Source organism: Papaver somniferum, unplaced genomic scaffold, assembly GCF_003573695.1.
Source record: "Papaver somniferum cultivar HN1 unplaced genomic scaffold, ASM357369v1 unplaced-scaffold_10, whole genome shotgun sequence".
Lineage (NCBI taxonomy): Eukaryota > Viridiplantae > Streptophyta > Magnoliopsida > Ranunculales > Papaveraceae > Papaver > Papaver somniferum.
The window spans coordinates 12,837,200-12,909,288 of record NW_020618825.1 but is presented as its reverse complement, the minus strand read 5'-3'; the positions used below and the strand labels follow the sequence as shown (position 1 = coordinate 12,909,288).

General features: G+C 36.4%; 2 protein-coding genes and 1 pseudogene across 2 annotated transcripts; 1 reads left to right on the top strand and 2 right to left on the bottom strand.

Annotated features, from left to right (window-relative positions):
• Positions 1 to 22,564: 22,564 nt before the first annotated feature.
• Positions 22,565 to 23,392, bottom strand: LOC113326012 (auxin-responsive protein SAUR78-like). The gene has a single exon (XM_026573827.1). The coding sequence runs from the start codon at positions 23,307 to 23,309 to the stop codon at positions 22,917 to 22,919; it is 393 nt and encodes a 130-aa protein (XP_026429612.1). The 5' UTR covers positions 23,310 to 23,392; the 3' UTR covers positions 22,565 to 22,916.
• Positions 23,393 to 53,832: 30,440 nt separating this feature from the next.
• Positions 53,833 to 56,585, top strand: LOC113326364 (annotated as a pseudogene).
• A 3,934-nt stretch (positions 56,586 to 60,519) lies between these two features.
• LOC113325940 (auxin-responsive protein SAUR78-like) lies at positions 60,520 to 61,156 on the bottom strand. Its single transcript, XM_026573769.1, has one exon. It carries the CDS (start codon positions 61,043 to 61,045, stop codon positions 60,653 to 60,655), a length of 393 nt encoding a protein of 130 aa, XP_026429554.1. The 5' UTR covers positions 61,046 to 61,156; the 3' UTR covers positions 60,520 to 60,652.
• Between the last annotated feature and the right edge of the window lie 10,933 nt (positions 61,157 to 72,089).

The following is a 72,089-nucleotide window of genomic DNA, read 5'->3' as shown; positions in this document are numbered from 1 at the left end:
GAGAGCATAACAAAATTCAAGCTAGTGTGAAGTAGTAGTGGTTTCAAAAGATTCAATACCAAATTTGAGATCTCTGTTAACATCAATTGTAAGATTTACCTCCAGATTCTTTTCAAATCTGTCCCTTCCATAGGATTTTTTAATGAGTAACCAGATCATCACCTTTTTGAATTGTTCTTCATCTATCAATTCAGGACCACCTAAAGGAACACCAACTAATAACATAAGATTGTCAAAAACTCCTCTTGTTCCACCATTTCTCAGAGTTGATTAGTCTTCTTCATGGGTGAGTCTGAGAATATAGTAGTTTCTTCTCATGTTCCAATTGTCCACTTCCACTCTGATTTGAAGTTCCCAGTGAACATTGATGAAAGAGATGCTACATAGATTTCCAATGAAACACCATTTCAAGTCCAGAGGTTGTTTGGTTTTGATGTTTTCAGAATTAATGAAAACTTTAGGGAATAGATCCTTAGGGATAGTAAGAGTTGTGTTCATTTTTTTTACTAGATTATTTATACTAAGGCGAAGGATAGTTAGAGGAAGAGGTCATAATGAGGTAGTACTCAGTTTTGCAGATAAGGATGTATTTTGAGTATTATTCACTAATTTGTGAAGGGTCAGTATGGGAGCTGATAAAAAGAGGGAAAAGGGTGCAGGCTTTAATTTGAAAATGATTCACGGTTTCATAGTTTTGTTTTCTAACAACTTTTGTTTGTTTTAGGATGGCATAGGATCCTGCGCAATTTTGTTGTAACTTGATAGTACTGATGTTGAGATATCATGTATGAATCCTATTAGGTGATTGGTGTCGTATGTCTTTCCCTTGTGGCAATGGGGACTCGTGATGTGTGGCTAATTGTGCTTGTTTGCTTGACCTGTGATAGAAAAAAAGGTTAGTAGAGAAAGAATTGTACCTTACATGTGATAGAGTTGGTGTTGTTGAGATGAGGTGCAACTTTCTTTTGACTAGAAGTGTAACAAAGTCTTAAGAGATATTGGTCCCTTATTTGGTGGTGTTTGTTTCCTTGAGTTGAGTGGTAAGCTTTGTAGCACTAGTTGGACAGAAGCCTCTGGTTGTAGCTGAAACCTCTATCCCAATCTATGCCTTTGAACCAATTTGTGTCGTTTCTTATACTTGCATAAGTTTGGTAGTGATCCAAAGCATACTTGCTGTCTTTTGATGAATGTAGTATGTAGTTCAGGTTGTTGTAGAGCTGTAAGGCAGTGCTATGTAGATATGGATCTTCATATGGGTAAGTAACTGAATTCGAAATATTTTGTGTCTTACCCGAGAACAGACCTGAAGTAGCGAAAAGTTTGCAACTGCCAAGTGTTTGATTCCTCACCGCATGAACCGATATAATTTTATTATAGGTACAGTGCCAATTCATATAGCTAGTAGACTTGCCAATACGCAATAGCAAATGACCCCAATCTCTAGGACCAATTTTCTTAGTGATCAAATAGGTGTATGAGTCGGTTAACGGCTGCGATGTGAAGACTATTGCTCTTCCCAGCCATATTATAAGCAAGAAAAGGAGAAAGCCTTCCAGTTTCTTATTCAGTTTATTCCCATCAGAGCCACAGAAAGGAGCAGTTTTTAGATTCAGAGAAAATCACAAACTATGCCTCGAGTGTTGTATTGCGAGGGAGATATTATAGAAGAGACTCCAGAGATATTGATGGAACGTACTCTGGACTTGTACAATCCTCAAGTATCCATGTCGAGTATGGAATATGGTATTGCTTTCCCCAATGGAAGGGAGGCAATAAACTATTGATAGACACATTTATGTGTCTAATATATCTCAATTGTATATATTGTTAGTGCTCGATTTTGTACTTATTTGGTTATTTTATGTCTTTGTAGGTGTTTTTGGAGAAATAACCTTTGGAGGGAAAATTGGCTCGAAAAGTTATATTTACACCCAAGAGAAATGATAAAGGCACCCCCAGACGATAAGGGGCATCTCACTGCTATTTACACCCCTCTTTACTATTTGCACCCACTGCTATGGGAACCCCCAAGTTGCTACGGGGAACATCTTCTCCGTTTGAACTTTAGTTTTTGGCGGGAAGTTCATTTTCAGCACCGATGTTTTTCTGGAATTATTTTGGACAAGATATTACGGGCTTTCTATTGGATATGGAATGGAAGAGTCGTATACATAAAAACAGGGTTGGCAAGAGAGTTCGTTATGGAAAGAAAATTTATCTCTACGTATATCACGAAACATGGAAAATGACGTTGAAAGTCCGAGACTTTCGAGCGAGAATTCGAACAAGATTTGTGTGTGTTCGTTCACGGATTTGGGTTTCTCTAGGCCTGTTGAACCATAACAGGGGAGGAAATTGGGCCGGATAATGGTTTCTCGACGGAGTTTTACTCGGGTTTTGTTGGAGATTTTGAAGAAGATAAAGGGAGATTTCATTATACAGAATCGAGAATATTCCGATGTTGGTTTTGAAATTTATGGAAGATACCTGGGACCTTAGGGAAGATAATATGTACTGCGATTTGTTTCTATACATTCTGGAGAGTTTTGAAAACTAAGAAGCCGCGTAGAGAGATTGCAGGACATTTCCTCGCAATTTGTCGTGGGGGAAAACAAGGATTTACTCACAAGATATTCGATCCTGTTGTGCATAAATAGAGTTGGATGAGGTTCAGAAAGGAGTGGAGAGTTTGAGGTCGATAGAATCGGAGCAGAGAAGAGTGGGTGAAGTTGCAGGAATATTCACCTGCTGCTGGTGAAGAAGATAAGCTGAAGAACATTGGACATACGAGGACAGTCGCAGAGGCAGTCTTATTCAAACAACACAACAGAAGTATCGCTGTTCAACAAATCTCATATATCACAAGCTTGTCATCTTTCTCTGTAACAGTTCAAAACCCATTGTAACAGTCTGTTTGTAACGCCTTTCTAGCGTTGCAAACTGTCTGCTTTATTAGTTTTCTCTTGTTTTTCACACTTTTGAGCTATAAACACCTATTTTGAGAACGTGAATAATATGAGGAGCTAAACCCCAACACTGGGATGACGGAGAAAGCCATATTTCATGCTGTGGTAATTATATTTAATTCTTTTTATGACTTTTTGCATTAATTTAATCGTTTTATGATTTTTCTTAATTAGTTGTGAAGTCATATGATTATGTATGCTTGGTCTAAGTGCTTTTGATGCATCATGCTAGTGATTTACAGTTAATCTTTTTAAAATCTACCCTGGCAAAGAATTAGAGTCAATAAACAAGAGCTATAATTGTCTAAGAATTGAATTTTGAACCACATGATATGAGGTTTGGTGGAATCTCGAGTCTCAGTAATCTCTCGACATTGTGACAAACCTTGTGTATATATTTTCTTCATTTTATTGTTTTCTATTTTTAAATCTGAAATCAGTCTCAACAAGTCCGAGAAACGAACACTTTACTTACCACTACAAAATTACATCAATTTTTGGCGCCGCCGACGCGGATTTGTATTTAGATTTGTTTTAGGTTTATTTTTATTATTTTTTGTTCTTTTTTATGCGTTTTGGTATTTTTCGATTCATTTTAGATTTGGAGCGCAGCTACAAGGAAAGAAAAAGTGCTATAAAAGGAAAACATCGCCAAAGAAGGAAAGAAAAGAGGAATCTGAAAGGAGTGAAAAAGAAGATTTTGTATATAGTTATTTTGTTTTATTTTTAGAAACTGTAAATAGGGTTTTATTTTTGTAATTTTTCTTTTCCTTTTTGGAGATTTTTATTTTTAAACCCTTAGGAAGGGTTAAAATTAAATATAAATTGTTTGTAGGGAAGGACGACAGTTACGATACTGTCTCGGCCCCTCGGGTTCGTACACTGACATTGGAGTCGGTGGCCGGAGTCGACTTCAACGGTTCATCGCCCGTCTGATACGGTAGGTAAGACTCTATCCACCCACGAATCCCCTGTCGGTGGGTTTTATTTTGTGTGACAACTCACACCCCTGCAATAGAATGCCGAACTGGTATTACAATAGCCAATACAACGAATATCCGACTGAGTTTCAAAATGGACGTTACTAGTTTGACCATAGTGTGAATAGTGTTTGGGAACATCAGCCTTTTGAAGGTTATGGTCCATACCATGGTGAGCCCAATTAATATCCATACGCCCACCAGTCATACGATTCTTCTCTACTAGAGTCCGCATGTAAGTTAGCTGAGTCGACACAAAAGTTACTTGAGTCGACACATAGTTCAGCTGAGATGAATAACTTAGTTATGAATAAAAGCAATGCAACATGTGAACCTTCTTTCCTAGATAAAATCAAAAAGTCATGTGAGTCGACTCAGAAAATGTTGTTAGAGGCCCAGGAAAGAACTGCTCACGATAGTCTTAATTTCCAATATAATGTTTCCAATAATACCCTTGGAAATGAGGATAGTTATTTGCATAATCAAGATGACGAGGATATAATTGGTAACACTACTTGTTGTTTAGATGAGGTTCAACCATTTTCATGTTATTATAATGATTATGATGAGGATAGTGTTGATGAAGAATTTGAAATAAATAGGCATAGTGATCAGGAATTTGCTACTCCAACTGAGCTTAATAATAATATTATTTCTAGTTCAAATCCAAATAATTTTAATAATTATTCACCTATTCAAAAGGACGAGGATTTGACTAGAGATACCCCCGTTTTAGACGATGTAGTATTTCCTTTTGATTACGAAGCTAATAATGGTTTAGAGGAACGAGTATATTTTGAGTCTAGCGATTTAGAAACAATAGACTTAGAAAAATAAAATGAACTCGTCGAGATGAGTGAGGATATACCCGACTTAGAAGAATCAATTGACCATTTTCATGAGTTAGATGACCTTGAAATTAGGGAAGTTGTGACGAGTCTTTCTAGAGACACTGAAAACTCTAAGTTTGGGGGTGATTATCATTCTCCATGTGATTTAACTCTTAGAAAGGTCTCTCACTTGGGACTTGACATATGTGCCTCAACCATTTTACAAGATTATCTTCATAGACGTTTTTTCCTGAACCTAGTGATATCCACAAGAAATTTCAGTTATTAGAAACCCATCCTCTGGTTGATGTGGTTTGCCCAGGCTATGATACCCAGATTGACTTTGTTTTCCCACCAAATATTTTTCTTCCAAATGTGGGAATGTTTTGATTTTCAAATGTGTCGAATATTGAGTTTTGAGACTAAACCTAATTAATTTAGGAGATTAGGGTCGACATACTTGTTTAAGGAAGATCAACACTCTCATTGTGGTCAGCTGTGTAAGTCAAATTTGATTGACTTAAAGGATCCTCAATTATTCAGATTATTATTATGTGCTTCTAAGCTTTTACTTGAGTTTTTCCAGACTCTAGAACCTGAACATTTGGATTTAACCTATGAGGAAATGCAACCCATGAAAATATTTTATTTGGACCCAGTTATAGATCCTGAACCTGAACCACAACTAGATGTAGTTGTCTTAAACAGGAAACTAGACAAGGGTGTGCTTTATTTGTTCATTTTCTTGGCATGTTGCAGATTCCTTTTACTTGTGATAGCTCTATTTGGTTTTGATGACCCACAAATATTTCGGCTATTACTTTATGATTTTATAAGGTGACTAATCCTTTCTTAGTCTGGCTGAAGACATTAAACTTAGCACTTCTTGGGAGGTAACCCAATATTCATGCGACACGGTAATATCTTTCCTTATCTCTTTTGCTTCAAATGGTAACATTTTCTCCTTGTTCATGCTTTTAATTTCACCTTTGGAACATTGAGGACAATGTTAGATTTAAGTTTGGGGGTATAGGAGAAACTTTTTAGTTGCATAATTAAACTCCAGAGCCTAGAAATTTATGCCTATTAAGGATGGCACTAACCAATCTAAGTGGATGGAAGCATTTTGGTTGTAGGAGTTGAGGAACCAATCTGACTAGATGGCAACATCTAATGAGTCTATTCATAAAAGCACATAACTCAGGTGTTAGAAATAACATGATAGTTTCACCATATCTCGTTGAGTCCTTTTCACTTCTGTTTTCATTTTGTTTTGTTTTTAAACTATGTTTCTCTAAGTGATTAGGTGGGGCTCACGATTCAAGTTGTTACCAATGCTAGGGTAAATTAGAGTGATTGAGATACAAAAATAAAATAAAATTGAGACCAGACCATCAGACCGACTGGAATAAATTCAATAAAGTCGACCACTGGAACCCTTGTATATGCCAGTTGTGTTGACCTAGAGTTAGGATTATCGACCACTGGTACCCTTGTATATGCCAGTGTGTTGATATCAGTCAGACCGGTATCTCAGTCCATTAGGATAGGTTCATTATGGCAGTGTCCTTCAGACAGATATGAGAAACACCGTTCACCTTAGTCAACATCAAAACCATCTATGTTTTTCTATATCCATCTTATTAATCTATCCATGTGATTTGTTTGATTCTGAGTTTGGATGCGACTATCTGAGTAGAGATCTGTCACTTTATATGAATTTTAGTATGCTTGAGTGCGAACTCGTGTACAACAATTGGAATTTCGCATCAGGGTACTTCCTCTTGTAGTCAATAAGTATGCCAACCAAGGAGATTCTTTAGTGCCTTCCAAGGTTTTGTGTACATAGCTAGGGGATGGAGTATAAAGGTTTTGTGGGTATACCTATGGTAAGCCCTCCGGAGACAACACTCCGCTACTAGGGCCACCTAGGGGTTTAAAGGCTTATTTCATACGCTAAATGCAATCGACGATGCCTGCGACAGTGACTTAGGATTTTATTTTACTTGATTTGCTCGAGGACTAGCAAATAATAAGTTTGGGGGTATTTGATAGACGCATTTATGTGTCTAATATAACTCAATTGTATATATTGTTATTGCTCGATTTTATACTTATTTGGTTATTTTATGTATTTGTAGGTGTTTTTGGAGAAATAAGCTTTGGCGGGAAAATTGGCTCGAAAAGTTATATTTACACCCAAGAGAAATGATAAAGGCACACCCAGATGATAAGGGGCATCTCAATGCTATTTACACCCCTCTTTACTATTTTCACCCACTGCTATGGGCACCCCCAAGTTGCTACGGGCACATCTTCACCGTTTGAACTTTAGTTTTTGGCGGGAAGTTCATTTTCAGCACCGATGTTTTTCTGGAATTATTTTGGACAAGATATTACGGGCTTTCTGTTGGATATGGACTGGAAGAGTCGTATACATCAAAACAGGGTTGGCAAGAGAGTTCGTTATGGAAAGAAAATTTATCTCTGCATATATCACGAAACATGGAAAATGCTGTTGAAAGTCTGAGACTTTCGGGCGAGAATTCGAACAAGATTTTTGTGGGTTCGTTCACGGATTTGGGTTTCTCTAGGCATGTTGAACCATAACAGGGGAGGAAATTGGACCGGATAATGGTTTCTCGACGGAGTTTTACTCGGGTTTTGTTGGAGATTTTGAAGAAGATAGAGGGAGATTTCATTATACAGAACCGAGAATATTCCGATGTTGGTTTTATTATTTATGGAAGATACGTGGGACCTTAGGGAAGCTAATATGTACTGCGATTTGTTTCTATACATTCTGGAGAGTTTTAACAACTAAGAAGCCGCGTAGAGAGATTGTAGGAGATTTCCTCGCAACTTGCCGTGGGGGAGAAACAAGGATTTACTCACAAGATATTCGATCCTGTTGTGCATAAATAGAGTTGGCTGAGGTTCAGAAAGGAGTGGAGAGTTTGGGGTCGGTAGAATCGGAACAGAGAAGCGTAGGTGAAGTTGCAGGAATATTCACCTGCTGCTGGTGAAGAAGAGAAGCTGAAGAACATTGGACAGACGAGGACAGTCGCAGAGGCAGTCTTATTCAAACAACACAACAGAAGTATCGCTGTTCAACAGATCTCATATATAACAATCTTGTCATCTTTTATCCGTAACAGTTCAAAACACATTGTAACAGTCTGTTTGTAACGCCTTTCTAGCGTTGCAAACTGTCTGCTTTATTATTTTTCTCTTGTTTTTCACACTTTTGAGCTATAAACACCTATTTTGAGAACGTGAATAATAGGAGGAGCTAAACCCAAACACTGGGATGACAGAGAAAGCCATATTTCATGCGTGTGGTAATTATATTTAATTCTTTTTATGACTTTTTGCATTAATTTAATCGTTTTATGATTTTTCTTAATTAGTTGTGAAGTCGTATGATGATGTATGCTTGGTCTAAGTACTTTTGATGCATCATGCTAGTGATTTACAGTTAATATTTTTAAAATCTACCCTGACAAAGAATTAGAGTTAATAAACAAGAGTTATAATTGTCTAAGAATTGATTTTTGAACCACATGATATGAGGTTTGGTGGAATCCTGAGTCTTAGTAATCTCTCGACATTGTGAAAAACCTTGTGTATATATTTTCTTCATTTTTATTGTTTTCTATTTTTAAATCTGAAATCAGTCTCAACAAGTCCGAGAAACGAACACTTTACTTACCACTAGAAAATTACATCAACTATACCCGCAACTTCAAGTAGCACTGGATTAATTTGCGCTACAATCGAAGACTAAAGTTGGAGCAGATGTATGATCAAATACCTCCTGGACATGGCCAAATTGTGAAGAGGACGAGATTTAATCTGCCATCTTACCAGGTAATTTTCTTTGACATGCAAATTCAAAAAAACTCTTATTCTCTTCTCATAGGAATGATTGCAAGAAAGGTATAGTTTCAGTATAAATTGAAGATTAATGGTGGGATTTTTTGTGTTCCACCGATTCGTTAGGATGCTGCTGGAGGTGAAGAGGGGGCTACTCGAAGTGAAGGGGAGGGAAGGCATGTGTTTCAAAACAGTGTTCATGAAGTTGGAGGTGGTAGTGGTAGTGGTAGCGGTAGCGGTAGCGGTATTGAAGGTGAAATTGGTGGTGGTGGGGATGGAGAGGCAGCAACTACTGGTGGAAATCAAGATCAGCAGGGGATTCCTTCTCATCCAGTTGGAGATAGAGTATGGGGAGTAAGAGATGAGTGGGTGGTGTTTGCCACTCATCCACGTCGAGGGAGATTAGTGATCAATGAGGGGGTGGTACTGGTGGGAGATCGGTACATAGTTTGTGGTGGGTTGCGATAGGGTTTTTATGCAGCGACCATGTATGAGACTGTGAGGGCCACAATTCGAGAAAATTCCTCCATTCCCATTCCTCTTGATGCTGACCCCTGTAGTTGGTAGGATGTCTACAGAGATTGTTTCCATTGCTAATGCAGGACAAGGTGAGGCGAATCCTTCTCAGAATGTACCATCCTGCTGCTCCAGTTCTTGCAAGTGAAACTACATAGGCATCTGGGGATGCTAATACTATCTAAATTGGTAATTTCCATTACAAAATTCAGAGGGGTGTGAGGTGTTGGTAAGTAGTAGTAAAGGATAATCTTTTTTTGGTTTTTATTGGTTGACAAAACAAAATTTTATTTTTTGGGTTTGATGGTTGAATGTTTGAATTGAATGTTGTTGAAAATGGGGTTTTCCAAACTAGGTAATGGATAATTTTTCTGCTAAAAAATGATCTTGGGTTGGCAATTTAGACAGTAGATTGTGCTAACTTGGGTATGCAGTCTAGGATTAGCTTGGTTACATATGCATGAGATACTTAAGATAGTAATAGCTTTAAAAAAAGAGATATAAGAATTCAGAGGAGTAATACTAAGCTTAAAATTGAGACGTAGGGAGTGAGAGACACTCAAATTGATATGCACGCAATGAGAGTCAGGTAGAATGAATTGTAGAGAGTCCATCTCCATGAAGTTGAGTAGGAAGTTGTGGTGTTAGTCGGAGAGAATAATCAGATGTGCTTGTAGTACTTGAAACTGCTGCTTAAAAATTTCTTCCAAAAAGGGTGTACTTTTGGTTTGCAATTTTCAGAGTAGGATGTATCAGATAAGGCAGTGTATGATATATTGTAAAAATTGCGAAGGAGAAATTTAGAATGCAGTAACATTGTTTCCTTGTATTTCTGATGTTTAATAGACTTCATGGAAGGGGAGTTTTCAGCTTCCAAACTTATTGCATCTGTAATTTGATCTCTGTTTGAGATTTTAGTGATTGTAGTGATTGAATTCATGCTTGAAACTTGTGGATTACAGTTGGGAAATTAGATTCCATAGTGATTTGGGTTAGGAGTTTCCAGAATAGCAGTGATTTTTTTTTGCTGAGTCATTGAAAGACTTGAGAGAAACACGAAAAGAGGAAAATATTGTTAGATTTCAGTTACAGGGGAACATGGGAACCTCTGGAATCGAAGATTAGGCATGAAATTTGGGTGATGACATTTAATCCGACATAAAATTCCGTCTGAAAAGAGCCGTTGGGCACTAGCCGACAATCCAACGACTAGTTAAAACCAAACCGCCGGGGGGAAAACAGGTAAACAATCGGAGCTAAGAGAGAGAGTCGTAGGAAGAGAGAGATACAGAAAAACAGTTGCGAAATGGGATTTATTATTGCAAGTTTATACATATCTACCTGATGACCCAAAAACTGCATTAGTATTATCTGCCCTCGGATATATGCAGTATAGCCGTCTTTCATCCTTCTCCAACGGGTATAGTCCCATTTTGTGAAGGAGATACTTTAAGTGATAAACTCCCAATCCTTACCTTCATCATGTTTCCTTTGACGCTTCAAAGAAATCAAACATTTTTCCTTCCACGTCCATAATCCAATGTAGAAAGCTATGTTCGTACCACAAAGTCATGCAATTATGAAAGCCACCCCCTCCTTTGTGCACATCTACCCTATAAAGCACAACTCATACAACAGTGTGACCAAACATTTCTCATTGTTCATTCCCAATTTTCAGCAAATAACTGATTTCGTTATGCTTTTTTTTTTTGTTCTCGCTTTGTTTGTTAGTTGGAACTGAATATGTTATTGCCTTCTCCATCTCTGTTTCTAAAGTGACATTTTTCTTGTCTTGTGGGGCGTCTAATAATTTCCACGGAACCAATTTAGTTCTATTCCTTCCGTAAAACCTTTGTCTTCTCCCACAACAAATATTTTGTCTCTCAAATTCTTTTTCCTTTTTTTTTTAAACGAAACCAATTATTGGGCTCCAAGAAAAGAGTTTTGAGGGCTCCTAAGGATTCAAATATCATATAATGAAGATAAGGGGACCAAATTTATAAGAAAAAATACTAAAATACCCTTAACCTATTAAATATTGAAACCTAAAACTAATTTGTTTTCATTCCTCTCCTTTTAACTCTTCCATTTTCTTCTTCCCCATCACCTCCATCGTCAACTCTCAAAATAATTCATTATCGATTAACACCACTTAATCCACCTGCAATGACTTCAATAAGGTAAAAATCAAAAAACCCATCTCATTTCAACTGTTTTAATGCATGGATAGGCGGAATCGATCGAATTAGGTTTTTGAAAAAACAGTTTCAGAACTGTCTATGGTTTGGAAGTATGAGTTTTCCCAACCGTAGGCAACGCCTACGGTTTGGTTTCCCAACCGTAAGTCATCTACGGTTTGGAGTTCTTAACTTCCAAACCGTATATTCTGGGTTCAAAAATCCTACGGTTTGAAAAAATCATACTTCCATACCGTAACTTCTACCTACGGTTGGTTCAATTGAAGTTTCCTCACCGTAAGTTAGCTTATGGTTCGAATTTGGGGGTTTTCAAAACCAAAAAATAAGTAATGGGTTTTCTTAGTTTTTTCTTTTTATGATCGTCATAAGAAGAAGAGAGAAAGAAGAATGATAGGGTTTTTGTTAGAGCATTGCTCGGTTGAACCCACCAAGCGTTGGTATGTCAAGTTTGGTTGTCATATTTTAGTGAATCAAAACTCATGTTAAGAGTCGCTTGATTCTGTACTAGAGTTAAACTTCGTATAGGTTAGCTTGAAAGTATTAGGATATGAGACATTACAAGTATTGCGAAGTCTTGAATATGTGAAGCAGCAAGGAGATACAACGACAACAATCATCCTTCCACTTGAGGTTAGTGATATTTGACTTGAACTGTTTCATTCTCTAACGTATCTTTCAAGTCGTGCATATTGAAAACATAACCGGGAAGCATATACGAACTCTAGATAGACATAGTATTAAGGAATACAATACGAGGTTTATTGCTTAACCATTAAACTTTGTAGATAAGACACCGCCATAATCATTTGAATGCTATTGTGATTATGTACAGGTATGAGATTTAGACACGGGTTTCTTGGATTGATTCTTAACTTTACCCATAGTCTTAACACCTGAAGTTTCAACCTGCGCGAATAATCAAGATAAGAAACAGATGCAACAATATTGTTAAAATTAGAGAAAGAATGTTTCTTACTCCATTATTCTGCGAAGATGACACGTCGTTTGATGTCTTGGCCCTCTTGGCTATGTTCTTTGAATTAACTACCTGGAATTGGAAGAGTAGGAAAATAAGAAATAAAGAAAATACAGTTATGTGAAATTTAGAATACTTCTGCGAAGATTTCATACCGCCTTCTTATTCTCATTTTCGGACAGAGCCAATTTCCAAGGATGGTAAGCAGAAAATTTCTCAGGATGGGGAAGATCGCAGCCATCAGCAGCTTTGCCATACACATAAGGACCTTCTAAAATTACAGGACAATTAAGCCAACATGAGTCATTAGACCTGCGAGCAGTACTATTGGATTTATCGTTCTAATCGACATCTCGCATAATCTTCTCCTCTTCAGAAACGCCATCTTTTCCTTCTTAAGCGAATGGCCCATTTGGTTGATTCGTTTTTCATAGTCGCAACGTAGTAGTGTTTGAAGAAATTATCAAGAGTATACTCAGCAGGGTTGATGGCTCTATCACGGAACAATTCATTTCACACCTCATAAGAATAAGAAGTTCCTAATCCTGCTGCTCGACGAGAATATTCCAAAGTTATTCTAATAGCATCACCGCGCAGTTAAAATATTCCCCGTGCGAACCGATCATCAGCCAGAATTTCGTAGAATAGGGGAATTTTTATACTATACAATGGGATAGGAAGATTATTCAGAAGTTGTCCTAATGAAATGATAATCTTCTGATTAGTCCATTGCTCGAAATTAATTAACTCAAGATTGAGTTTGGATGAATAATTAGATTCATAAGGAAGAGAAAGTGAATAACCTCTTGCGTCAAGTTCTTTCTTCAGTTTAGTGAATTCTATCTCCACTTTTTTACAAGATGGAGCCATTATAAGAATGGGAATGACAAGTATATAAGTAAAAAAAAAAAAAATCAAGATCAAATCAGTGAAATTAAGATTAAGCTACAAGGAAAAGAAGGGAAAACACGGAGAATGATAAAGAAAATAGGGAAGAGGTAATGGGTTGTAAGAAAGATAGTGATACGAAAAGAGAAAATTGAAGTAACAGATGAAAAGAAGGAAGAAGTAAAAAGGAGAAGGAAGAAGAGGAGGGAAAATATATAGGAAAAATTTACTCTCGTATTCCGAGATTTATCTCATTTAATGCAAAGAATGAACGGATAGAAAGAAGCGGTTACAAGGACGTGTCAGATAACGAATGGTCAAGAAGACACGCGTAAATTAGGAAAACTCAAATTCCGGAGGTGTGTCGGCAAGATAGAATATGAAAAGATGAGCATGTGCGATATCACAGGATGGAGATTTCTCATATCGCTCACTGTATAAAGAGAACGACATGAGAAGAGGCAAAATGTAGGAGTGAAATATCGCACATTCATTATGCATGTGAAATAACAACCATCTAATATAATCGAAGACTATCGCACATAGTAAAATTGAGATGACGTATTTGATAATGTCAGCACAGTCACGAGTAAAGTGTGATGAATTGTGCGAAGTGTAAAGTATGCGAAGTTAAGCAAATGTACATGAGCGATTGAAACGCACGGTGATTCCGAAAATAGGGGATCTATTAGCTATCATCCACTATGTAATATCCTATATAAAGGGAAGGCTATCATGTAATGAGAGAGATCTTTAGAGTTTGTTAGACAAGGAATTAGGAGAGAGAAAGTTTATTTGGAAAGCAAGTTAAGTCTTTGTATTATCTTGTATCCAACTTGAGATCTTAATGAATAAACGAATGATTTTCACCGTGATTTCTTAGAGTATTGTTTATATTCTTGTATGGATGTAGTTGTAGGATTTCCTGCAATTACAATATTAATTTATAGATGTTCTTTCAAGGAACATGAGCAAAAAGTAAAAACAATTCTCCCAATTTCATATATTATTTACGAATGCATACATCAATTAAATACATCTTGATGGGAATACATAAACAATTAAAAATATTATGTGGTCTAAAATACAAAATAAAAACAAAACATGTGTAATCCATTAAGGAATTCGACAATATTAGAGTGGGCGGGGTGAAAATTTGGAATCACCATTTGAGTTAATGTTTCTCTTTGAGAATTTTATTTTCTTCTTTCACCACTGAGATTAAGTGCTCCTAACAGGAATAATTTTCACAATAAATCGAAACCAAATTATATAGTTATGGAACTTTAGATCTACGTCACGCCCTTTTTCATCCAGTAGACATCTGCAGACTGTCTTCATAAAAACGACCTTTTTTAAAATCTCTCCGAATTCATTATCAAATATTTTATGGGAAGTACCAAGTTCCACAAAAAATTACCAATACCAGCCTAAAAACAATCCGAACTACATGGAGTTTGGTAACTCCTATAACAATGTTGTTCAAATATACTTGTCATATCCAATTATTAGACAAAAGCACGCCCACTAGTTTGGCTTTATTCAGTACATATTACAGCCCTTCCTTTACATTATTTGCCGACCACTATTAAATAATACTCCCTCCGTTTCATTTCAATTGATGTTTTAGGGTTTTTTTATGTTCCAAATTAGATGAGTGTTTAAACTTTTTTTTCCAAATTCTCACTAATTTGTCCTTACTTTAGAATCATACTATAGCATTAATTTTCATTGAAATTAGTAAATGGATAATTAATTTAATTTTTAAATCCACTCCATAAAGGATAAATACTCTATCCCAAGTAAAATATAATAGGATTCACAATTCACACTAAATATAGAAACTAAAAACTAGGTGCTTTAAATTTTTAGAAAGCTATTAATATGAGTAAATTTGGAAAAAAAAATTATTCTCTATGTTGTTTCTTAATCTGCGTGAAAAACTCTACAACATCAAGTAAAATGGAACGGAGGGAGTATAAGATAGTAAAAAATTGAAAAAATAGATGATTCTCATATACACTCTCCGTTCCATTTTACTTGATGTTTTAGGGTTTTCTTTGTGTTCTAAAATAGATGATAGTTTTAGTATTTTTCTCATATTAATTTTTATTGTAGTCAGTACTCTAAATTTAAATCTACTCTATTTTTTTATTATGTTCCAAAATGATGGAGATTTTGGTAGTACATCCCAAGTAAACCACTACCGGAATGATAAATTTTCCTAGAATCTAAAACTAAAAATTAGGCCATTTAAATTTTTAAGAAGAATTAATACGGGTATAATTGCGAAAAATTTATCCTCTCTGATATTTCTTAATCTCCGTGAAAAACTCTACAACATCAAGTAAATCGGAACGGAGGGAGTATATATTAATTTCTTTTAATCTCCAAACCAATGATTTAACATTACTAAGCCAAGATAATGAATATCGGATTAATTGAACTTTGAATATATGCGTTATGAATATATGGGCTTTAATTCACTTATGGATTCGTGGATTGGTAACAAAGATATTTCCAACAAATAATAAATCTCTAATTATGGACAAAATAGCAAGTTGGCAAGGCAAATTGCATATAGGTTGGCCTTGTTAAATAGTCCCACATCAACCAGGGCAATCTAGGTCGTGTGTTTAATAAGTCTCGGGAAATTAATCATATCCTTGCAAGCCGGTTTTCGAGGTTAGTTAGGTCCGAGTATTCTTAACATGGTATCAGAGTCATATTCCGCTCAATGCTACCCGTATTCGTTCGTGTGGCCGTGATTTCCGTACCATACCATCTGTGGTTTTTGTACGATACCACTTTGTATCCGCCTGTGTGCATCCGTGGTTTCCATACCACTCCGTCCATGGCTTCCGTTCCCTATTCCGTTTATTTATCCCTAGTCATTGAGGGGGATGTTAAATAGTCCCACAGAGCCAGACCCCGCTCAATATTACCCGTATTCGTTTGTGTGTCCGTGGTTTTCGTACCATACCATTCCGTATCCGCATGTGTGCATCCGTGGTTTCCGCGTCACTCCGTCCACGGCTTTCGTGCCCCATTCCGTCTGTATAGCCCTAGTCATTGAGGGAGATGTTAAATAGTCCCACATCGCCTAGGGTTTATATACCACTGCATCCGTGGTTTCCGTACGACTCCGTCCATGATTTTTGTGTCCCATTCCGTCTGTGTAGCCCTAGTCATTGAGGGAGATGTTAAATAATCTGACATCGTTTAGGAGAACCTAGGTCGTGTGCTTAATAAACCTTGAACGATCCTATTCTTCCAAGCCGGTTTTCTAGGTTAGTTAGGTCTGGGGATTTTTAACATGCATAATGCATCTCATTGCTGACCATCCACCACCTTCTTATCAAAGTAGCTCTTTCCATCACTCACTGCACCCTCACCCATTTAGAAAATCTGCACAATACAACCACAAGATCTAGTTGTTAGGGTGGAATATTAATTAGTAAAAGTATTAATTCCAAACACTAATCTTCATCACTGAATTAACAATTGTTCCTTCCTTTTGTCAATGCTCAATGTATACTTTCTGTTTCCTAACAACCTAACCATTTCTCTCCGGTCTCCATTACGAAATAATCTACATTTCAAATGATTTACAAGCCAATCAAATTTTAGGATTTTATGCTAACATCACCTGAAATATATTTCACTAATTGCATATGGCCATGTTACACAAAGTATTCTATTTTCTTAATTCTTTGTATCATGATTTACTTGTCAATCATAGTCGACAACCAAACATGAAATTTTTGTTTTTATTTTTCGAATTCAATTGATTAAAATAAAAGAGTGCCCAAAAATGAATAAAATAAAGTAAAATATTATCTTAAATTTGTATCTTGTTCAATCCAAGGAATGTCTAATGGCTATAGATCCACAGCAAATTTTCGGCGCATTCATGAATCATGATTGTGTAAATGAACATTTCTTTGTCTATCTAGAAAAACTAGACTAGTGATGATGATTATGATATGATATTTGAATTGTGTACATCCATGATCCAGCCTCACGAGGGGATGGATTGAAATTGGAGATTGGTTATCCAAGCATATAAAAACAAAGTTTATAAACATGTCATGTGGAATGTGAAGAAGAAGAACAACCACTTTACTTACATCAAATTGCCTTATGGATCAGCCGATTCAGCCCTACCGCCCCTACCACACATGCAAACTAGCAATCTGGAATCCCATTTCCACCCTTTTATCCATTTGAACACGGCCGGAAAACCGATTGCATTTTGCTTCTTATCGTATTTTAAAGTGTTTAAGATTTTTGACTATGGCTAATTGCTCAGAAACAGAATGCGTAAACATGTACTTTTCCTTCTTAATCCGACATGCGATAATAATATGTTTCCTGACAAAATTTTCTTTGTTAGCAGGATAAATGTCAGTTTATCTCGTGATACAAAATCTGCACCGTCACTCAGAATCCTGTCTCCACGACCGAATATCTCACCAAAATATCAACTTATCTACATGATGACCCAAAAACTCCTTATATGCACTTTTGAGCTAACTTCCCCCTCACAAAACTTCACAACCCAACCTTTAAATCATGTTTTCATCGAGGAACATTGAAACTTCCAAGTTCAAAGATTATCAAACTTTTTCTTTCCACGTCCATTATCCAATATAGAGAGCTATGTACTACAAGTGACGAAACTATGAAAGCCACCCCCTCCTTTGTGCACATCCACCCTACAAAGCACAACTCATATAACTGTATAACCAAACATTTCCTATTGTTCATTCCCAATTTTCAGCAAAAACTAATTCTGTTATGCGTTTTTTGGTCCTCACTGTCACTGTTAGTTGGAACTGAATGTGTTAGCCAATTGCTTCCTTGTCCATCTCTGTTTTAAAGTGACATTTTGTAGGTCATGTTTTTCTTGTCTTTGTGGGGGTCTAATAATATCTATGGAACCAATTGAATACTATTGCTTCCATAAAACATTTTGTCTCTCATTTTCTTTTCTTTTTTTTTATTGATTTTTTGTAATTATTTGGAGAATAAAAATCTCACAATCAATCAACTTGGGAGTGGGTGGACTCTTACAAACACAACCATCAAGCCTGAATCTGATTTCTTGGGCCATCTTCACACATGGCTTTGTCCCTCTTGAGTTAAGTCATTCATTCATTCATCATCACATGCTTAGAACTCAAAATAGAAAGATAACCGTTTTCGTGCTAGCTACATTTCGAATTTAAGGTTTTGAAATGAATCCTTTGATTTTTCATTTTTGTGACGGTCTAAACTTAAAAAGCATCAGCAAAAGAGAATTACAATAATCTTTTCTAGCTGTCGGGGACGATTATACTTTGGAGTCTTCCGCGTTAGAGTTCATTATAATTTTTTGGAAATGTTTCTACACTCCACCTTTCCCAAAGATTTTCGCTGCTTAGTATCGTATCAGTAATGGTTCATACCTGTTTAGGTAGGATCTTCGGTTTCCAAAAAAGGTTCACCATTTTTGGATTTAAGGTTTAGATGGGTGTCAAGAAAATGCGGTGAAAAACAGCTTCCTAGAGATTAGTTGTCAAAGTACTGAATATTAACTCCGGGACTTAGAAGGCTTTTTCACCGCTTGGTATTACAGATCTAAGTTGATAGTGAAACTCTTCAAAGAAAAGGACATCCTCACAACCTTGTAAGCATTTGTAATGTTGTGTTCTTGAGTAGCTCAAACTCAAAGTAATGTTTAACTGCATTAAACACAGTGTAGCCCAATGTAGATGCAGAAAATCAAAAACATCACTCACAACTCACAAGAGTCTTTTTCAAATCCAGTTGTGAAAGCTAGGGAATTGAAGTTGAAAGGGATTATGGCATCAAAGACAACTTATCTGTTAATCTTGCCCAAAGATGGCAGGGGCCAGATAACATTATGTACGTACCATTCAAATGACCCTACAGTTGTGTGGATTTACTCCATTTCTAATACAGTATCGTATCTCATTTTTCTTGACCACTTGTTTTATAAAATCAATCTTAAATCTTTATAAGGGTTCATATACAGTATACACCGTGTGGTACACATTCCATCCCAAGAATACCAAGATTGGTATTTGAGGGTTCTAATTCATGGGGTACACCAAATACTCCCTCCGGTCCATTTTATTTGATGTTGTAGAGTTTTTCACGCAGATTAAGAAACAACATAGAAAGTAGAGTTTTTCACGCAGACTAAGAAACAACATAGAGAGTAAATCTTTTCCAAATCTATCCTTATTAATATCTTCCTAAAGATTTGAAACACCTAGTTCGTAGTTCCTATATTTAGTGTAAATTACAAATCCTGTTATAATATTCTTGGGATAGAGTATTTATCCTCTATGGAGTGGATTTAAAAATTAGACTAATTATTCATCTACTGATTTCAATGAAAATTAATGGTATGACATGATTCCAAAATAAGGACAAATTAGTGAGAATTTGGGAAAAAAGCTTAAACACTCATCTATTTTGGAACATAAAAAAAACCCTAAAATATCAAGTAAAACGGAACGGAGGGAGTAGTAAATAATACCATAAGATATAACATTCTACACCTTTGGAATGGTACACCACCAAAATAAATGACATTATGAGTAGTGTTGTGAACCGAAGAAAGCGGAGAAGAAGACACAAAATAGAGAAAAGGGAAAAGAAGGAAATCTTATTGATGCGTGTAAAATACAAAATTTAAGTCTCATTTATATAGATAGAAAGACTTGGTGCCCAAAATATACAAACCCTAATCAACATGGGCATCTTAATAAATAAACTTGGTTTATAACAAGTAGAACCTACCATCGTGTAACAATCTTTTAAAATTTGAATTTCTATCACAACAAGCCGATGTTATCTCCAAATTCAGCTCTAACTCTTTTCTACAAGTTCCATTTTCCTTTTTTTCTTTTTTTTTTTGCAAAGATAATTGTTCTCGTCCATGTAGAGAATTGGGTTGTGCAAGCACGAGCACAGCCCAACACAGCACCCTAAAATCTGAGCACAGCCCAGCCCAGCATGTGATTTAGCCCAGCACGGTCCAACATGTTAGTTTTGTGGGCTGTGCTGGTAGCCTAATCGGCACAGTAGCACAGCACGCGGCACGGATAAGCACGTGGCCCAGCCCAACACAACACGTTAAGAAAGCACGTCATAGCATGCACAAGTACACCATATAACAAGGCATAATACATCATATTTTAGGTATATTTCACAAAAGAGTCATTATTCTAGCTAGTTTTTGACATTTTATGCTGACTTATTTTTATAACAACACATATAATACCTACATATTTGGAAAATATATTTCAGTATTGATGTTATAATTTCGTTACATATATTTGACTAGAACATTAATTTACATGACAATGATTCAAGTTTATATTTTATTGGCTATTTCTCTTTATTGAACAAACTTATTAATTTTACTTGAAATAATTTTACTTGTTAGTTATTGAACAAACTTGTTAATATTTATTGAACAAATTTGCTATTTCTTTTTATTGAACAAATTTGTTAATTTTACTTGAAATAATTTCAAATGATATGTTATCTATTTAAATTCTCGTGATAATGTCCAACTTTATGTATACATTAAGTGATTTCAAATTGTTTATAATATGTGTGCCAGCACGACACAACACGACACGTTTATTCGTGTGTTGTGTTCGTGAGCTGTGATGTGCCTAGCTTTTAATTAGTAAAGCACGGCACAACACATTTAAATCGTTGACACAGCACAATACGGCACATGACACGTGAAGCACGTGACTTCGTGTGTCGGGCTGTACCGGGCCGGCACGTTTTACACCTCTGCGTCCATGTATACATACATGAACAATATCTTTCTACCAACTGTGACACTTTAAACTTTAATCATGCTTCTCCTAAATAGAGAAAACTCATATCCAATAAAATGGTCCATCAAACACAAAGAAAAAGCTTGTTATATCTTTTTGATATGAACCTACATGATTGGTCCTTCATGGACCATACATCTCATTGATCAATCCTATCAAGTGACTATATACCAAAACTGTTTGACGTTGACCATAGTAGAATGTTTGTCTTTTATGCTTTGGACTTTAGAGCTTTACACAGAGGCAAACACACACGCATATTCTATGAATAATATTGAAGCTTTAATCATTACAAGAAATCTAATTATTGATTGATTATCCAAAAAATTAATGCTTAATAAAAGAATCAAAGCTTATTTTAGATCGTGTGATTTTTATAATGTTGTTATTAAGTGAGAAAGGGGGGAGGTATGTTAATTCTTAATGCACCGGCGCGGTCCGGCGCCCACCATAACAACGATAATTTCCAAGTTCTTAGAGAAAAATTGCAACACAAAAAGGATCCTATTGAGGTTTTGGAATAATATGACTTGCCATCAAATCCAGCCAGAACATACTTTGAACCAAGGTAAAAAAGGGTTCGGAGCTTTCGGCCAAACTTAGATTACATTTAATGCTCGCTCCGTTGGGAGAATTGAAAACATAAGAATTCAGTTATCGGGTAATTCAATTCTTTAAATCCAATTCAAGTCCTAGAAATTCATGTTCGGTTGAGATAATTCAATTATCTTTGTTTTTATCCCGGAATCCAATTTCATTGCATTATTGGACCAATAGAATGGAAATCTACTATTTTGGAGGGAATTGGATTCCTAGAAATTAAAATCTTTAATTATAAAGAGTTCATTTACACCGTTCGGTTCAAGAAATTGGATGCACTCCTTAGGAATTGGATTACCCAAAATCCAATTCCTTGAAACGAACATGCTGCTAGGGTGCTGATAATGATAAACATCTCAAACAACCAGGTTTTCCTAGTAGAATGACATATATAACGGGGCGTTGTTGCAATAACTTCGGTGAAAAAAGTGGATCGACCATGAAGGTTAAGCAATGCACCCTGATTGCACAAAACTTTTAGACTGATCAAAGGCATAGTTTTGCAGTTGGCACACTACTCACTCCATGAGAAGTATGTGGAGTTGAACTACCATCTCTCAGACGATAAGTAACGCAAGTTATGGCGTTTAATTCAATATTAGATGCGCACCGCACAATACTCTTGACAAACTATTCAAACCGTCACAAACCTTTTGATGCATGATATTTGTAGAGAATTTTCATGACAACGACCTTTACCAAAACCTTTATGATTTCACACTGTCATTACTAAATAAAACAACCCGTCAACTATGTGAAACTAATTTGATAACAATTATTATTACAAAGTAAAAATAATTTTTCAATTATATGAAATTTGATAATTTCTGTAACAACATTGTTAGACAAAAATATGCCCATCTGGTTTTGCTTTACTCCATGAATACATATTTTTTCCGCATACAAAATAAGAAAAATAAATGATTTTATCCTTTCATGTGTATTGATTTCTTTTGAATCGACAAAACAAGGATTTAACATTAGTACCAAAACCCCATAATGCCCCTTCTAACTAAACAAAGACTATGAATATTGTATTAATTAAACTTTAATTAAATCCTTACTCTAATCTTAATCTCTCTGCATTTCTTTTCCTACAATCATTTTTCTTATTAAAATTAATTAAACCTCAAAATTTACAATCATTTGACATTATTGACTGGGAGACACAAGAACTCATCTTCATGACTCAATGATCAATCATGATGATCATGATTAACAAGCATAGAAATCAACTAATTCATCAAGAGATTCAGGCTGAGGGTCAGCATTTTGCAGCATCCATAGTAAATGCTCAAACAAAACCACTTCACAACCAACTGTAACAGAATCTGACCCACTTGAACGGTCCACTAGCTCTCTAACTAACGGATTCTCAATAATGTCAGAACTAATAAGATAACGGCGTCTTGATTTTCCAACGTAAACTGGGTGAAGATCACCTTCTCCTTGAGCCATATACATTTGATGTTGATCATCAGATGATGATGAAGATATTGAAGATGATAGTGATGAATTATGTGCTATTGAACTTCCATTTGATGATCTTTTGCCAAATGATTGCCATTTCTTCATCACTGACTTCAGCTTTGTTAATCCTTTAGCCATTATAGTGAATTGCTGGAATGGGTTTGTAGACAGAGAAACAATGGAGTTGCAGAAAAGGGTTTTTAGAGAGAGAGACAGTTGTAGAGATAGTGATGGTGGTGAGGAAGAAGGGAGGAGGAAGGTTCGTATATATAAGCGGAGGAGAACAAGGAGTGATATGTCAATAAGGTGGAAGAAATGGGGGCTTAATTTAATTTATGTTTGTCTGTGTGGGGCCAAAGTATATTTAGTTGTTGTTTTGTGTGGGACCCACTGAAAAAAGCTAGGGCCGCAGCAGCAAACGGGAAGGGGGAGGCTGCAACTTGGAATGTGGCAAAAACCAGCTGCGATTTTGTTTGTTTTGTGATGCTAGTCTTTCCATCTCCTCCATAAAAGCCTTGCACTATCTCTAAGTTGGAAATTTGGTTTTTTTGGAAACAGAAATTTAAGAATTAGTTTCAACTTGTGTTTTAGGAAATACCACGTAATTGGGCCGATCGATGGGAGGGCCCGGAGGGTCCAAAATGGGGAGTCCTTTTTATGGTCATTTTTGTAAAATGAAGTGTAACACAAATGTGCAATTTAATAAAAAGATTGGAGATTTCCGTATCCATGGTTACTTTTCTACTAGATAAAATTGTCCCTTCATTTTAGTCCATTTATTATAACTCCTTGTGTATCCTATTTTTTCAAGGGTATAATTGGAATGTAAATTAGAATATAATATATATCGAAAAATCCGTGTTTTATAATTTTACAAATTTTATTTCGTTGGAAAGATTTTAAAAAAATCTATGCAACGAGTACAAACAACAATATCAAATTTAGAATTCGGAGGTGTTTATCTTTAGGCATAACTTTTGAAAATTGAATACATAGCCATTTTACAAACCACAATAAAGGATGCATAATACATTATACATCCATATTTTAGTTTATGCATCAATTATTTTTTTTTGTTTTAAGAAAAGTGATACTTTCACTCTGTTTCAGGAAAATTGATACTTTCATCTCGTTTCAGAAAAAGAGATACTTTCATCCCGTTTCAGAAAAAGAGATACAAAATAGGAAAATATGAAAAAGTGAGTGTTTTCCTTTTTCTGAAACAGAGGTAGCATATATGTCTAATAATATCATTCCAACAAAGAAAAAAGATGCATAATGAAGTACGGAGCCACCACAAAGAGTCGTATTTTGGTTCATGCATCCATTAATTTGGTTATGCAATCACTAAAACGATGTATATTCCCAAAAAATAACGTTCCAACAAAAAAAAGATGTATAACGCGTTATGCAATCAGCGGTGTTTCGTTTTCTTCGTTCGGCCCTCCCTACCGTGGCAGCGGTGTTTTAGTTACTCCTAAGGGTATTTTTGAGTTTATAGAGTCTAGTTTTTAACACATTTGATATCACGCGTTAGAAATATACTAGTTCAATTTCATTTTCCGGGAGAAAAAAAAACACTAATTCAATTTTATTATCTACTTAAAATATACCCTTAAGGATACTTTTACGAAGAAAAAAAAACATGTAAATAATCCTTCCACGTTAGATTGGTTTGGATCAAGTACATTTGGTTTCAAGAAAATTAATACGACAAATAATAAAATAAACAACAAATAGTTTAGGATAGAGCCGATGTCACTATAATACAATGGTAGAGTTATTGGGTGATGATACCGGTGATCTGAGTTTCAAATTCGTCAGTATTAAATTCTTTACCTATAAACAAAATAAAATCTTTGTTAGAAGGAGTGGTATTTATTTATTTATTTATTAACCCTATTACCTTCAATCTTACTCCCCAACTACAAATACTTGTAATAAGTATAAAGAGAGAAGTTATTCTTCGGCCCAAAGTAACGTTTATCTTCCTGGTAAGGAAACGACAGCATTTTGAGTAACTTGGTTAATAACGTCATGTAACTAATGCCTGCAGTAGCAGCTTATGTTCTTTATTGTCTGATCAATTTTGTTTGTATGATGATTAATGATTTTTCATGCATGCATATACTTAACTACACTGACGGTTACTTAATGTGTGCCTGCAACTATATAAACTAGTTAGCTAGCTAGGAAAGGAATGGGGTTTTCTATTTTCTACTTATCCAAGTGGAAAACTTCTAGTCTGCATGAAATATGTACACTTAATTATTAACGTCCACAAATAGTGAAGATAGTGTCACTCCCACTGTAACTAATGGAAACCCAGTAGTACACCCAAATGATAGTAACCAAGATCTAAGTCATACTAAGTAACATAAATACAAAATTTTTTATTGATCAATCATTCAAAGTGACCAAAGATATAAGTTCTTGAATACAAGGAAACCCTAATCTCATTCTAAACTTAGCTCTCCCAAAATCCGATCCCCCCATACATTGCCCAAGGACCTCTATTTATAAGCTATCTTAACCTAATGGAACACAGCTCATTTTATATCGTCACGTTCTCGCAGTAGTGCTTTACACTTCGCCTAGACCGTTTTCCATAAAGTTTTTCCCCTTCTTTCGCTAACTTCACATGGGCTTGTCGGGACACCTGTATCTTTCTTGCTCCATAATTTATCTATCTCGTGGCTAGTCTTTTCAGCCTAGTATTCTTACTTCGTCCCTTACGGCTTCTTCCTTGATGTCTTGTAGGATACTTCAACTTGGTGACAGTCTCCTCGCTTCCGCACGCACTCTTTTTGTACTTCGCAAGGGCGATCAACGACGAGATAATTCTGACATTTGAATTGACAAGTTTCTGACTGGGATCTTTTAGTGAGATTTTCTATCCCTATATCTTCCCTTTATATCCGACACGTGGCGAACCTATTTCGTGTACCTACATTTTTCCTTTTCTTATTCTATTTCGAGTCATACGAGAATGGAATAAGAACCGCTTCGGATTTCCCAGCCGCCACGTTCTCCACTTCCCTGCCTCCACGTGTTCACGTTCTCTGGGTAACCTTTTATTGCCGGTTAATATACCTCGAACGTGTCGTCAACCCATTAAGCCAGTCGTCCTTCCTGTGCTATTTATATCCCACTCGACCTAAGTCTGGGGTTTCCTTTCCTCTTCTTTCTTTATGCGTTTATCTGGTTTTGTGTTTTCTCTTTATTCTTCCATTGTCGCTCTGCTTCTTATCCCTCTATTATTCTCTCATTATCATGGCTTCCAAGAATGTCTCCACAACTACCTCTCTTAAATCCTTTGAGGATTTCCAAGTAGATTTTCAAAAGATGGGTTTAACCCTAACTCCTGCTGTCGACTCTTCTGTGAGTCCTTCGGTTATTGCTACTCAGCATATGGAACTTAACTACAAGTGGATTCAGTCGGATACTTGGACGGCCGACAAGATGATCGTCACGATTGGTAAGTTGAGGGATTGATTAACCTTACCACTTTACGATCCTTCCAACCCTATCTTCCTCGAGATTCTGGGAAAGCTGCAGTGCGCGGCTTTTCAGCTTTCGGGTAACCCAATTCGCATCTCCAACGAGTTTAAAATCTGTTCTGGTAGTGGTGTCTCGCAGGTTCCATCAGTGGCTGACGAATTCGATTCTCGCGATTTCAACGTGAATTCCTTCGTGGCTAACTATCCGGCGAAGTTCACAAGCACGAGAGAGCACCAGGAGTGGGGCATTGATCTTGCTCGAAAGACTGTCGTGGCTCCGATCAAAGCTCTCTTGTTAGATGTGGATTCCCAACTTCGCTTTCTAATTATGATGATGCGGCGATGTTTCCTCTGGTGGTGGGTGTCCCTTTTGTTTTGGGTTTTGACGAGAAAGGGGTTCCTCGCCATGGTCCTCTTCCTAAACATTGATATCTCGATGGTTGTGATCCTTGGAGACTTCGGCGGTCTGTGCCAGCCGAGGTATGACTTTCTTCCTTACAACCCACCTTGTTTCGGGATTTGGTTAGTTCTCACGTTTCTTCTTTCTTTCAGTTCGTAATTCCTCCCGCTGGATTTCTCAGGACGGGAAAGGAAATGGTTGTAACTTCCAAGTCCTCAACTCCCAAACAGGTATCCATCTCGCCTATAATTTTCTTCTCTTGATATCCTTAAATTCTAATCCTTTTATCCTTGTAGGACGATATTCCTCTTGTTAAGCATCCCACCTCGGGGTCGACAAAAGGGCGAAAAAGGCGTGACCACTCTACTCCACCTCCTCCTTCTTTACAGGTATTCTACTTCGTCATCATTACTACCTCGCTTATTTCAAACTCTTAGCCATCTTCCTGCTAATCTTGTTATTTCGCAAGCTAGTGCCCCTCATTCAGGCGAGTATAAGAGGGAACGGAAGGTCCTGGATATAGCTGCTTTGACCGCAGTTCTGAAATCTGTCATACTTACAAGCCTCTCTACTCCGACCAAGTCTCAACCTTCTCAGCCTCGTACGATCGCATCTTCCAAAGTAGTTGATCCTCCTGTTGTTTCCAAGGTTGAGCCCTCCTAGAAGCCCACTGAGGATCCTTCTGCCAGCGAGAATAAAAAGCAAGCGGCCTAGTCAGCGATGTCTAACCTCATTTATGATCCTGACATGAAGTTTCTTCAGGAGGTTTATGACAAAACTCTCGAAGATCCATCTCTGAGGTTCCGTGCCTTAGAATCCTTGGTGACCATTAGTTCTGGCGATTTTCGTTTCCAAGATTATTCTGTGATGCTGAACGCCTCTATAAACTTGTCTCTCCAGCAACATTCTGCCTTAATGTGCCAGGTGAATCCTTTGTGTATCCTCAGTTCGACCTTCCCATCGCTCTGAGGCTTACTTCTAACTTTTGGTTCTTTGAATTACAAGAGATCAACCGTCATATGGCCAATCTTGTAGAAATTAGATTGGTTGGCGAAAAGGCCAAGAAGGATGAAGCTTAAATCAAGAATTTGACAAAAGAGCTTAAAGAGGAAAAAGAGCATTCCAGCAAGCAAAGTCAAAAAATAGAGAAGCTCCTGAGTAAGTTCCTTCCCTTCGCAGATTCGTTCTTTGCCTTTACTTTTATTTCTTTTATTTTCTTATTTCTTATTTCGTCAAGCTCGGTGCATGCAACGCCAAATGAGTGCCTCATAAGCATCCGCCTCGTTAGAAGATCTTCGTGCCGAGAACGTGAACCTCGTGACCCAGAATGACTTCTATGTGTCTGGGAACACAATTTTAAATGAGAAGGTCGAAACTCTTTTTTCGCAAGTAGATTGTTTGTCCATTGACTGTTCTCGTAATGAGGAGTTGAATCACCATCTTCATGATGATAATGAGCGCCTCATGATGGAACTTCAACGAGTCAACAATTCCCTCCTTACTTCGAGGAATATCCACTTCTCGTCGTTAGCTGCCTACAAGAGACTGGAAGAAGATTACGAGCGCGTGATCAATAGTAAAAGTAAAGTTGTGGATGATCTTCTCAAATCTCGTAATAAAGTAACCGGTTTAAACGGAGATATTGATTGTCTGAAAAGGAAAGTGGAACTCCTTCAGGCTCAGCTAGATAACTCATCTCGCCCGAAGTCTATCAAATCTTACTCTCAAGCCAAGTCCACCGAACCTCGCAAAAACAAGGGTGCTCTTGTCATTCAATCCGACAAAGATACCTCGAAGTCTAGTCATGGTAAAGGCTGGGACAATGCATATCACGAGTTATGCGTCCAGCTTCAAGAATTGGATCTAGCGATCTCCAAGATGGATCATTTGTATACTGACATTCAAGAAACCTTGAATACCACTATCTTGTAGATGGAAGGTAGCTTTAGGTGCAATGCAAAATATCATTGATTACGTCAAACTTCTAGTTTCTGATGAAGTTCTGTTTGGTTTTGCAGAGTCCGAAGAGCGTCATAAGAGCCAAGTCCTTCGCCTTTCTCGTGAAAGTGATGAGTCTCACACAGAGATTCTTCGCCTTCAAAATGAGGTCAATGGTTTGAACGAGGATATGGACGAAATGCTTGAGTCTTCTGCGAAGGTGGCAAAATTAGCTTGCAAGAACACTCATAGCTATGCGGTATCTCTTTTTGGCAACTTCTGTGACGAGCAAGGCCTCCCTCATCCTAATTTTCCTCTGGAGGTGTTCTCCGATGAAGAACAACCAAAGGATGATAATGTCATCCTTGGTGACGAAGATAGGCTCACTGAAGATGGAGAGGAGCAAAAGGTTGATGACACAAAGGTCGTTAAAGAAGAGTCCAAGGGCGCCTATGCTAGTACTGGTGTTGGTCTTAGTGGAGCACGTGATGAAATCCCCGAGACAACCACCACTAATGACGCCCTCCCTCAGCGGTAGCTTTAGTTTTCTTCTATCATTTTTTGGTTTTATGTCCGACTTCTTTAGAAACAATTTTTCTTTCTGGGCGCTCCCAAGCTTGGGGGGAAACATTTTAACTTCTTTGGGTACTACTTTGATTGACTTTTATGTTACTATCATAATTTTCTAATTTGCTAAGCATATATATTTATTCAGTATTATAATTTTCTATTTCGCCAAGTATTTATTTCAAATATATACTTACCGAGGAAACACTCAAAATAATAATGAAATTTTAAATTATATACTTGCCTTTGTGTGTTTCTGAGGTAAGGTGCAGAGATAATTGATACCTTCCCAGCTTTGCCTTAACCTGGCTATATGCTTCCCTTCCTTTGGGTTCATGAAGCATCTTATCTTGTATTATATTATGTTTCGCCTACATTCCTCATGCGGTTTACGTTTTCAGATTTCTTATTTTATTTGTTCTTTCCTTTGCCTCTTTGCTTGGCCTCTTGCCTTAGCCTTTTTCCTTTGTCTCTTGCCTTTCTCGTCGGGGCGAAAGGCTAAGTCTCGCGTGGATAATGTTAAAGAAGAATATAAAATGTAAAATGTTATTTTCCTCTGACAGCCTTACCTACCTTATTGCCTTTACCTTCCAAGAATTATCTCGCCGCCTTTAGTTCTTATTCACTTTCTGATTGTTGTATGTTATTTTATACAAGGTCTTAGCGCGCCTCCTAATTAAGGTCTTATTTTGCCTCATCCTTTTTGAAGGATTTTAATTCGACGAAGCCTCAGGCGCTTATTACTCTTTCAAATAATAATCCATCAACCTCGTCTTAACATTTTTTTTGTCCCCATCTCGTGACAATGCGACAGGCCTAGCGATTCCCATGAATGTTAGTCCCATGACATTGCCGTCTTTTTTGGTCACACAGATCCCTAATCTGGAGGGTGCCATCCCTTTATATTCCCCCTGATTTCCCCTTCAAGGATATTAAGCCTAACATGCATGTTGGTCTTTTTCCATCCAGTTATTATGACAGTCAGTTGTTTTCGTGACTTCTTATCACCTTCGCTGACATGGATTTAGGTTACGAAGCCACACCCTAAGTGAGGTTTCTTTGGGATAGAGTGCATCGTAGCCAAGACTTGCCATACATACATGTCCGGTAACGCTCTAGACATCCCAGGCACCCGCAGCTCAACCGAATACGTCGGCGCCTTGATCATATTTCTGCACCCCTTACTGAAGGCCATCATAAAAAGGGACCCTCAGCGGATAGGTCTTATCCTTTCCCCTAGCTTATCTCTATGAGATTTGTTCACGACGTGCGTTAGGTCTTGCCTCTTTCACTTTCATGCGAACTAGGGTGCATGCCGTGGATTCTCAGCCTTCCTAGGCGAAGGTTTTAAATTTCCCTAGAAACTGCTTATTTCATGAATCTTATTTGCCTCCTAATGTGAGGTCTTACCTTTCTCTTGTGAAATTTATATTCATGATATGATTTATCAAAATTTATGAAAATTTCGTTGTTATTCTTTTGAAATTTGATACATTATCAATTGATAGATTGAATTAAGTACATTCATCTGGTTTATATCACTCTTCCTCGTTTATCAGTGTTCTTCTTCCATGCGAATGTGCTCAGACTGATATCTTTTTAGTTCTTTCATCTTCATTTCATTTCTGATCTTAAACAATGTCATGAATAATGGCCGCCTAGTTGAAAACGCATAGATGAATGAGCGCACTAAATCTTCCTCTGAAATCCTTCCTTTTAGTTCTCTGCAGATCGCGTCCCATCTTTCTACTAGACTTCGCATATTTTCATTTTCTCTTTGCCTTAACGAGAACAGTGTTGTTATTTCTGGTTTGCGTGGTTCGCTTCTTGCACATTTGTTTATTAGTTTGGGTTGCAGCCCGGTTGTCTTTTCTATTATTTAGGTATTGTTTCCTCTCCTGCTGGCCACCATCGATTGATGCATTAGATACTCTCTTTCTCTGAATTCCCTCCTGATATTCTCTATGGCTCTCTTTAAGTCTTCTCGTTCGTTCTGTTCCCCTCGCCCCTTATTATCTCGTCGGTAGTCGCGACATCCTTCAGCTATCTTTTTCGGAGAAAATTCTCCTCTTTGTGCACTACTCCTCTCTTGCTTACTTTTTAAATGATTGTTCTTAATTATAAGCTTCTCATTTTGTCTTTCTAACCTTATGCGTTCTTTCACTAAGTCTTCCTTCTTTCGTCTTTCTTGGTAGAGTTCCTCCTTTAATCGTTCTATTTCTTCTTATTCGTAAGCCTTTTCCCCTTTACCTAGTGAATCAGGCAATTCAACGCTTTCATCAGCCTCTTGTTTCAACGCCCTTTTACACTTAGAAGTGTTTATCTTTGCTCCTCCTCGCGGGGTTCGTTTTTCTTTAACGGTAGGGGTTTCTTTCTCACTTCTCGATGCCTCAATTCCTTCAGCCGTTTTCCCTTTCTTTGCCTTTGCACTTTGCTTTACCTCAGATTGACCTCCCTTTTATAGAGTCATATCGCGTTCCTTCTCACCATCACTCGTCATTTTTACTTCCTCGTCCAAGTCCCTCTGTGTTGCGTCCAATTCTTCACATGTCCTGATCGTTAATACCAACAGTTTCTCCGCTCTTCTTTCTTCGCACGCCTTCTTCCTTTGCTCGATTTTCTTTCTTTGTTTCTCCTCATAGTTATGGACATCCTTCTTGATGCAATATTACGCGTCCAGGAGATCTCCCCCTATCTCGCCAATCACACTTGGCATGGGAAATCGTATTTCCTGATGATATGTAGATGCAATCCCTTTTATTCCGTGTATCCATGGTCTCACTAGGAGAGCATTTTAAGGTGAGTCTATGTCTATCATGCAGACTGTTTCCAGCTCGCCAGCGAATTTTTTTACAGCTAGTTCTCCTTTCGGCTTAGATGCTACTCCATTAAACCCATATATATTGTACGTTGATGGCACGAGATCCGAGTCCTTGTACCCCATGGTTCTAAAGGTATGATAAAAAATTATATCGACCGAGCTCCCCGTATCTACCAAGATTCTGTCAATCGCCCATATTTTCTTCTTTTCGGCTTGATCTTCTTCCCACTTTAAGTACTTCCCAAAATTCAGGGTTACAACCAAGGGGTTTGTGTGAGAATTTCCTCCTTCGGGTGAATCCTTTCCTAAGAACGTTATTTCTATTTTCTATCATTCCTTTAATGGTTCTCTTGTTGTAACGCTGAATACTTCGTTTCCTTCGAAGTCCCTCTTATGTACCCTTTTTAAGTATGTTGTCATGAAAATTTTGGATGATCTTCGCTGCATGTATTATCGTATTACAGTTTGGCTTTTGTGTTCCCCGATATATTTCAATTCGGTATATCTGCTGATTATCACGAAGTGATGGTGGCGGTGGCACATAGCCTTCCAGAAAATGTGCGAGTTTTCCCTGTTCTATCAGACGAAGTATAATTCTTCGAATGTTTCGACAGTCCTTTGTATGGTTCCTGTGAAAACGATGATATTTGCAGAACTCATGACTCCTTGTTTCGAATCACTCTCCACAACATGCATTGTCCTTTGTAATAGCCTTGAATTTACTTCTTTCGCTGGAATCGGTGCCACTTCGCTAACTTGCCTCTGCTTTTCTTCCAAGGCTATGTACTCCTCTTGGTACTCTCTCAATTCATTCATCGTCAAAGAATTTAGAATAATGAATATTTGGGTGTACAGCAGGTCAGTTGGGATTAAAGCGTTCACGAAAGCTAAGATAAAAAATTTCTCGTCAACTCTCCCCGCAAGCTCGCTGCATACTGTTCTCCACCTCGTCACCAATCCTCGCAGGCTTTCTGTGTGGTCTCCTTCTTAAATTGAATAGAGTTTCGATTCCTGGCCTCAACATGTTGTTAGTTATATAAGTGGTCAGGAATATCCTTTGTAAGTCTTTGAAAAATGAAATCGATCTTTCTGGTAGTCCATCAAACCAGGCCAACGCTTCCCCGGCCAAGCTCGCGAGGAAGTATCGGCAAAGTACCGCATCATTTCGTCCCCATTGCATTAATGAAAGGTTGTATTGTTTTAAGTATTTCACAGCACTCTCAGATCCGTTGAATATGCTTGGTAGCGTTGGTAGCACGCATTTCTCCGGGATGTCCGTGTACATTATCTCATAGGTAAATAAAGATTTATCGGCCTCTTCTATTTCCTCCGCCATCTGCACTCTGATGCCTCTATGCGAATTTTTTATCAGCCTTCCTTCACCATGCCTCCTTTATGCCTCATCCTTCCGGTTGAATTCGCGTTGCCTTCATCTTCTTTTCTCATCTCATTTTCCTCGGGCCTCCGTCCTTCTTCGTACCTCCACCTTTGATCTTCCCAGCTTGATATTTCCAATGCTCTTCTCAACTCTCTTTCTTCACTTCTTTCTCTTCGTCGCTTTCTTCTTAGCTCTCCTCCGTCGTCCTCGTGGGTGTATCTTCCTCGTCGTAACTCCTTTTCTCCTGGTGATATCGTGTCCACCTCTGAATCTGTGGCTTCGGCTGCCGCTTCCTCGTGCAGCTGGCGATTCTGCAACACCAACCTGGCGTTTTGTCTCGTCAATCGGGTATGTTGCTCTGCTAGATCCATGTCTCGTTCCCTTTCAAGTCGGAACGTCTCCCTTAGCTAATCCAACGTCATATCTTCTTCACCAATATTCTCCTCCATTTTCTCGCGAGTCATCTCTTCTCCTGCGATGGTTTCCGTGTAGGAAGTGTGTACAGATCCCTCTCTAAAATTATCTTTGTTGGCCTCCTCAATCCGCCGCTGGTTCACGCCCTGCTTTTCTCTTGCATTCGATGTTCCTTCTCTTTCCATTATTCCTCCTCTTTTGGCCTCCAATCGTTTGCTCCTCCTCATCGTTATCATGTGTGCCGCTCGATCTAGTGTTCTAGTCACCGACTTATCCTAGTTTTAATTTCGGCTATCCTTTACACCCTAGTCTTAAAAGGGACGTCTCACTAAGATCTCTCTCTCCTACAACTTCAGCTTCTCTCCACTCCTTAGATGAGGATGAATCCCCAATCTAAGTTCCCTGTTTCTGGACGCCAAAATGTAACTACTGGAAACCCAGTAGTACACCCAAATGATAGTAACCAAGATCTAAGTCATACTAAGTAACATAAACACATAAATCTTTATGATCAATCATTCAAAGTGACCAAAGATACAAGTTTTTGAATATAAGGAAACCCTAATCTCACTCTAAACTTAGCTCTCCCAAAATCCGATCCCCCATACATTGCCCAATGACCTCTATTTATAGGCCATCTAACCCTAATGGAACACAACTCATTTTATCTCGTCACGTTCTCGCAGTAGTGCTTTACACTTCGCCCAGACCGTTTTCCATAAATATTTTCCCCTTCTTTCACTAACTTCACATGGGATTGTCGGGACACCTGTCTCTTTCTTGCTCCATAATTTATCTATCTCGTGGCTAGTATTTTCAGCCAAGTAATCTTACTTCGTCCCTTACGGCTTCTTCCTTGATGTCATGTCGGATACTTCAACTTGGTGAGAGTCTCCTCGCTTCCGCACGCACCCTTTTTGTACTTCGCAAGGGCGATCGACGACGAATTGTGACATTTGGATTGACAAGTTTCTGACTGGGATCTTTTAGTGAGATTTTCTATCCCTATATCTTCCCTTTATATCCGACACGTGGTGAACCTATTTCGTGTACCTACACACACTCTGTCAAACAGTTCACTTTTCAAACTTCCATATACTGTGTGATGCAATAGTTTGAAGGTGGTTCTACTGAAGTTATCACATTGACATTGCATTGATGGCAGAGAATAATCCATGAGTAGTCTAAGATTATGCGGTTAATAAGTTTTGAGTAATTTTACTTTTCTAAGTCGTTTAGAATTAGCCACGGTGAACTTGAAAAGATATCAGAACATGTAATTTGTGATGAGTGTAATATAACTGGACCTAGTTCGCGTCCACATGAAAAAAACCCTAAAACACTCGGGATTATATTCGGGTTTAACTTGTCATTAACAACATAGTAAAGTGCATAAAGACAATATATCAATTCGAACTTCAACTTGTCATCAGTAACACAGTAAAACCACCTATATCATCTCATATGTACGCTAACACTGCTTGCAAATTGCACAACAAATAACCGAACAAGAACAACTATATATTATGACACACAACAGTGGTGTACGCGCATGGGCTGCTGCTGCTGCTGCTGCTAGATGAGTAACAGCCGAAAACCTTCTTTCCTACTTATTGAACATGCATACTACAGACGACATATTTGTCGTCTTAAAATGCCAACAAGTAAGAAAATGAAACACTGAGCAACAAACAAAAATAACCTAACAAAATTGTGTTTTATTCTTCTTCAAAAAGATAAAATAATTTATTATGGATGAAGCCAGTGAAAGGGACAGACATGTGAACAAGTTTTGTAATCGTAATAACTTTTTTATTTCTATTTTATAAGTTAAAAAGTGCGGCGGATATATTCACCTAACTGACGGCAACCGCCATGAAATGTTGATATTCTAGTTCAAGAAAAAACAAGGATGGGAAATATATTAATTATATTGATTGATAAATAATGTACTGTAGTAGTCAAACTCAGTAAACTCGCCGGAGCGCTCCTTGAGTACTCAGAGTTACTCTCTTTTTCTAGCTACTTGACCAAGCCGATTGTTCATTTTTCACTAAAGCGAGAAATTGGACTATTGTTTTGTTTAGCTTTAACTGAAACTCAAACTGAAACAGTACAAAGTACTACAAACTATACTATACTGCTCGAGAAAACTATATGATAAACTAATGTCGATATATTTTGTTGTTTATTTTTTGGATTAAAAGTTAAAAAATGGTTTTTGTTAGTTAATTAACGACAAAATTGTATGTATTCCCCAAAATTAAAGTCACCTAATTATCTTTATTTATTTTCAAAATTTGAGTAAAGAAATGAAAAGTGCATCAATCTTTTTCTTGGATCGATAAAGAATTTGATGTAGCGAGTTTCGAACTCATGTCCAGTGATTTTACCATCGTACTATAGTGGCACGTGCAATCTTAGTTTTGATTAAGTCATGATTGGTATTAATATGAAGTAGTTATCAAGATTCTTCCGCGTCTTAATCAAAATGACAGGCCTTGAAACTCTGTAATTGGTTTTTCAAAATATACCTGTTAAGGTTGTCTTGAATGTTAACAAAACTCAAGTTTAGGATCTTAGAATTGGATCGAGGAGGATCTTGCATCCCTGGATCAATCTTCTGCACATCATATTTTATTTTATTTTGATCAGCAAATGTAAAAATTTTATACAAGAACGCCTACCAGGGGTAAGCAAGAAAGGCTCGGAAGAGCTTACAACCCAAACAGGACCAGAAGATCTTAAACCGATAAACCCTTACTACACAAAAAAGATTATAGAAAACCCAAAGAGAACTAAAATACAAAGGAGGAGTCCCAGTTTAAGAGTGCATCGTTTAAAGATAAACCCTAAGATCATCTGACTTCGAACACCAGAAGAAAGAATGAGTTTTCACTTGTTTAATGACATCGTCGGCAGTAGAGATGTCGATTTATAACCCGGCTTGCGGGTTGATCCTAACCCGGTTTGGCTTGTTGTCTAAACGGGCCGGGTTAGGGTTGGCATATACAACTCTACTAGAAAACAAGCCGGGCTAGGGCCAATCCGCGGGTTACCCGTCAACCCGTCAAAATTAATAAATATATCCCTCAATCCCACCAACTCTTTAAAATTCATGATTTGCATACATATATTAGTATTAGTTAATTTTAAATCAATAAATAAAGCTAATTTTGGATCTATCCAAACAAATATAACAATTTTTAGATTTTAAATAATCAATCAATAAATTAAATTACAACTTAGATTCATCAATCACATATTTATTCAGGATGTCCTAAATTGATAAAAAGACTAGCATAATTTAAACAGTGAGTTAGTCTTACTCACATTAATTTAAACTTATAAAATGGTAAAAAAAAAGTAAAATGCTTAGTTGATGTTAGGGTTCTCTGCCTAAGAAAACTAAAGCGCCGTAACCGGCTATATCGTTGATTAAGTGGCAATAAAAACGTCCACTTTACAACTCAGTGATGGGGCTTCTAGTTAAACACCAAATTGACCCAGGTTCGACCTTTACTAAATGAATAATCCTAAACAATCCTAAATTTTTAAATTTAATTTTTAAATTGATAACATTAACAAGCTAACCCGTCAACCCGTCAGGGTTGACCCGTGTAGGGTTAGGGTTGGGGTTTTGAGCTTGTTCGTGAATAGTACTAGGGCTAGACTTGACCCTAACCCTAATACGGATTGGCAAGCTAGGGACGGGTTGACCCTAGCTTGGCCGTTTGACAGCTCTTGTCGGCAGTAGTAGTAGCATCTTCAAAAAATTATGGCACATGTTGTAAGAATCATCCCAAAATCTAGTTTGCAAGGTCACATGTTGCAAGAATTGTTTTCATTTGGAACAACTTGAAACTTTCAATTGTGGCGCGTGGCTGAGTTCCAAACTCTTAGACTAACATTCACTTTAATGGGTTTTCCACATTTGGTTTTGTAATCAGTGTTCCGATCTTTGTGCTAACATCGGCAACAAGAATACCAGCGAGAAGTGATTTCTCGGGGTGCATGCACCTAGTAAAATTATTAAACGCTCAATATTCAATAAAAATTAGCTCTTGACAGCCAGGAATATTTGAGAGACTCTAATGGAACACTAAACAGGGCTGCAATTACATGTAGCTCTAAACCTAGTTAACACAATGTTTTTTGTTTGTAGATTATCTTAAAGTTGATTCCATCATTAAGTGAAATCACTAATGGGGAGCTGGTCATGACTCATGGCCTAGAGATGAAGAATTTATGTACTAGAAATGAAGAATCTGTCTTAAAAACTCATAGGAGCTAGTGAGCTACCTTGCACAAAATCTCTGATTGCAAGATATGTAGGGGCTTGGAAACATGTGCTTAGATGGTGAAAATCAAAACTGAGAATCCATTTGAAAGATTTTCTTAGGGTTCAGCACCATGTGATTCAATGACATCAGTCTCTGTAGATTATTTGTCAGACAGTTGATCATTAGATAGATATCATGTATCTCTTCAATTAATTGATTCATCAATAATTAATTTTAATGTTTTCTTACAAATATAACGGAAATGCTATTCATCTCCCTATTACAAATATAACGGAACCGAATAGCACCACCGCAAATATAATGAATAACTTGACAAAAAAACTATCAAACTCGATGTTTGAAATTTGAAAAACAGGTTTAAACACGGATGGTGAGCATGATCGTTTTCTAGCAAAAATCAGTTCTTTTTATTTAATAGCTCAGAATAAAATATTTTTCAGATAGTTCAGTAAAAACGGTAATAGCGGCCGTGATAACAAAAAATACATCCGACTTTTCCTTTTTAGCGTCTATATAAAAGTAGATGTGCGTATCGCGATACATGACAGCTAGAACACGTATTGTTTGGGAGAGAACACAACTATAAGAGGAGAACACGAACTTGAATAGAAGACGTTTTATTGATATAACTTGTGTGTACAATTGATCTTTACAAGATACATATATATATACTAACTCTTCCTTGAACTCCAAGATAGGATGAATTCCAAAACTAGAACAATTTCCTAAAATACAAAAGACTTCCAAACCTAGAATAGTTTCCTAAAAATACAAAAGACTTCCTTAACAAGATATACGTGTGTTAGGAAACACACACGTATTGTATGCCTTAACACCCTCCCGCAAGCGTAATGGGTGATCTTGAACCGTTAGCTTGAACCTTAATAGAGAAAACCGATCTTTAGACAAAGATTTTGTAAAAATGTCGGCAATTTGATCCTTAGAAGATATAAACCGAACATCAAGAAATTTCAAAGCAACCTGATCACGCACAAAATGGTAATCAATCTCAATGTGTTTCGTCCTTACATGAAATATAGGATTAACAGTAAGATATGTGGCACCAAGATTATCACACCATAGAACTGGAGGTGATTGAGTAGAAACATGAAGTTCGGATAGAAGTGATTGAATCCACATAATTTCAGCAGTAGCAATAGCAAGACCTCTATATTCTGCTTCAGTACTAGAACGTGACATGGTTTTCTGTTTACGAGCACTCCAAGATATAATATTACCACCCAAGAATACACAATAACCACTGGTTGAACGTCGATCTTCAAGAGAACCAGCCCGATCGGAATCAGTATATGCGCTAAAGGATAACAGTAGAGAAGAAGACGGCTGAAGAAAAATACCAAACGTAGATGTTTCTTTAAGATAACGAAGTATACGCTTTACTAAGCCCTAGTGAAACTCAGTGGGTGCATGCATAAATTGACAAACCTTATTAACAGCATATGCTAGATCCGGACGAGTAAAAGTCAAATATTGTAAAGCTCCAACAATACTACGATATTCAGTAGCATCAGTCAACAAGGTACTGTGATCAGAAGACATGTCCCCAGAAGTACTAAGTGGAGTGTGAATAGGCTTAACACCATCCATTTTCGCACGAATAAGGAGATCATGAGCATACCTTTGTTGAGAGAGAAACAAACCAGAGGATGTACGAACTACTTCAGTGCCAAGAAAGTAGGACAAGAAGCCAAGATCTTTGATTGCGAATTCTTGTTGTAGACGATCAATGATAGACTTAATACTTGTAGAGTTAGAACCTGTAACAATAATATCATCCACATAGACTAGTAAATAAATAGTACCAAGAGAGCCGTTATAGAGAAATAAGGACGAGTCGCACTTCGAAGTGACAAAACCAATTTGCAACGAAAAGGTACTAAGCCTGTGATACCACGCACGGGGAGCTTGTTTGAGACCATAAAGAGAACGATGCAACTTGCAGACATGTGTAGAAAAACGAGAATCTACGTAGCCCGGTGGCTGTTTCATATACACCTCTTCTTGAAGTTCTCCATGTAAAAAGGCATTTTGCACATCAAGTTGATGAATTGGCCAATTGGAAGACAAATCCAATGTAAGAATAATACGAATAGTACATGGTTTAACAACCGGACTAAATGTTTCAGAATAGTCAATACCCTCTTGCTGATTATAGCCTTTTGCAACTAATCGTGATTTTCGAGGTGCAATCGTACCATCTGGATTGCGTTTAATACGAAACACCCATTTACATCCAATAACGTTCATAGAAGAATTATATGGTACTAACGACCACGTACCATTCCGAAGTAGCGCATTAATCTCATCATCGGAAGACATACGCCACTGGGGATCTTTATGAGCCTGTGAAATACAAGTTGGTTCGAGAAGAGAATCACATACCAATGCATATTTGGAATTTGGTTTAAAAACACCAGCTTTAGACCTTGTCACCATTGGATGAGTGTCAGAGACAGAAGACGGAGACTGCAGAAGAAGAACTGGGAAGAAAACTCAGTGGGGGCTGTGGCGGCTGAATCAGACATAATAATGGGAACTGTCGGCGGCAGTGACGGCTCAGAAATATTATGGCTGACAGCTGATGATTGGTTTTGTTGGCTAATCATTGGTGTTGGCGGTTGTGGCGGCTGAGGATCATCATTACTGTCGGCTAATGATTGACGATGTTGGCTAATGATTGCTGGAGGTGGCTGATGATTGTTGACGGCGGAGAACTGCTGGCGATTAATGATTGCTGACGGTTGATGATTACTGACAGTTGATGATTGCTGGCGTCTAATGATTACTGACGGCTGATGATGACTGGCGGCTAATGATTGGTCTTGGGAAGAAGACGGCACGGAAGTAGTAGAGAGAAGAGAAGGCAGAGAAAGATTTACGGGAGAAGAAAAGGGAATAGAAAAAGGTACCTGTGAAGTCGTCGACGCCGGAGAAGGTTGTTCTGTGGCGGCAAAAGGAAAAGTGGTCTCATCAAAAACAACATGACGACTAACATAAATCCGACCTGTAGGAATACGAAGACACTTATAGCCTTTTTGAGAAGGACTATAACCAATAAAAACACAAGGAGAAGAAAGAGGCTCCATTTTATGAGATCTATATGGACGTAAGTATGGATAGCACAAGCAACCAAACACCCGAAGTAAAGTGTAATCTGGTGAAAGACCAAAAAGAAGTTCATACGGAGAGGAGTTATGAATGGAAGTAGACGGAACACGATTCATTAGAAAACAAGCGATGTAAAAAGAGTCGTACCAATATGAGGATGGTACAGAAGCCATGTTTAGGATTGTAAGACCAGTTTCACGAATATGACGATGACGTCGTTCGACTAAACCATTTTGTTCAGAAGTATGTGGACATGAAAATCGATGAAAAATACCCAGTTGTTGAAGATGCGGAGTAAGTTTTCGATACTCCAGTGCGTTGTCAGATTGGAAGATTTTGATTTTTCGATTGAAGAGATTTTCAACATGCTTTTGAAACAAAAAGAATATTGAAAAGACATCAGATTTCTGAGACATATGAAACATCCAAGTAAAGCGACTAAAGGCATCAATAAGACATTATTGTCAGTAGTAAACCGAGAAATAGACAGAAGATTATGAGAAATTTTTGGTGCATGAAGAACATTACGAAGCCACAACTTACGGTTGGGAGTTCCCAAAACAGAGGATCCAACATTAGAGATTGGAATAGAAGAGCCATTACCCATTTGAATTTGATCCGGACCAGTATATTCATTAGAAAATTGGAGACGAGAAAGATCATTGGTTATATGATCTGTAGCACCACTATCAGGAGTCCACAGAGGTGTAGATAACAAACCAGTTTGAGCAGCATAAGCACGAGGAGCAGAGGTAGGTGGCTGACTTCGAGGAGGACGAAACGAGCAAAAAGATTCCAACAGTCATTAGCTTCATGATTCTTGCGACCACATAGTTGATAGGGAAGACGCACATCTGTGCGTGAGTTGTAAGGCTGTGCTGGGCCGAGAAGAGAGGAATGATTCGAAGTGTTGGAAGCAGCTGGACGAGCTGGGCTTGACAGGGAGGAGAATTGCTGGGCCGAAGATGGACTGGACCGAGTAGGAGGACGTGAAAAATTGGAAGAAGCTGGACGAGAGAAGCTGGAAGCAGCTGGACGAGTTGGGTCGGATGCTGCAACGTTAGCTACAGGCTGAGAATGCAGTGACTTTGCTTGGTTCTCAATACGAAGTTCATACGTGAGAAGATAGGTGATAAAATCCTCTAGTTTCATGCCTCCCATGGAAGTTGTAAGAGAGGTAACAATGGCATCATATGCAGTATCTAGGCCGGCAAGAATGCAGTGACGTAATTCAGACAAGTAAATATACGTTAATAGAATGGAACATTTCTTCACTTAACATTTCTTAAATATTTCTCAAACATCATGAAAGAAAAAAACATCGATATTTCTCAAACATCTATATTCACTACTCTAACATCATGAAAGAAAAAAACGATAATAAATAAATTAATAACGTATTAATAAATTATATCTCTAATTGAATGAAAAATCTACAAAAAATAATTAATATTACCTCTTAAACTTGTATTTGAGAAATTCAAAATGTAAAGCATTCCTTTGAGCAAGAAGCAGAGAACCAGAGAACCGGAGGTATTGATTTCATTTCAATTCTCTTCTTGTCCTTTTAAAGCATTCCTTTGGGTAAGAAGACATAATATCTAGCAAATCGAAATATTCTTGAAACATTTGGAATCTCGTTGCATGCGTATATAAGCACAGGCTAGCTATGTCTTTGATCATGAAACCAACTACTCTTTTTTGTTTGTTTTATTTCTTTAACTTTTGAGTCTGAACTCTAAAGTACAGACCACATGTAGCATATATTGTACACACCTCCAAATGCAAAAGAAAAAGATAAATCGACTACCTGACTTCCCTCTCTCACTCTCTTTTTCTCTAGCTAGTCTCTGACTCTCTTCCTGTTGCATTCCTTGTTGGTTAGTCTTGTAGCAAGTAGCTAAGAGCCTAGGAGTATTATTTGATAACAAAGTTTTGACTGCTTTTGAATCCGAATATGCATTATTGAAATATTGGGGAATGCATTGAACTATTCGAGTGACAACTTGAACATATCAAGTGGATAGTGATAGTATGCGTGTATAAATATTGTCGGTAGACGATAACTACAATGCATTGTTATAAGTCATAGACTTAGAGTTGTGAATTTTACTAGATATCCATAAATTTGTATGTTAAAAACCCATAAACAAATAAATAAAAAATCAAATAAATAAATTAAACCAAAAAAAATGAAAAAACGTAGTAACAACGTTATTTAGACCCGTTGTAACCGTTTTCACAGTTGTAATTACCGTTACATAGGAAATTCAGATCACAAATTATTTATTTTTCTTATTTAACCGTTATCACACCCGTTATTTTAAAAAAACGTCAAAAAAACGCGTTTTATTCCTATATAACGCGTTTTTGACCCAAAACGTGCTCACACCCGTCAAAACACGTTATAACGGTCACGCCTAGTACCTGTGACCTGGGCCGTGACCCGTTTTTCGAACCTTGGTTTTTACAGCCCCCACAAACACAATCAAAGTGACAGGTGAGTCAAAATAAGATCTACGTATTTCAAGATCATACTAATTTGTGGCTTACTTTCTTGACATCAACTTTTCTCCTCATTTTCTATTCAAAAATCTACATAATAATCAATACAAATCTAATTACAAGCAGGAAGACACTTTTATAGATTACACTGTATTTGCTAAAACGTAGAAAGGTGTACAGAATCACAATGAATCTAGCAAAGCAACAATTTGGATATACACATGGTTTTGTCAAGTCAAAAAGAATTGGAATGACTGCAATGGATCAATGGGGACTCTAATGGGGAGGACCAGTATTGACCCATCTAACACGTCTGTCTACAGTGCTGAAATGGTAAGTCGTCTTCCATTATGTTGACTGGACTTGATCTACGGGGACTGAAATGAAGACATGGGTTGAACCATCAAACCCGTCTAGAGTATTCACCTGGTACTGATCACAAAGACTGGGACTGACCTCTGTAATGTCATATGTTGAAACGTGATGACCTAGACTGGACATGGAAGAATTGTAAACTGAACCCAAATTCTTTCTGGTTCTCAATTCAACTGCAAAGAACAACCCAAGTCTGGATTAGCACATGCCCTGCCATTATCTTGCCTCAACATCAAAGTCCTACTGTCCTTACTTTTGATCGGACGCCATACAGTACAAATCGGACTTATGTATTATATACCTCTGTTGGTATACGAACATGTAATTATAATTTAAAAATAAGCGGCAAGTACATCGAATAGGGCAAGATTTGAGCATACAGATTCATACCTGATACGTACATGTTTATAACGTACCTTAATTGGATCTCATCCAAATTGATTCAGTAAGATCATAACTGTAACTTGAAATTATACGCTTTGTAAATTGTAGATGGTAATAGGGTTTATAAATATGTGCACATGGAGTTTAAGGCATTTTTGGCTCACTGGGTTTCAAAGCTCTTAAACCAGTCCGTGACAGTTTTTGCAAGAACCCTAGTGTCGTTTAGGGAGAGAGTTTTAAGACTTTGAGCAATAGCGTCAACTGGTGTGTATGGGTAACCTACTTTCCATCTCACGCCCTGTATACAGGTATATCCATGGCCTAGGTTTGTCAGGGTGATTATAGTCGTATGATTTTGGAGAAATTCCATAAAGCATTGTCCATCATTTAACTTCACATAAAGAAAACGATTTCTAGGATTTGAGTTATTTAAAGATTGGGATTGAGTTAATTTTGATTTATGAGATTAGGGTTTAGGAGTAATGGGTTTTAATTTCTGAACAATTGAGTTTAATTTTGCAGATCCAGATTTACAGTTTGAAGAGACGAAAAAAAATGAGAGGAGGAGAAGCGGAGAACTCGAAGTTTTGAGAGAGAAGAAAATAAGGAAAATGAAATTAAGAAAGATAGTGGGATAATAAGGTCGCAATAGACGGTTAAGTCCTCAACTATACTAATAAAGACAAGCGTGTCCTAGTTTTTTTATTTCTCATCCAATTATTATGATACAGTACAACGTATTATTGGTTTTGAGCTACGCATTTGGGACTGAACGTCAATATCCGTTACACCAAAAAAACTAAATGTTGCAAATCGGACCATATGGTGTAGTGAATTAGACTCTGTTTTTTTACACGAGGATGAGAAATATTTTGAAACCATTCCATATATCCCTCGTCAGCGGCATTTGGATCATCATACGGTAATTCCTAAAGTTATTCCAGTGGCCCACTGATGGATCGGGTTCATATTTTGGATCAAAATTTTTGATGGTGTTCTTAGTTCCCCGCTTCTTCACCTTGAAGTTTTCCACTTGTGGGACACTTTAGACACAAGAAAGTTGTCTCAATACTTCGAGGATTATACATTGTACAACCGCCAGGATGAAACAACGGTCCATTATAACCCGTGACAGGTGAGAAATCAACAACCTCAACATCTTCTTCCTCTTCATCTGATGAAATGGTGTATGGACGGAAAACCACATCTTAAACCGTTGCATTATCCAATGTCTCCCTCAACTTCAACACCTTTGTTTCTTATCCTTGTCTTGTGAGTTCAAAAATTCGTATTTACCAGTTGTAGGCTTCCCATAAGGCCAAGGAGCCTTAGCCTGAGAAAATTTCAGTTTAAGGAAGTGGTCGTACACCCAAACCTATGAGAAGAAGCCATAAATGATACATTTGCGGTATGATTAGTAACAATACACATTCATTCACTTTTCAACAACAAAGTTCAGTTTGTTCGCAGATATATCTTGAAACACACAAAGGATAATTTAACGGGGTATCTGAACAAGGGTGTATAAGCCTCCAATTTGAAAAGTCTTAAGACTCGAAGCTTTTCTGAGCTCCAATTGAACGAATGAAAGAACCGCCGTGCCCCAACAGTAGTTGTTCACCTCATTAAGGGGGTCCAATAGCTGGAGGTACTGGGCATTTACCAAGTGACCTCAAGTTTCGGGGAAGAAAATGGTTCCTAGTTGATATAACAAATAAGCAGTCACATGGTTCTTAACCTTATCCGGTGTCATCATCAACTTTCCTTGAGAAACCAAATCATTTTTCCGAACTCCTCAAACAAGACTTTGATCTTGATATTTTTCAACTTCTTCTTATACGTGCGGTCTTCCTCAAACTCATTATACTCATCACCTTTCTTAGGATCTTAAACAGCTCGTCTAAACTCACATTGTGCCTTGTCAGAGCTCCATCCTAGACACCTTTCGACCAACTTTTCAAGAAGTTCATAACTCATCGAGGGATCGTATACATCTCGAACACTTGTTCCCATAATTGGTAGGCATGTGATTCGATGACAATCATCCGGAGTTATTTCCATCTTGCCAAACGGTAGATGAAAGGTATCCGTCTCTAGATAAACCCTCTCGGAAAATGCAGAAACAGTGACAGCATCAAATCTTTGGTGCACATGTTGTATCGCGTTCCATAGTACACAATCAAATACTGCCAACCGGACCTCATCACGCTCATTCGCTATATCCTATTTCTTGTTCTTCTGACGTTTCAAAACACGAACCGCAATATTATGATCCTACAAAAACAACATCATATATTATATACTAATAGTTTGTAAGAAATATATGTCAAAATATAATAAAATGACTGAAAAATATTGATGGTTAAGATTCAATTCCTTTGTCGCAAAGATCCTGGCAGCCCATGAGTTTTTGTAGCCAAACAATACCTCCCCTTCATCTCTTATAGTACCATAAGTTGGGTTCTTTGGCGGCAAACACAAATTGTCATCAGGAATGTATGCATATCTAGCACAAGTCTTTTTAGGCGTATTTCTAGGTTTTTGTTAAACTATTTATCCTTATTCCTCTTCCTCTTCTTCTTCATCCGAGTCCTCCTCTGATTCGTCATCTTCATTATCTCCATCCTCATCTCCATCTTCCCCATCTTCTTCACTGTCATCATTGTCATCCTCATTTCCTTCTTCTTCTTCTTCAGCTGGTTCCTCTTCTCCACCTTGATTATGTTCTTGATTGCCCATCTCTTCTACAATATCTTCATTATCATTTTCAAAATTATCTCTATTGACATCATCTTGGATGACATCACCCGGTAATGACCCACCTCCAAACTTAGCATTTTTGGTTCTACGCTTATTGGCACTTAAGTGTATTCTGTCTCGAGGCGTGGGAATTCTTATATCTTTTACCAAAGGTTGGTTAGATATTTTTACCTTTCCCACTAATCAAGAAAACAAAAGATATTAGCTTAACCGATAATTGATTGACCAAATCAGACGCAACATAAGGGTTCTCAGCGTAAGGTTTGGTTAGTAGCAAAAGTTCAAGAAAAATGGGAAAACTATAGAAAAAAAAGTGTTTCAGGGAAGAGTTCGGTTAGTATAAGATTTTTGCGAACAAACGGAACACCTTGGAAGAGTTAGGTTAGTCTAATTTTTTTGCGAACATACCGAACTACACATATATGCAACTAAGAAAGAGTTCGGTTACTAAGACATTTTTTTGAAAAATGCAAATCAACCAATCTCCACATATATCCACTGATAGTAAAGTTCGGTTAAATCCGAACTCAACATAGTGGGAAAAATAACGAAGTTCGGTTATAAAGTTTCAACAAATTTTTTTTTGTAATAACGGTAAAGTTCGGTTCCAAAACAGTCTTACCAAATTTTTGCGAACCAACCAAACTACGCATATATATGCATATATGCAATTAGGCAAGAGTTTGGTTAAATCAAAACTCCAAAATACCAAAGTTCGATTACGAAGCAAAAACAGTTTTGTTTTTGTATCAAAGGTAAAGTTCGGTTACAGATAAGTCTGAACACTTACCGAACTACCAGTTCGGTAACCTAATTTTAACCAAACTGTTCTTCCTTTCAGGAAGTTCTGTTACAAAAATAAGTTTTCTCAAAATTTCTACTAACCGAACAACATACCGTATCTTCCATTTGGAACCCTATTTTGATGATTTCTATTCAATTGAAGCAATCAAAATCAAATTAAAATTAATTGGTTTGTTGGAAAAAACCTGCGGTTAGGTCCATGGCATAATCAGGGTTCCTCTTGCGTCTTTGATGCCCGATTATGACTTCACCTTCCGGCTGCACTTGTTTCTCAATTTCACTTGTGAGATTTGCTAGATGTCCTAATTGGGGACCTTTTCCTGGGAGTATTTTGGTTTGCTTTCGAAGAACCATTCTTATACTTGATTGATTAATCGACGATGAAAATTTTATGAATCGACGATTAATCGATGAAGACGATGTTAAAAAAGGAAGAAGAAGAAGAAAAGAAAAAAAAGTTCTCCCAAAACCTGTTTGTGCGGCTAGGATAGGGTCTAATTTTAATATTTTTGTTATTAGATTAGATTAGGTTAAATTTATATTTTGGTAGTTATTAGCTTAGTTACAATCTTAATTAGGGTTAAGGGAAAATTAGTAAAGTCTACACTTTAGGACATCCCTTATAAGTATAAGGTAGATGGCCTTATAAAAAAATGGTCCTCCCAAAAAAGGCGGGTTTCCAAAAAATCGTTCTATATTATGGGCCATACTTTTTTATTATTACCTCATTTTAAGGTGGGTTTATAAGGAATACCCAATTGGGGATACTTTTATTAATCGGGGGATACAGGAAAAAGACAAAACACATGATTTAAATAGTAAATCAAGACCACCCCCTATCCGGATAATTTATATAATTCATAATCTACCCCTTACTAGTTATGTTTATTGGTTAAATATAATTAGTTAAGTTAATAGATTAGTTCGATAATCATTAGAATAAATCATTATCATTGAATTTGTTGATGCAACAACATCAAATCAAGATGTTTATGATTATGAAGGTTTAGGTGAAGAACCAACCCAGGAAAGTAAACAAGTTGAACATATAAGTGCTCCAATTACTCATATACATGTATTATTAATGTATTGAAATTTGATTTTATTTCCCATTGAATTCGCCATTGTTGCGCCTGAAAAACTTAGTGAAAACATGGTAAAAGTATAAATACTATGCCAGCAGGGATAACACCGCCATGGTATTCATACTTTCACCATGCCGATACACAATATCCCCCAATTATGAAATTGTAAGTTCACTGCCGACATATAAATATCATTATCGAGCATGCCGGCACATGATGCAATATTTTCTATATGTATTTGTCCTAAAATCGGCACGGTACACTTGGAAATCGACCATGACGGCACAAACAAATTTTGGGACATACTTTCAGAGCTATCAAGACATCGGCAAGGTATTCATCTTAAAAACCATGCCTACACAAGATATTGGAATAATATTCATCCTAAAAACCATGTCGGCACAAGATATCGGCATGGTATTCATCCTAGCCATGCCGGTACTAGATATCGGAATGGTATTCATGATGAATACAATATCGGTATTAACTAAAACTGAAAATTTACAGTTACAATTTTTTATTCTTAACATAAACAAATTCTTTTAAAACAAGTCGATGATTAGGTTTCTTTCAAGGAGGTATATTTATATAATAAATTAATCGCCAAAGAATCTTTTGATACAACGATGAAATCGTGTTGAAATCGCTGATGAAGAAAATGAAAATCAAAGAGAGGAACCAGCAGAGAAGGAGAAGAGAAGAAAAGGAAATGAGAAGGAGAAGAAAATAAGTTAAAATACTAAAGGATATTTAGTATTTCTATATCCAAAAATCAACCCTTAGCAGGAAATGTCAGATGGGGATATTAATTCATATCCCCTAATTGTGCGTTCTTTATAAGGGGTGTCTAAAGGGTAGTGCTAATTACTTATATATCCTTAAATGATCTAAATTACTAAAGTGTCCTTACCCTTAAAATCCTAAAATCAAAATTCAAAAACACCTTTAAACTTAAACATATTCTTTTCTTCTCTAGTTTTAAAAACAAAAATCAAAATCGATATTTTTTTTAATTACCATAATCAATCATCGATTTATGAAAACTTGGTCGTTATTTAAATATAGATATAATAGATATAAAATGACTCGCACATGACTAGCCTTTTATGGACCATACATCTCGTTGATAATCCTATCAAGTGACTATATAACAAAAATGTTTGGCATTGACCATAATAGAATGTTTGTCTTCTATACTCACAACTTCAGAGCTTTACACAAGAAAACACACACATATCCTATTATATTTATAATAAGATAAAGGATCAGAGTTAAGAAGCAGAAAAAGATTAAAGTGGTTCGGCACTAACGCCTACGTCCACTGACAAAACTCCAAAGGGGTGAATTATATTATATTATGATCATCAGTAGATACTGGGATAAGATATATTTACACTAGAAGATCCTATTTAGTGATCATAGGATGATTAAACAAACCTAGAGGATAATTACAATGTAATCATCTTGACTGGTAATACATATCTAGCTTGAGAATAGGATCTTGCAAACTGACTTGATCCCCTTTTGTGCACGTGTCTCTTTGTCTGCATGGTTGACTCAGTCCTTCTATGTATGACTACTGATATAATCTACCCCCCTCCAAGTTGGACGCGGGGAGATTGAAGTGTTCAACTTGAACTGTTGTCGAATTAAAGAAGATGATTACAAAATGTATGATCTTTATTATCTTATGCTATCCATCTATAGGGACTTCACAGTCGCTCTTCATATTCATTTAGTTGTCGATCACATCAACACTTGAACAAAAGCGAACTACAGTAATGGATGTAACAAATCCTCAGTGGTTTAATAGCTGGATGCTGAATTTGTTTGGACAACAGTAACAATATACCTTATACAGACCTTTTTGTTTTTCGACGAGTTTGTAATCTGGTATTACAAAAACACATCACCAAGAATTAAGAGGAAATAAAATCACGAGATAGAATTGAAAATATCTCGAAAAAAATGCGATAACATGATCCGAAGGTGGAATCATACAATCAGAATTGATATTTCTTAAAAGAAGAAAAAATATTAGATAGAGTTTCCAGAATGAGAAACCATGTAAAAAAATGACATTCGACATTTCTAACATAAACAACTTTGAAACAAATAGATTTGAGTTTGTCAGTAATGAAGCTGCAAGCACAGAAATACCTATTGCAAGAGGACCACCATTTATAATATCATCTTAGAGATAGAATATAACGGATGAGTACGAAATTAGTGGAGTTGAATTATGGATTCAAAATAAAACCATAATTATTCAAGGATTCGTCATAACTAATCCCGAAGGGGTGTGTATAGATCATGAAAACACACACCTATATAGAAATATTTATAGATAAAAGCTAATACAAATGATAATATACTTTCGCATGAAAAAAAAATTAGAGAAGAAACATCAATTGATAAGATATACTGAACGTATATTTTGAATAAGAAAACGATTTTGGAAATAACATCAATTTCCAATATGGCAACAGATTCAATAAAATCTGCTTGACAACTCAAAGTGACAAATTACTGGGTTTGAATAAGAAAACCAGCACTACACCATTTTTCTTCATTAGTAACTAGATTTCGCAACAACTTTGTCCCTGTTGCGAATTTTTAGTTGCGAATAATTCGTAACAGTTTACTCTCGTTACAAAACTTGCAACTGTTAGATTTTGTTACGATTCGCAACAGATTGGAGTTGTACTCGTGCGACTCGTGAGAGTGGCTTCCTACATTGTAAGCTGACTCGGTTTCAGCTTGTTCAGATGCTCAGTCAGCTTCAAAACTGACCCATATTTAGACTAAAAGTCTAAAAGAAATCTCATTTTTCTTTTCTTCATTGTCTTTTATCTCTCGTTCTCTTCTCTTAGGGTTAACTTCTTCTTCTTTTTTTGAGGTTCCATAATAATCGATCATTATACACACACACTGATGATGATGTCGATAATGATAATCAGTAAGTTTTTTCATTCTGAGAAATAACTTATTAGGGATTAGACTAACAAATCTCAGATTCTGCTTTCTTTTCTAAAATTATGGTTTTGTCATCTCATAAATTTTAGATTTGTAGAGTTGTAATGGGTTTTTGGTATAGTTCATTATTGTTCTATTTTTTGTTTTTAAATTAGGGTTTATTGAAATTCAAATTGATTTTGATTTTATTACAGGAAGAGCTGGGGTTACTATGGAAGTCATGGGATTGGTGCTTGGGGAGTTTGTAGTTGAATATACTATTCATGTGGTTGTTGTTTATGCTATGCCTCAGACACACTTTTTAAAAGGTTATAAATCACGTCTTTTACATTATTTGATTGTCTAAAGTTACTAGATTCAGCCATTACTTTAATCATCATTTTTTTCTCTCTCTGGAGTTTTATTTTAGTAGTTTGAATATGGGAGTATTAAAGTTTGACACTGTACTGCCGAGTAAAAACTTCTCCGCATTGGCGTTTGACTTTGTATCGAGTACGAATTTGAGTATGTTAGAATTTGAAAGTGTTAGTTGTATACGGTTGCATCTCTGTAAACAGAGATGGTTATTAACCCTTGTGTTATGTTCAATGCGTTGTGATAGATGCAATGTTGAAGCACCCTAGAACTTCACTAACTGATAACCATTCTAAAGATTACCTGGAAGGTGATTCTGATCATGAGTCAAAACGAACCAGGACCTTGGATTTTTGATGAGGTATTGATTTTTTGTCAGTTCCATGTGTTCAATTGAGATCATTCACATCCATCACTGTTACTTTGTTTTAATTCATAAATTGTAATTCTTTGGTCTGTTACAATTGATGTTGACATAAAATTATTGAGTTAGTGCATGATAACAATGTGGGCTTTCACTGTCCTGTACCAGTGAGTATTCTTGTTCTTGACCTAGTATTTGTTTATATCTTTGAATAAGTACTTGGTTGAAGACAGAATTTGATGATAATGCATGCTTGGAAATATGATTAAGGAGGCAAAAATTCAAGCAACTGAAGAAAGCTGGGAGGGATAATGATCTGGACGATCATACTGGTTTATATGACAATGATGGAGCAGATACAAGTGGTCATAAGGGAAGAAGTGCCGAGGAAAAGCTCAAGAACAGTTCATTTGATTACAAGGAAGGTAATGTTATCTTATTTGTTTTGGAGAGTTGTATTTTTTCCTTGCATTTTTCTTTCTTTTTTTTTGTTTTCAGCTTGATACCGACTAATCTAAAATGTTATTCAATTTTTTTTCAGCTCAACATATCGAGAATGTTGTTGACGACGAATAAGAAGTAGTTAACTTAGAGGAGGACGAGATGGATGATTTTATTGTGAGCGAAGAGGAATATGATGATCATGGATATCTTACAAGGTATAACCATTGTTCATGGTGTAAAAGATGTTAACGAGCTCTTAATGCTTTGGAAGAAGGGCCTGCTGAAAGACCCAGATCAAAATGAAAGTATTGTTGGTGAAGAAAAAGGAACACATAATCTGAAGTGGCATAAGGTATGTATACGGTCTAGTTTTTAAATATGGTGGTCTAAGTTCTATATGCATACATATTGGGTAACTCTGGACATATATCATGCATATTTGAGATCTCAACTGTTGATATTAGATGAAATATGGTCTATAGTATGTTTCCACTTCCAATTGATGTTGACATTAAATTTTGTAGGGTAACTAGCCTGTCAATATGTTTCACAGATTGTGATGAAGATGCACTGTACTCAGAGCCATGGCATGCTTGTGCCGGTCCGTTAGTTAATCTTCCTCGTGAAGGTGACCTAATTTTCTGTTTTACTCAAGGTCATATTGAACAGGTTATTACTTTGTACTTCAATATTTTTAGTTAAATTTTTCTTCAAAATTCATTTGATTTATAATTTGTCGATAAGAAATTAGTGGAATATCTGATTTATTATGAAATTTAGGTTGAAGCGTCTACGAATCAAGTAGCTGATCAGCAGATGCCGGTTTATGATCTTCCAGCGAAAATCCTTTTTCGAGTAATCAATGTACAATTGAAGGTAAACTCTCAATTCATGACGTGTAATTAGGGTTTTAGGGGGTTTTCTGTAATGGTGCTGATGATTTTCTATTTTTGACTTTTGTGTGTCTTTAGGCTGAGGCAGATACTGATGAGGTATTTGCATAAGTGACTTTGTTGCCAGAGGGAAATGTATGTTTTCTCTCTTTTATTATTAGGTTTTGGTTGAAAGAATTTTCTGAATTAGGAATTTAATTTTATGTGATGTGTTTCTCTTCACTACCAACAGGATGAAAATTTGATGGAGAAGGAAAATGTTCCGCAGTCCTCTCCTCGTCCTCTTGTGCATTCATTTTGTAAGACTTTGACTGCTTTTGGTACAAGCACACATGGGGTTTTTTCTGTTTGAGACGGCATGCAGATTAATGTCTACCTCCACTGGTAAGGATATTATAATGATTGTGTTGTTCCTTTTTATGAGTATTTGTGTTTTGAGAGGCCTTTTGATTTTGTTTTTTTTTTTCGATTTTTTAAAGGATATGAGCCGACAACTTCCTACTCAAGAATTGATTTCCAAGGATTTGCATGGAAATGAATGGAGGTTTCGCCACATCTTTAGGATGCATAATTCCATTCGCATTAGTGGATTTATGTTTGTGCTAGGTTTCAATACAGTTGGATATATTTGATCTTAAGATTATTGACAGTTTTTATTTTTGTACGAGTATTATTGCATGTTGCATTTATGAAAGTGATCTCTCTACTTATCAACATGGTTCTGTTTCCATAGTTAATCATCATCATGAAATGGCCAGGTCAACCTAGAAGGAATCTGCTCCTAAGTGGTTGGAGTGTCTTAGCTCCAAAAGGCTTGTTGCTGGGGATGCATTTATATTTCTAAGGTATCTTATATTTTTGATGACCTCAATTTTATATCTTCAAACGATCTTTGTTTTCTATACGATACAGAGCTAATGTGTTGTTTCCAAAGGTGAAAATGGGTAACTTCGTGTCGGTGTACGCCGTGCAATGCGACAACAGGGTAATATTCTGTCTTCAGTCATATCTAGCCACAACATGCACCTTGGTGTTCTTGCAACCACATGGCATGTTGTCTCGACAGGAACTATGTTCACTGTCTATTACAAACCTAGGTGTGTCGTTTGGATAACACATTTATCCTAAATTATATTTGAGTTAGAGAAATAACAAATAAGTACATTCTACATTTATTTTTGTGTTTACATACTTAATATAGGATATTCCTCCAATCTCTATTATAGGACAAGCCCGAAAGAGTTTATTGTTCCATATGGTCAATATATGGAGTCCGTGAAGAAAACCACTCGATTGGAATGAGATTCAAAATGAGATTCGAAGGAGAAGAATCTCCAGAGCAAAGGTACATTTTTTTGTCTATATACTTACTTATTTCCAGGATGACAGCATACTTCTACCAATCTTCCGTATTTCTAATGCTCATCTATTTTTCATTCACAACAGGTTTACCGTTTACAGGCACTATTGTTGTAACTGGTGATGCTGATCCAAACAGGTGGAATGGATCAAAATGGAGATGCCTCAAGGTAGTATTTAATTTAAATATTCTTTTGGTATTTTGGCTTATTTTTATGATTGTAACAAGATTTAGCACTGAAGATACTTATTCGGTTTCATTTTTTAGGTTGGCTGGGATGAAACTTCTTTCGTTCCTCGTCCTGAACGAGTGTCTCCATGGAAAGTTGAACCTGTTTTGTCTCCCCCTTCATTGAATCCCCTTCCAGTACCCAGGTCAAAGAGGTCGCGCACAAACATGGTGCTTGTGCCCTCATCTCCCGACTCCTCTGTTCTAACAAAAGAAGGTAATGATCATCACAACATCTCTTGATTGTGCATTCATTCTCTAATAGCATTTGAGGTAGTAAATGAATCCACGTTCCTTGGGGTTTGTCCGAAGTCCCTAGACTTTTCACTAATAAATGGGTTGTCAAGGTTCTTGCGAGGTCTGGGATATTTTCAACCTTAAGTGGCACTTTTGGTGAACTTCTGGAGTCAGATATTGATGCTAATTGCTAAGTCTCTTGTGTGTGTGTGTGTGTGTGACTAAGAAAATTTTTTCGGTCTCTAACCTAATCTGTTGAGCATGCGAGAATTTAACTAATAAAGTCACGAGATGGACATTTGTTGACTAGTATTCAGAAATAAAGTGACTACTGAATCTTACTTTATCAAGTAATGGTACCCTATTTTTCATATCTGTGTTGGTCACTATATAGATGGGGTGCAATCATAACACTTTTTCGGAACTTGTTTGAATCATTCTCAAAAACTTGGTTTCGTTGTTGTTGACAAAAACAAAGTTGATGCATCTTTTTAGATGTAATGCTCTCATTTGGTTTGGTTATTTGGAATTGACTATCTTTTTGAATTGTTTTCCATGAATTGGAAAAGGAACATACTGCGGAAGGTGGACAAGCAGCTGCAATCTTTGTGGTCCTCGAAGTCTACAAGTAGTTGGGAGGGAATCTCATATTGATAAAGTATGGATGATTCCTTTGTATAATTGAGAGTTAGGAGGGAATCTCAACTGGAAAATGGACTATAACACTCCCTCCCTGTTCACCCGTATGTTTCTCTACTGAGATTTCTTTATTTGGCTGTTACTTGTCATTGTTTGAAAGCAAAACAATTTAGGAGATAACTCTATGTTTGCTATTAGTTACATCCTTTCTCATTCCTTATAAACTGAAGATCAAACCCATGTATGCCTTCTCTTTTAGAATTGGAAGATTTTTTTGTTCAATAATAAACAATTATGTGGTGCAGAAATTTATGCATGTTTGTTTTGACTCTAAAAGCTGAAGCATTTCAGTGAATTTCCACAGTAATACTTGCTGAAAAAATTGCAAGGAAACTCTGCTTTAAGCTGATTTTGTTACATGGAACACTAAATTTGACTTGGTTTTGACCGGCCAAAACCTGCACTATTTTTTTTATGTTGTAAAAAATTCGCAACTGCAACATGTTGTTGCGACCTCTGGATTTCATAACTGTTCCAAACTGTTGCGACCTCCTAATTTCGCAACTGTTGCGACAATTTTACATTGCAACAGTTTGAAACTATTGCAACCGAAAATTCACAACAGTTTATGAGCGGTTGCGAAAATTTGCAACATCGACTTTCGTAACCGATTGAAACTGTTGCAACCCCACTTTACAACTGAAACATGCTGTTGCTAATCACGAAAAAGGGTGTAGTGCAGAAATATAAAAGATTTCAAAGATATGCAATATATTCCATATATATTCGGAATGAGATCTCCCGATTTGGGAAGATACTTGAAAACTTATCGTTTTCGAGATTTAAATGATGTGAAAGATAACTAAGCAACTAGGATTACCCGTAAGAATATGAACTCCAAAAATGGAATATTAAGTCTATTTTTGAAATAAAAATGGGATCAAGACCATACTGTGTGATTAATCTAATTGCCTGTTAAGGTAACAGTTTAAAGTCCATGAAAATCAATGGATTATAACAGATATGTATCAGATAATTAGCAACCTATTTGCTGATCTTAAAAAGAAGATAATGAGCAACATATTTGTTGATGAAGAGAAACAAAATTCGATAAAAGAGAATTAAATTCTTTGATATGTTGGCTGCCAACATAATTTCAGTCAACAATGACTTAGATAATTAACGGGTTAGCGTATGTGATATGAAATCCAAAAATAAAATCCAGAATATTTGTGAAGATCAATCTTCGAAAATTTGACAATCAGTGATAGTGATAACTTGTTGCTAATGAAGACAAAGTTTGTTCTTTTCGTTTACTCATACTAAACAAATGATGATGAAAAACGAGATAGCAAACACATCTGTGTGATGACATCAAACCAATGAGGTCTGTCATGAGAGAACAAAAATTGGGAAAAAGAAAATCGAAGCGGAAGAAATATTGGTCAAGATTATTTTTTTTGATCTTTCCTGCTTTGTACCATATTAGATTTTTGGTAAGAAAAAAGATCAGAGTTAAGAATAACACAAAGATTAAAGTGGTTTGCCACTAACGCCTACGTCCGCTGAAAAAACCCCAAACGGATGAGTTATATTATGATCATCGGTAGATAAGATGATCCTATTTATAGTTATAATAGGATGATTAAACAAACCTAGAGGATAATTACAATCTAATCATCTTGACTGGTAATACATATCTAGCTTCAGAATAGGATCTTGTAAACTTACTTGATCCCCTTTTGTGTACGTGTCTCTTTGACTGTATGGTTTCCTCAGTCCTTTTACGTATGATAACTTCGCCTATTTATGTACTGCCGATATACTCTAATATATCCTACGAATAATATTGAAGCTTTAATCATTGTAAGAAATCTCATTATTGATTATCTATGAATTATTGATTAGGAGAATCAAAGCTTATTTTAGATCGTGTGATTTTTATAATGGTCTTATTAAGTGAGAAAGGAGGGAAGTATCTCGATTGTTAATGCACCGGCGCTTATAAAGTATAAATTTCTAAGTTGATAGAGAAAAATTGAACTCCCTCCTCAGGCCCAAATTACCTGGTATATTTAGGGGGGATTTAAAAAAAATTAGGGGCAACTAATAAACATAATAGAGTCATCATTATATGTTCCAATTTGCATTAATTAATCAAAGATAAATTCATTATTACGAAAAATATGTGGAATCGGGTGGGTTTGTTTTACGTCTTCTTGTCCTAATTTCTTTTATTTGTCGCTCTAATTCTTTTAGAGTCGCCCATAAAAATCCCAGGAAAATTAGTTGCTTAAACATGATTTTGTGGAAATATTTATGAATGAAATTATCACTGCATAAACCCTCAATCTCCCAAATTATTTATTTAAGATACTACTAGTTTTTGCTTCCTAGTTCTTAGTTCCTTTTTGATAATCATGAAATTTTATGCAAAAATATGGAGATCTTTTGATACATTTTTGTTATAAAGAACGTATTTATGCAATTAAAGTGGGACGGTGGGAGCATGATAAAAAGAAGCCTATTGATGTTATGGGATAATACTCTGTGAAGTATTGTTTGATTTTCGGTTAGGAAAAAATCATAACTTTTTCTCAGAACTTGATTAACAAAATTTAAGATGGTGGTGAATTTTTGAACTTAAATTCTTAATGCAAAAAACCAAAATTACCTGCTTTTGAGTCTTACCCCCAAAAAATGTGGTGAAAAATTGATTTATCATAAAAAATAATTTCACACACAATCCATTCACTCCAAAATAGATAAATAAAAAGAACGACGGGTGGGCTCCCATCTCTTAGATAAGGGTAACACAAGACATTGCGCTTCAATATTACATGTGCACCACATATTATTCTTGTAAAACAATTTCCGTAAAAGCGATCTTTTTCAAAACCTTCTTGATTTCATACTCAATTTTGTTGTTATTGGGATTACCAAACTCCATAACAAGTATAACTAAAAACAATTGTTCAACTGTATGTAATTTTATAACTCCTATAACAGCTAGCATTGCTCAGATGTGCTTGTCATATCCGATCATTAGGCAAATATATGCCCGCCTAGTTTTGCTTGAGTCAATACATAGTCTTTTTTTTTCACATATTTAAAACAACATAGAATTATAAATACACACGAACGGGAAATTCATATTTACAAATTGGAAAAGCAAAAACATTATTTCACTACCACTAATAAATAATCTAAAGATAATACTACCTCCATTTAGAAAAAAAAAAGGTCAATATCATATATAAATTACACAAAAACCAGCTTATTATTTTAAAATGGAGAGAGTACAAAATTAGAAAAATAAATGATTTTCATATATGTAAATATAAATTTCTTTTAATTTGACAGAACAAGGATTTAACATTAATACCAAAACCCTATAGTGCCCCCTTTGAACTAAGCAAAGATTATGTATATTGGGATATTTAAACCCGCAAGCTAATCTTAATCCTCTCTACATTTCATTTTCCTACATGTTCTTAATTAAACCTCAAATAATAAAAATAAAATTTACAAACTTCTTTTTTATAATGTGTATCACTGCAAATACACAAAAACTCATCTTCATGAATCAATCACCATTGATCATCAAGATCATGATGATTAATTAACAAGCATAGAAATCAACAAATTCATCAAGAGATTCAGGCTGAGGGTCAGCATTTTGCAGCATCCACAGTAAATGCTCAAACAAAACCACTTCACAACCAACTGTAAAAGAATCTGACCCACTTGAACGGTCCACTAGCTCTTTAACTAACGGATTCTCAATAATTTCCGAACTAATAAGATAACGGCGTCTTGATTTTCCAACGTAAACTGGGTGAAGATCACCTTCTCCTTGAGCCATATACATTTGATGTTGATCATCGGATGATGATGAAGATATTGAAGATGATAGTGATGAGTTATGTGCTATTGAGCTTCCGTTTGATGATCTTTTGCCAAATGATTGCCATTTCTTCATTACCGATTTCAGCTTTGTTAATCCTTTTGCCATTTTTGTAAAAAAGAAGTGAACTACAGAAGAAATGGGCTTCTAGAGAGAGAATAACGGAGTTGCAGAAAAGGGCTTTTAGAGAGAGAGAGATAGAGAGTTGCAAAGATTGTGATGGTGGTGAGGAAGAAAGGAGAAGGAAGGTTCATATATATAAGAGGAGGAGGAGAAGGAGTGATGAGTAAATAAGGTGAAAGATGTGGGGACTAATTTTAATATGTTAAATTAAGTGGGGCTTTAATATGTTAAATTACGTGGGGCCCAATGGAAATTTTGTTGTATTTTGGTGTTTTTGGATGGGTCGCACTAAAAAAAGCTAGAGCCGCAGCAGCAAACGGGAAAGGGAGGTTGCAACTTGGAATGGCAAAAACCAGCTGCGATTTTATTTGTTCCATAAAAGCCCTCCGTTATTCTAAGTTTTTTTTTATTTTTTGATAACAAAGGAACCTAATTATTAATAGAAATTCAAGGTTACATTGGGTTTAAAATGAAAAATTAGAGAATATAAAGTAACAAGAACATGTCATACAAGTACAATACCGAAAAATCCGTCAAGAGAAAGAGAAGGATTAACGGAACATGACGAATACAAGCATGAATAAGAACCGATTAAATCGGTAGAAGAATGGTTATTCACGGAATTCAATCCCAACCATTTAGTGTGTTTCTCTTCTTCATAAAGAAATGCTCCTAAAGTTGGAGTGATTTGCCCAAATCTCTTAAAACTTGTGATAAAAATTCCATCGTCAAGAATATCATTGTTGAAGATTCCGTCGCCGGATAATCTAAGGATGAAGATTCCGTCGTCGGAGACAAAAATTATGAAGATCTCGTCGTTGGAATGCATCTCAAGTGATTTTAACACCCATAGTAACCAAGAACGACCATTAAAATCGAGATAAAACTCTCTAATAGAGAAGAAAAAAACACCATAAAGGTGCACAAAACTTATCAAATGATAAGAGATAAACATAAGTAAACCTAGCTATAACAAAGACCTAGTTAAAAACAAGTAAAGAAGGTGAAAATCCCACTCAGATCCGTACCAAAACGGACTAGATCTGAGCATGTTATGTTTTCCGGTAGAAGTTTTTTTTTCTTCTTCCGTGGAGTCGTTGAGAGAGGAGAGAGAGAATTTTTTATATATGATTTTCACTATCTCTAAGTTGGAAATTTGGTTTTTGCAACAAAACAAAAAAAAAATCTCAATTTGCAGTTTCTGGGAAATATTTTGATTTGTCAATTGGGGAAATAACTTGGAGAAAAAATTGACACTAGAGAAAACCACAAGACTAAATTTGAAAAATAATAGACAGACATCATATATAATTTTCTTTTTTTTGGATCATGATAATCATCTCAACCGTCAATAAATTTCGAGACTCCGAGGCATATGGATAATAGTCACACATTGAATTGCGAGCAATGCAACTGGCCAAAGATTATAAGATGAGATCTGGGATTGGAAGAAACACTATTGTTATTGTTGGCTCGATTAATAACGATCAAATTGTGTACATATACGTGATACTCGATGGTTTCAAACTGTATAATGTTAAAACTACTAGTCTAAAAGTATATCTTCACTGTATTATTATGCACTTGCCTATGTAATAGCATGCAAGGGTTTTGCACGGACCGCCATTTTAAACAAGCTAAAAGCCATGCAAACATATGACAGTTGGTCCCCCGCGCCCCGGAGAAAACTGCGAGTCCCATTTTTGGTGAATATTTGTGTCTACACGGTTTTTACATAGTACATTTTGAATGGTCCGTGCAGAATTTTTGGATAGCATGACCCAGAAATACTGAAATATACTTCAAATACTGATACAAGTAGAGGTGTAAATTGGAACGGGCCAGCACGTTTTTGGCACATCACAACACGTTAAATTCGAACACAGCATGTGACCGGCCCAGCACGGGCACAACATGTTTGTTTAATGTGTTGTGCTGCGCCAGACAAATAGGCACAACGGCACAACACAACACGCGAAGAAAGCACGCCACATCATGCGTAAAATACTACACAATACATCACATTTGATGCATATTTCACAAAAAAAAATCATTGTTTTGCCAATTTATGACATTTTATTTCCGTTATGGTAATTTATTTCTATAATAATATATGTACTAACTAAAATATCTCAAAAATATTTATTTTGGAGAACATAAAATAAGTGTGCTAGCACAGCCCAGCACGGCACAACACGTTTATTTTTCTGGCACAACACAACACGACACGCCATTTAGCACAACACGTCTAAATCTTTGACACAGTCCAACCCAGCCCACAGCACGCTAAGCACGTGACTTCATGGGCTGGGCTGTACCGGGCTGGCACGTTTTACACCTCTAGATACAAGTAAGAGAGATAATTTTCTTGAGCTCAAAGTAACGTTTATTTTTCTAGTGAGGAAACGACAGCATTTTGAGTAACTTGGTTAATAACGTCATGTAACTAATGCCTGCAGTAGCAACTTGTGTTCTTTATTGTCTGATCAATTTTGTTTGTATGATGATCAATGATATTTCATGCATGCATATACACTTAACTACACTGACAGTTGGTTACTTAATATGCCTGCAACTATATAAACTAGTAGGATTCAAGGAAAGGAATGGGGTTTTCTGTTTTCTACTTATTCAAGTGGAAAATTTCTAGTATGCATGACATATGTACACTTAATTATTAACATGCACTACCTACTATACTGTGTGTATAGTGAAGATAGGGTCACTCACACTCTGTCAAATAATTCACTTTTCAAACTTCCATATACTGTGTGATGCAATAGTTTGAAGGACGTTCTGTTAAAGTTATTACATTGACATTGCATTGATGGTAAAGAATAGTCTCACACTGTATGTATATATGGGTTAGTCTAAGATCACCGAGCTAATAAGTCTTGAGCAATTCTATGTTTGTAAGTCGTTTTGTATTGGCCCCGACGGACTTCAATATGGTATCAAAACAGGTAATTTATGATGACAAATCTACTATGACCGCATTTGGATTGTGCCACCCAATTAAAATGTGGTGTATGTATGGTTCAAATATGAGTATAGAACTTGATGTTCTTTTCTGTTATGATGATTCCACATAAATAAACTCGAGAATGAATTCGAGTTTAATAAACTTGTCATCAACAACACAGTAAATCCAAAAAACCAACTTCAACTTATCATCAACAACACTGTAAAACCACAGATATCGTCTCAAATGTACCCACTCTCTTGCAAATTGCACAACAAACAACCCAACAACAACTATACATTCATGACACACAACAGTAATGTACGTGCATGGGTTGCTGCTGCTGCTAGTTAAGTAACAGCTGAAAACCTTCTTTCTGACTTATTGAACATGCCTACTACAAACCCTAGTTAGCAATTCGTAGTTCGACATACGTACGGAACGGCATACGTACGTGTATTATTCGGATTTGTAAAAATCAAGTTCGGTCAAAAATCCGGTCAACGGTTTGTGAGTCGGGAATAAATCGGAACGGCATACGTACGTGTATAATTCGTTTTAGAGTTGTTGATTCGCTACACAAAATTCGGCACACATAAATAACATATTAATAAGTATTTATATCATAAAAGACTAATTTTTGTATAAGTCTAGGGATTTAAAGATGGAAAAAATGTTGATGAATGAAATATATATGGACTAATGATATTATAAGAAATATATATGACAAATATAACAAAAACTAACAGCTGGAACGGTGGTCTGGCATGCTCCTTTCGGAGCATTGGGACTCAAGTTCGATCCACATCATTCTTTTCTTTTTTAGTGAATTGACCGAGTCTAGTTCTTACCGATTCGAACGGGCGAACTATTCGGATACGCAAATAATTAGCTCATATCACACGCGTATTAGGTTCGGAGTTAGGTTTTCGCCGAATTGCTAACTAGGCTACAAACGACCTACTTGTCCTCTTAAAATGCCAACAAGTAAGAAAAGGAAACCATAACAACAAAACAAAAATAACCTAACAAAATTGTATTTTTTTTTTCTTCTTCAAAAAGATAAAATAATTTATCATGGATGAAGCCAGTGAAAGGGACAGACATGTGAACAAGTTTTGTGATCGTAATAATTTTTCTATTTTTATTTTATAAGTTAAAAGTGCGGCGGATATATTCACCTAACTGACGGCAACCACCATGAAATATTGATATTCTAAATTCATGAAGAAACAAAAATGGGAAAAATATTAATTAACTTGATTGTAAGTTTACGTGATAGTTAATGTATATTAGCAGTAATCAGACTCTGTAAACTCGCCGTGTCGCTCCTTAAACTCCGAGTTAATGTTTTTCTCACTATTTCTTTTTTGTTTGGATAAAGATGCAAGCTTCACATAATTCTTCGTAAAATTCTGATTCGAGGTCAGGAGCGCTTACAGGGCTGACTCGGAGTATCCAAAGGTGCCAACAATTTCAAACAGGCTACCCGACATCCAAACCACTTTTTCTCACCACTTGATCCCAGGACGATAATTCATTTTTCGCCAAAGCGAGAAATTGGAATATTATTTTGTTTAGCCTTAACCGAAACTCCAACAGAAACAATACAAACTAGTATTCGGAAAAACAACACCATCAACAAATGTGATAATAAGCTACAAAATGGTTTTGTTAGTTAATTAACGACAAAATTGTACGTATTCCCCAAAATTAAGGTCACCTAATTATATATCGTTGTTTATTTTTTCAAAATTTCAATAGAGTTAAGAAACAAAGTAAACTAAACATTTTATGATTAAAGTAAAGAAATGAAAAGAGCATCAACGTTAGTTTCGAGTAAGTCATAGTTAGTATTAATATGAAGTAGTTATCAAAATTCTTCCACGTCTTAATCAAAATGACAGGCCTTGAAACTAATGTGTAATTGGCTTTTCAAAATATACCTGTTAAGGTTGTCGTGAATCTTAACAAAACTGAAGTTTAGGATCTTAGAATTGGATCGAGGAGGATCTTGCATACCCGGATCAATCTTCTGCACATCATCCCAATGTCTAGTTTGTAAGGTCGCATGTTGCATGAATTGTTTTCCATTTCGAAACACTAGATACCTACAAATTTGCCGTTCTAAACTCTTAGACGAGTATTCACCTCAACAAATTGTCCGATCTATATTTCTATAAGAACATTGGCAACAAGAATACCTGCGAGAAGTGATTTCTCCGGTTGCACCTAATAAAATTATTATAATTAGCTCTTGACAGCCATGCACATTTGAGAGGGTGCTCTAATGCAACACTAGAGGGCTGTAATTACATGTAGCTCTAAACCTAGTTAAGTTAACACTATGTTTTCTGTTTTGTAGTTTAGCTTAGGGTTGATTCCATTAAGGAGAATCCCTAATGGAGGAGCTAGTCATGACTCATTGGCCTAGGGATGAAGAATTTATGTACTACTAGACGTCAAGAATCTGTCTTCAAAACTCATAGGAGAGCTACCTGCCTTGCACAAAATCTCTGATTACAAGATATGTAGGGGCTTGGAAACATGTGCTTAGATGGTGAAAATCAAAACTGAGAATCCCTTTGAAAGATTTTCTTAGGGTTCAGCACCATGTGATTCAATGACATCAGTCTCTGTAGATTATTTTGTCAGACAGGTGATCATAGCTAGATAGATATCATAAATCTCTTCGACTAATTAATTCATCAATAATTAATTTTGATGCTTTCTTAGTATACTAAATTAACGAAAAACTGATAATATGTATACGACAAATAAATCATAACGAATCATGGCTGTTAGATCACTCAGATGGCATCTCCTGTTAGTCTCGGTATCCCATTGTGTATATATATATACTAGGTGTTATCCCATGCGTTGCACGTGCCTAGATATTTTGTAGAGAAAAATATGTTTTGGTGCTAGTATATTAATATGTTTCGGTGCTAGTATATCAGTGAACTTTTGGGGATTCAAAATTTAATGCATGAAACGGAATAGATAGGCAAGAAAAATATTTAGTTATTAAAAATGTTAATGCTAAAAGTAGTCGATTAATAAAATTTAAATTATGTTCATTCCACATCGTAGTTAGATTATTATTTCAAAATACAACTCCTACTCTTCCCTGGTATTTTTCTGTGTTATTGATTTTGTTTTTTCTAGTTCTCCATTTTGGGAACTACCCCATTTTCATTTTCAACTACATTCACCATCGCTGCATCATATTTAGCGTCCTTTTCCACTATATCTCCACATTAGTTTCATGCCACAGAAATACATCTTTCCTCCGTCTAGCTTTCGTTGATGCATCCATCTCAAAGGTGTAAATATGAAAAAAAAAAAAATACAAGCTCAAATAGGCTGTACCAAGTTTCGGCAAGTGCCAAAATGCAGAAATTCAGGAAAATGTTAAAAAGACAACTTTTCAAGGCAGTATTCAAGTAGCCCCGTGCCTTCTATCTTTTGTCGAGGTTTCTAAGAAATATAATTTGTATAGCAATATTTTATTGCAGCCTATGACTTAGGATATCAAAACTTTCGATGGGAATGTTACATAAGTGGGATCATTGAATTCACATTACTATGTTTCATCTACATAATTTACATTAGCATATTTCATCTAGTCTACATACATAATGACACCAACCGTTAAACAAAAATTTGAATAAATAAGATTAATTTTATTAGCAAATCTATCACAGATGCATGGCATATTATAATAAAGATTTGGAAGACTTAACTAACTCATTTGCAAATTATATAACAAATTACTAAGCTAATATGTTTACTGTGACATCTGATAGATCACAGTGCCATAGGATCCCATGGATGCACCGAAATCCATGTACTTCGGCCCTTGGTTCCCAACCTGCAATAGTTGATCATTTCACATTAATGGGTTTGCAAATGGTACAATCACAAGTTATATTTTTTTAGCACAATTTTGAGCCAACACATGGCAACCTCTCCAATTAAGAGTCGATTACGACATATCATGATGATACTTAACCGATTAGTTGATGATATCACAACCTCTTACCTTATACATTTCATGCTAAATTAAAAAAATTATCAAGAGCAAAAAAAAGCTAAGACACTTGCGAGAAATTTCAGATTGTTGATTTGATTCTGTTGTATTAACGTCCTACACTGGCAGCTTTAACCATACAACAACTAAGAAAATAGGGCATACTCAAAATATAATGAGAACTTCCCCCTTTACCAATAATTTATGTATGTATTCAGGAAACATATTATCTCCCCGTGATTGCTTTACGTTTTAGATGGGAGAGCACTACATTTTTGAGATAAAGATTTACGAACTATTAGATATATGCATACCTCATCACTTTTTTACTCCAAGAGGTACAGGTGTTGGGTTAGACAAAACCCATTTGGACCCATCATAGAGTTTAGTTAAAGCCGCTGAAGTTTCTTGAAGAACCCTGATTTTGGGCATACTGAAATCTTACTAGGCATACTGCATAAAAACAAAAAAGGTTGTGAAATAACAAAATCAGATTACCCCTTAACCCAATTTTTTTAATGACAAATCTGCCCTTTACATATTAGTATTAGTAATATTGATCAGTGATTAAATATTTTGTTTAGTGATTAAGATAATTTTCAGAATTATAAAGGTTGTTTAGATGATTTTTTGGATCATGGTTCGGAGAAACAAGTTGAGGTTCGGCTCACATATATGAGCCGAATCTACCAATTGATGAACGGTTCGGATAACTGAATCTGTTTACTGCATGCACCGAACCTATAATTTTCAATTCCAACCCTTTTGCTAGACACTAGTTCGGCTTATATGAAAGTTTCATAGTAAGCCGAACAACATCCTGAATAGCCTGGAAAAAAATAATTACTGGTTCAGCTTATATTTCGAAAATCGTATGAGCCGAACATCAATTTGTTATTTTTTGGGTTAGAATATTGTTATTGGTTCGGCACAAATTCAGAATATCGTAATAGCCGAACCTCGTAAATGTGCCAGGTTCGGCACATATTATGATTATCGAATACGCCGAACCCCTATGCATCTCTATCTGTGACTAGGTTCGGCTTGAAATTTCATGAAATTTCATGCCGAACTGTTCATATACACTTACAAAAAGCTTTTGTGAAGAACAGTTCGGCTAAAAACGCAACTCAATTTTGAGTCGAACCCAACACTGTAACCGTCATTTAATCGATGAAATACAACAAATAGGAGATTGGGTTTGTAAAACTTACTTTCTTATCCTCATTTCCGGAGTTGGAGATGCAGTTGGTTCAATTTCTGGTCAATTGGTGGTTGATTTTCAGTTTCTACACCTTCATCTTCAATTGGTTCTTCTTCTTCAATTGATGGATTAGAAGACGATTTGGTATGCCTAGTCCGTGCTTTTCTTTGTACGAATCATTATGTGGTTGAGTTTAATCGACGATCAAATTTTTATGAATCAACAATTAATCACGATGATGAATTTTTTTTTTCGTAGGAGGGGGAAGAGTTCGGCTAGAGGAGGAGGAAGAAGAAGAGATGTTAAGGGAAACTGATTTTGATTTTTTAGAAAACTGATTTTAGATTTTTGTATTAAGGGTATATAAGTAATTGAACTACCCATAAGATACCCCTTATAAGATCACCCGAGATGGGACTATTGTTTTGTATGCCTAGAAAGATTTAGGTATGCCCAAAATCAGTTTCTTCTTGAAGCAGCGAGATTACCACCTTCCATTATGGACGGTATCACACACTATTGTTATATGGAATTCAATAGGTACAGTACTCCCCAAATTGTCCCTTTCAAGAATTCCTATCACCATGGAATGATTAGCGTGAGTGACAATCAATCACCTCCAAAGTCTTTAACTTATCATATTTCAAAAAGCATGGGAGGCTCATGCCAGAATCCCATATCAACAATTATCATAAAAGAATTCTTAAAAACAGAACTTGCAAATCTCATTTGACTGCTAAACATACATTCATCTTCCATATTTTTCTTTTGAGTTCTATGCTAATTTAAATTTAATGTGAGCAAGGCATGCAGCTAGACTACCTGCCTATTCTGAAAAACTACCCCAAGAATATATATATGTCCCAAATACTGAAAAATTATAAGAAAATAAGTACCAGTTTGTAAATGATATGTCGATGATAAGTTTAGTTGAATTTACCAACTTTAGTACGATCTCCAAGTAGTGTAGCAACATTTAGTGAGTCAGTTAATAAAACTCGGTGGTAAACCACTTCCAAACTTCTGGCATAGTTCAATGGCCGCCATATTAGTACCTCAACCCTGTAGTATGAATAAAAGAACAGAAAATAAAATTCAGTGGACTCAGTTAAACAAACAAAATCCTGACCTGCAAATGATTAATTACTGGAGTTAAAACAACAATAAAAAAGATGATCAAAATCGTGACCTACAAATTGGGACAAATTTTACAAATAAAATAAAATAAAAATGAATTAATAAAGAAAAGGGTTCGGATTTACCAAACGGCAGGCTTTGAGTTTTATCTGAGCGTTTATTTGGCTATTCTTCCACCCCAGAGTTGGATTTTCCAACTTTTAGCCTGGTACAATGAAACACTATGAAACATATTGTAGATACTAAATACCGCGCGACATAATATGTGTGCGAAGTAATGAATTCGACTAATGACCGAAGGATATCGCGTATAGTATATTGGAGATGACGCATCAGATGACGTCAGAAGAATCATGAATAAAGTATGATAGTTGTGCGAAGTTATAGAGCATGTGCGAGAAGAGTCAAGAAAGTGTGCGATAATGACACACTTCAGATCCAAAAATAAAGGTTTTATTAGCTGTCATCCACCTTGTAAACCCCTATATAAGGGGACCGAGTGACCTTGTGTGAGAGAGATCTTTTTTAGAGCTTATACTTGGAATTTAGGAGAAAGAAAGATTATTTGTTCTCCAAGTTAAAACTCATCTCAAATCTTGTAATCATATTGAAGATTTTATGAATGAATGTATAAAATTTAGGATGATCACTTGAATTGTTATTAGGATTTCATTTAGGGTGTGGTTCGGATTTCCTGCAACTACAATTTAGCGCTAGAAATCAGGTCGGACTGAAATACCGTGGTCGTGAACGTTTACAGATTTAAATCTAACAATTCAGAAGGATAACATCAGAAATTTCATCTTCATTGCTCAAATTTTTAATTCATTACAGTGAAATTCTTCTTTACATTTAAACAAGAAAACAAAAATGGTAAGACGAAGCAAGAGAATCGCTGGAAGGAGAACGAGTGAAATTGCAGAGTTATCTAGGATGGGAGAAACAGATAATCCTCAACAACAAGTTCATAATCCGGTTCAACGAGCACCTGTACAAGATAACGCTATTGATTATGACAGAGTAAGTGTTCATACTTCACAAACAGATTCAACAGAAGAGAATGCGCAAAGGCCTGGAGAAGGAGGATTCAGAGAAGGAGAGGATGAAGATATGACAATTGCAGAACTTCGATAGAGGTTTACTGATGAAAGAAGGCGAGAAGAGGAAGAGCGTGCGAATTTGATGCGTCGGAATAATTATTTAAGAGAAGAGAATATAAGATTACAGGAGCAGAGATCGAGAAGTATGACTCGCTCAAGGCCGAGATCAAATACATCAAGACAAAGTCAATCTATTCGAAGAAATATCAGACAACAATCACGTTTGGATGATATTGTAGAAAATAGTCAAGAAAACAATGATCTACATGATCGACGCAATGACCAGCCGCCAATGGATGACCGGTACGTACAACATGGTGAAGATCATCGAATGCAAGAAGATTATAGAGATAACAAATATGAACAGTGAGTCGAGCGATATCAAGATGAACAACGCGATCCAGAACAAGGAAGGATGATATTACAGGGTAGACAAGCATTAAGAGATCAACGTGAACGCGAAGATGAGACTGAAAGATACATGGAAGAACAGAATCACGCACATGCTGAGCGAGAAATACGCGGGAGAAGAAGACAAGAAATTGAAGAACGAGAATTCCAAGACGTTGTGCGTGAAAATAACCATGACAAAC

What these genes read in the sequence shown, in the direction of transcription:
- LOC113326012 (XM_026573827.1), bottom strand. Translation starts at nt 23,309, where the DNA reads ATGGCTAAAGGATTAACAAAGCTGAAGTCAGTGATGAAGAAATGGCAA.
- LOC113325940 (XM_026573769.1), bottom strand. Translation starts at nt 61,045, where the DNA reads ATGGCAAAAGGATTAACAAAGCTGAAATCGGTAATGAAGAAATGGCAA.